General features: G+C 45.7%; 10 protein-coding genes across 27 annotated transcripts; 4 read left to right on the plus strand and 6 right to left on the minus strand.

The window, feature by feature from the left end:
• The first annotated feature begins 309 nt into the window (after positions 1-309).
• On the plus strand, positions 310-4,859 carry LOC100280251 (sucrose transporter 2). Of its 7 annotated transcripts, none has more exons than XM_008645298.4 (14): positions 310-970; positions 1,322-1,387; positions 1,465-1,563; positions 1,647-1,711; positions 1,804-1,888; positions 2,007-2,040; positions 2,125-2,224; positions 2,867-2,942; positions 3,044-3,394; positions 3,496-3,639; positions 3,733-3,966; positions 4,051-4,114; positions 4,194-4,237; positions 4,347-4,859. In XM_008645298.4, the coding sequence occupies exons 1-14, from the start codon at positions 725-727 to the stop codon at positions 4,659-4,661; spliced, it is 1,923 nt and encodes a 640-aa protein (XP_008643520.1). In that variant the 5' UTR covers positions 310-724; the 3' UTR covers positions 4,662-4,859. The 7 variants fall into 7 exon arrangements, with proteins under 7 accessions (XP_008643520.1, XP_008643523.1, XP_008643521.1 ...); XM_008645301.4 differs by having other exon boundaries at positions 1,672-1,711; positions 4,347-4,853; NM_001153179.1 differs by having other exon boundaries at positions 433-970; positions 4,325-4,788.
• Positions 4,613-8,315, minus strand: LOC103627907 (pentatricopeptide repeat-containing protein At5g38730). 5 transcript variants are annotated; one of them, XR_002262589.3, is made up of 4 exons: positions 6,941-8,270; positions 5,615-6,761; positions 5,138-5,216; positions 4,613-5,013 (listed from the first exon to the last, which is right to left on the minus strand). XR_002262589.3 is itself a non-coding variant. In XM_020538751.3 (2 exons), the coding sequence occupies exons 1-2, from the start codon at positions 8,190-8,192 to the stop codon at positions 6,268-6,270; spliced, it is 1,746 nt and encodes a 581-aa protein (XP_020394340.1). In that variant the 5' UTR covers positions 8,193-8,315; the 3' UTR covers positions 4,663-6,267. The 5 variants fall into 5 exon arrangements, 1 of the variants encoding a protein (XP_020394340.1); XR_002262588.3 differs by having other exon boundaries at positions 5,603-6,761; XR_002262587.3 differs by having other exon boundaries at positions 4,613-5,216.
• A 6,582-nt stretch (positions 8,316-14,897) lies between these two features.
• On the plus strand, positions 14,898-16,585 carry LOC100193035 (uncharacterized). The gene is made up of 2 exons (NM_001352557.1): positions 14,898-15,567; positions 15,727-16,585. Exons 1-2 carry the CDS (start codon positions 14,984-14,986, stop codon positions 16,421-16,423), a joined length of 1,281 nt encoding a protein of 426 aa, NP_001339486.1. The 5' UTR covers positions 14,898-14,983; the 3' UTR covers positions 16,424-16,585.
• Positions 16,586-19,278: 2,693 nt separating this feature from the next.
• On the minus strand, positions 19,279-20,322 carry LOC100278144 (uncharacterized). Its single transcript, NM_001151517.1, has one exon. The coding sequence runs from the start codon at positions 20,277-20,279 to the stop codon at positions 19,656-19,658; it is 624 nt and encodes a 207-aa protein (NP_001144989.1). The 5' UTR covers positions 20,280-20,322; the 3' UTR covers positions 19,279-19,655.
• A 356-nt stretch (positions 20,323-20,678) lies between these two features.
• LOC103627909 (glutathione S-transferase T3-like) lies at positions 20,679-25,603 on the plus strand. The gene is made up of 3 exons (XM_023300215.2): positions 20,679-21,108; positions 22,356-23,842; positions 23,924-25,603. Exons 2-3 carry the CDS (start codon positions 23,225-23,227, stop codon positions 24,545-24,547), a joined length of 1,242 nt encoding a protein of 413 aa, XP_023155983.1. The 5' UTR covers positions 20,679-21,108; positions 22,356-23,224; the 3' UTR covers positions 24,548-25,603.
• Positions 24,691-28,342, minus strand: LOC103627908 (protein ALP1-like). Its single transcript, XM_008648222.4, has 4 exons — positions 28,073-28,342; positions 27,508-27,642; positions 26,012-26,142; positions 24,691-25,937 (listed from the first exon to the last, which is right to left on the minus strand). The coding sequence occupies exon 4, from the start codon at positions 25,928-25,930 to the stop codon at positions 24,905-24,907; it is 1,026 nt and encodes a 341-aa protein (XP_008646444.1). The 5' UTR covers positions 25,931-25,937; positions 26,012-26,142; positions 27,508-27,642; positions 28,073-28,342; the 3' UTR covers positions 24,691-24,904.
• A 1,554-nt stretch (positions 28,343-29,896) lies between these two features.
• On the minus strand, positions 29,897-32,890 carry LOC100272286 (uncharacterized). 6 transcript variants are annotated; one of them, XM_035967772.1, is made up of 11 exons: positions 32,631-32,890; positions 32,427-32,543; positions 32,242-32,339; positions 31,817-31,858; positions 31,634-31,711; positions 31,483-31,561; positions 31,302-31,397; positions 31,144-31,220; positions 30,843-30,914; positions 30,675-30,761; positions 29,919-30,187 (listed from the first exon to the last, which is right to left on the minus strand). In XM_035967772.1, the coding sequence occupies exons 1-10, from the start codon at positions 32,715-32,717 to the stop codon at positions 30,686-30,688; spliced, it is 822 nt and encodes a 273-aa protein (XP_035823665.1). In that variant the 5' UTR covers positions 32,718-32,890; the 3' UTR covers positions 29,919-30,187; positions 30,675-30,685. The 6 variants fall into 6 exon arrangements, with proteins under 6 accessions (XP_008681337.1, XP_035823665.1, XP_020408725.1 ...); XM_020553136.3 differs by lacking the exon at positions 29,919-30,187 and having other exon boundaries at positions 30,320-30,761; positions 31,634-31,768; NM_001352558.1 differs by lacking the exon at positions 29,919-30,187 and having other exon boundaries at positions 30,524-30,761; positions 32,631-32,828.
• Positions 32,891-33,604: 714 nt separating this feature from the next.
• Positions 33,605-39,286, plus strand: LOC103627911 (uncharacterized). 2 transcript variants are annotated; one of them, XM_035959345.1, is made up of 4 exons: positions 33,608-34,029; positions 34,139-36,983; positions 37,099-37,538; positions 37,616-39,286. In XM_035959345.1, the coding sequence occupies exons 2-4, from the start codon at positions 35,565-35,567 to the stop codon at positions 39,060-39,062; spliced, it is 3,306 nt and encodes a 1,101-aa protein (XP_035815238.1). In that variant the 5' UTR covers positions 33,608-34,029; positions 34,139-35,564; the 3' UTR covers positions 39,063-39,286. The 2 variants fall into 2 exon arrangements, with proteins under 2 accessions (XP_008646447.1, XP_035815238.1); XM_008648225.4 differs by having other exon boundaries at positions 33,605-36,983.
• Positions 39,287-57,378: 18,092 nt separating this feature from the next.
• LOC100278371 (RING/U-box superfamily protein) lies at positions 57,379-61,808 on the minus strand. 2 transcript variants are annotated; one of them, NM_001151669.2, is made up of 12 exons: positions 61,368-61,798; positions 60,462-60,578; positions 60,166-60,355; positions 59,781-59,926; positions 59,531-59,702; positions 59,222-59,283; positions 58,857-58,938; positions 58,395-58,452; positions 58,173-58,303; positions 57,998-58,090; positions 57,833-57,903; positions 57,379-57,748 (listed from the first exon to the last, which is right to left on the minus strand). In NM_001151669.2, exons 1-12 carry the CDS (start codon positions 61,628-61,630, stop codon positions 57,640-57,642), a joined length of 1,494 nt encoding a protein of 497 aa, NP_001145141.1. In that variant the 5' UTR covers positions 61,631-61,798; the 3' UTR covers positions 57,379-57,639. The 2 variants fall into 2 exon arrangements, with proteins under 2 accessions (NP_001145141.1, XP_008643407.1); XM_008645185.4 differs by having other exon boundaries at positions 57,392-57,748; positions 58,022-58,090; positions 61,368-61,808.
• Positions 61,809-62,971: 1,163 nt separating this feature from the next.
• Positions 62,972-64,515, minus strand: LOC100277111 (Pentatricopeptide repeat-containing protein mitochondrial). Its single transcript, NM_001150771.2, has one exon. It carries the CDS (start codon positions 64,455-64,457, stop codon positions 63,198-63,200), a length of 1,260 nt encoding a protein of 419 aa, NP_001144243.1. The 5' UTR covers positions 64,458-64,515; the 3' UTR covers positions 62,972-63,197.
• Between the last annotated feature and the right edge of the window lie 2,062 nt (positions 64,516-66,577).

Genomic DNA, 66,577 nt, shown 5'->3' on the forward strand with positions numbered 1-66,577 from the left:
AACTTATAGGATCTCTCCTCCCCGACGGGGTCCCTCCCGGGAGCGAGATCCAGACGTCACCGGCGATCTTCTGCCGCCCCTGCGCACGCGCGGACCGTCCGGTCCTAGGGCGCGGACCGTCCGGTCTTCAGGCAGGAAAACCAAGCCTCGCACCAGGCCGCGGACCGTCCAACTCCTAGCTATGGACCATCCGCCTCTGCGCAGAGAGCAACGCCGCTGGTTCATGTTGAGTGATTGACGCCTTAAAAAGATGTCAACAAGAATATACCGGCATCGGAGGGTAGACCGGGGACTGACGATGGAAGGCGTGCCGGGGACTGACATGGGATGCGAGAGGAAACGGTTGAATGGGTCGGGTTGCAAATGCAGTCCTAGAGTAGTCAAACAGGACGGACGCACAGGCGTCGGCGCGGCGCGGCGCGTGAGCTCTTTTGCTTGCCGCGGCTGCTCGCCACGCCACGCTTCAGAAGATCACACGGTGACGGCGGGCGGACGCGCTCCCCCAATTTCCCTCCCATTTTCTACTCCCTCCCCTTTCCTTCCTTCACCGGCATCGGCATAGGCGTCTCTCCCTGATCTACCTGGAGTCTCTCTCCTCGTACTCCAGCGCCGCCTGCCCCTCCGACCACCGCTGCGGCAGCGCACCGACTTCCCGCCTGAACCCCAGATCTCACCCGCGCCATACACGCCGCCAGCCCCAGCCCAGATCTACGGCGCGCCCGCCATGGACGCCGGCGCCGGGGCCACGGCCATCCGAGTGCCCTACCGCCACCTCCGCGACGCCGAGATGGAGCTCGTCAGCCTCAACGGCGGCGCTCCCGGAGGGGACACGGGCCCGCCCCCGCCACCGCCCAAGGACCAGCCGCGGAGCCGCGCCGACAGGACCAAGCTCGTGCTCGCCTGCATGGTCGCCGCGGGCGTCCAGTTCGGATGGGCGCTGCAGCTCTCCCTCCTTACGCCATACATCCAGGTACTATTGGTTACCGACCGCCCCTCAGTTTTTTTTCCAGATTCAGGTATACTAACGACGCCTAGATTGAACTGTCAAGACAGAGGGAAGATTCACTATCTGGCTAGGAACTTGGCTAACACCACACAAATTACGGCCAGGCTAGCAGACACAGCAGCCGGTTTCGTATGGATACCACAATACTATGCTAAATTGAACTGTCAATGTCGCATATAAATGCTGGGATGATGATTAAAATGTACTGTAACAACCACCTGGGTCGACCTGTATCTATGATTTTTTTAATATCATGCCCCCACATCTCATTTCTGCCATGTATTCACATGTTGCTCATTTCTCAATTTTGTGCAGACCCTAGGAATAGACCATGCCATGGCATCATTTATTTGGCTGTGTGGGCCTATAACTGGTTTTGTGGTAAGTCACCCCCTCCTTTTTTTTCTTCCTTGGGTCATAGTCAGGATTAGAGCTATGCTGATGTGCTGCCTTCCCAGGTTCAACCTTGTGTTGGTGTTTGGAGTGATAAGTGCCGTTCAAAGTATGGGAGGAGAAGACCATTTATTTTGGCTGGATGCATAATGATATGTGCTGCTGTGAGTTAGATGAAGTTTCATATGCCATTGTATTTCCTGTTCTCTGCAATTCGCATGTTCTAATAGATGGACTCCATACGTAGGTAACTCTAATCGGGTTTTCTGCAGACCTCGGTTACATCTTAGGGGACACCACTGAGCACTGCAGGTAATTATCATAATGCTTTCTCGCTTGCTTTTTTTATTTCCATCAAGCTTGTTTTCACTGAAATGCTGTGTTTTTTCTTTTAAAAAATTCAGAACATATAAAGGTTCAAGGTTTCGAGCTGCTATTGTTTTCATTCTAGGATTCTGGATGTTGGACCTGGCAAACAATACAGTGCAAGTAAGCATGCGATCTGCCATGCCTGCACCATGTCTTTACCAACTTTGGTGCTGAAATTTTATTGTAAGAGTATTTTTATGGATGTTCTCCTAACATTGTTCCTTCATGTTATGTTTAGGGTCCTGCGCGTGCTCTTCTAGCTGATCTTTCAGGTGGTTACTATCTTAAGTTTAGAAAGTTTACTAATGCTGTATTCATCAAGTGTTAGTTATTCAATGATCCTTTCTATTATGCAGGTCCTGATCAGTGCAATTCTGCAAATGCAATATTCTGCTCATGGATGGCTGTTGGGAATATTCTTGGTTTTTCAGCTGGAGCGAGTGGGGAATGGCACAAGTATGCCTTATTATTTGCTCTCTTTTGTGCTTGGCATAAACATGACTACGGTTCAGCAGTTGACGTTCACTTTAAGATAGTCATTATACATTTGATTTAACTTGTGCTAGTTAATGTAAATGGTACCCTTTGCAGTTAGCAAACCACAAGATATGTGCCGATTGGCATCCAAAAGTAATAGGCTCAAATTTGGAGAGATTTGGATTTTTGCCATTACAAAGGATGGGCTTCGCACAATTGCCACCAAGCCCACATTTCATAGACTGAGATGAACCCACAATTCATAGACTAAGTGGCAATTATAATCAAAGAGACAATCTTTGTAATGGCAAAATCCAAATTTCTCCTCAAATTTGTGTGACATTTTGATTCTTCTGTTTATTCTGTAAAAAGTCTAAAAGTAGTAGAGGAAACTAGCAATCCTGTAAATTTGCCTTACCTTTTCATGATGAAGAATCCTTGCATAGTCAGATAAGATTATAAAGAAAAACAATGATGCCATCTTTTGAGTTTTGACAATCGGTCCTCTTATTAAGTGCTTCTTGGTCTACTAAGTTCAGATATTTTCTCCAAAATTCTTCCTAGTCAACAAGATCTACTTCTTTTATGAGAATTGAGCTTGCCTGCTTTTTGTTTGTGCAGGTGGTTTCCATTTCTAACGACAAGAGCATGCTGTGAAGCTTGCGGTAATTTGAAAGCAGCTTTCTTAGTTGCAGTTGTAAGTTTTAGAAATACTGTAATTGCCTAAGGATCTTCCTTAGGCGTTCTATGGTCCTTTTTAGGGCTGTATGCCAAAGCTTAGCAAGCTGAATTTTGCAGGTATTTCTTTTGTTATGTATGTCTGTTACCCTGTACTTCGCTGAAGAGAGCCCACTAGATCCAAAAGATACACAAGGACTATCAGATTCTGCTCCTCTGCTGAACGGTTCTAGAGATGCTGCCCATGCATCAAATGAACCAAATAATGAAAGATTTCCTAATGGCCATGTGGGTTTAAACAATGTGTCGGCTAACAACAACACTGAGGAATTTACAAATGTGAATTCCAACACAGAGAAAGGAGGAGTCTTCAATGATGGGCCAGGAGCAGTTTTGGTTAACATTTTGACCAGAATGAGGCATCTACCTCCTGGGATGCATTCAGTGCTTCTAGTTATGGCCCTAACATGGGTACGCTACCAGATTACATATATACATGCCTACCGACTCCTTGCTGATGGTTTGTTTTATTCGAGGTTGATGATTTACCCTTGTTTTATTTTGCCTTGCAGTTGTCATGGTTTCCCTTTTTCCTTTTTGACACTGACTGGATGGGACGCGAAGTTTACCATGGGGATCCAAATGGAGATTTGAGTGAGAGGAAAGCTTATGACAATGGTGTCCGAGAAGGTGCATTTGGTTTGCTATTGAATTCAGTAAGAACTCACGATCAATATGTATTGGTAGTGTTTTTTAGTGTATGTGTATCATCACAACATAAGTCTATAACTGTGATTTCATTCTTGTAGGTTGTCCTTGGCGTTGGTTCATTCCTTGTTGATCCACTATGCCGGATGATTGGTGCAAGATTAGTTTGGGCCATTAGCAACTTCACGGTGTTTATTTGCATGATGGCTACAACGATATTAAGTTGGATCTCTTCTGATCTGTACTCAAGCAAACTTCATCACATCATCGGGGCAAATAAAACAGTCAAGATCACGGCATTGGTTGTTTTCTCTCTTCTCGGATTGCCACTCTCCGTAAGTATGAAAACCAGAGTCAGCACATGTTCTTAATGGCTTAAATTGGAAGCTGCCTTATGCTTTTGCTGTCAAGCATTGCAGATCACTTACAGCGTTCCGTTTTCTGTGACTGCTGAGCTGACTGCCGGTACAGGAGGTGGACAAGGTTCGTGTTGCGCATATACTGTATTAATTAGCAGCCTTGCGAACCACAGTGACTGGTACTGTTTATGCTCCATCTCCAGGTTTGGCCACAGGAGTCCTAAATCTTGCTATCGTGGTTCCCCAGGTTAGGCAGCTGCTACTAGTACCGTTTTGTTTTGAACGGGCTGTGGAAGATATCCATAGACTAATGCTGCCATATGAAAATTTACAGATAGTAGTGTCGCTTGGAGCAGGTCCATGGGACGCTCTGTATGGAGGAGGGAATACCCCGGCGTTCGTCTTGGCTTCGGTCTTCTCCCTGGCAGCAGGTGTGCTCGCAGTTCTCAAGCTGCCAAAGCTGTCCAACTCGTACCAATCTGCCGGGTTCCATGGATTTGGCTGATGCTCATGCCCAAAACACCCCCGTCTGCCATGTAAAACATCACACCAACACTTGGCCCCATTTTGCCATTCGTTTACAGAGAAATGATTCTTTTTTCCTCGTACAACTACAGAATAATGACAGTGAAAGTAGGAGTTTAGGTGAGAGAGAGAGAGAGGCTAGGTAGGTTGATGTGAAGGTGTAAAAGCTGTATCCTCCTTTTTTTGTTTTTGTTTTTGTTTTTGACAGTGTATGTAAGAGCTGTCCACAAGAAAATTTACAAGTGGTGTAACCTGCCCTCGTTTGTACATTGTACTACTACTACATGACAATCATATGTCCTTTGTCTTTATCCAAGGTTGAAGACGTAAACTGAGGCCATCTATTTATCTTGGGCCATGATATATTTTTGCACAAACACGGAGCCATTTCATTAGACGGATGTGTTTTAATAGCTCAATATCACCTTCTGTATATGACCACCAGCAGCAGCTGCCTTTCTTGGATTTGCTTCATGAGCTCCAGGTTGCCGACGCTATCTATCACCGAGAATGGCAGGCGTTCCACAGCATTAGGAAACAGCAGGCCGCCATTTGGATTTCGACAGGAATGAAAACAAGCAAGAAACGGACATCCAGCCGACAAATAGTGAGCGAGGCGTACTTGGCCCATCCGGGGTATGTGCAGCGGATGAGGAGGAGGTTGCAGCGGCAAGGGAGGGTTTTGAACTCAATATTTGCTCCTGTCGATCAAGCGCACCAGGAAGCCAAACAAACAGAAAACTAAGGTTAATAAATGTTGTTAGCCAGGCATCAAATTTGTAACACATGATGCTGTAGAAATATCAGAGAACAGAAAAGGTCCACAATCAGAACAAATAATGAACAACACCTACTACCTACTTCTTACAGAACTGAATATTGCAAAAAAAAAAAGTTTGAATGTTTGATTTGTGTCTCATCAACAAGCTGATTGTGATTGAGTGGCTTTTGAATTTGGAAAGTGAATTCTTAGCTTTACATCCATGCATGTGAGTCTGTGACTGAAATACTAATGATCATAATCGAAGCATAATCAATAGGTGTAAGGTAACTCAAGAGGGAAAACCCTATGGGCTCCAGCCATTACCCAAAGTTGTACCTCCTCAAGCAGCAAGCAATACACCTGCCATTTCTGGGGCAGCACCATCAAAAACATGGAGATTCCGATGCTTCCAGAGTCCAGGGCTCCAGGCTCAGAAAATTGAGGTATTTCTGCACTGGTCCGTTAGCTGGCCCGTAATCAAAGGATCTATCTTCAACAGAAGGTGACAGACCTCGAAGGCCAAATCCCCGCAGGAGATTGAACCCAAAATGTCTCACAAACGCACAATTAGTGAGCTGATGATCACTTGTCCCATCGACCTGATCACAGTGAGGACAGCACACTGGATGCGGCAAACTTTGTAGAGCAAGCTAGTACATATCCAGCACCGTTTATGTACCACCAACCAAAGAAGCAAATGGCATTTGCCTGGCACCCATGGCTTCCATATTCGCTCCCATCGCTGAAATTGAACTGAGCCTTGAAAGAAGTTTTCATAAGCTGATTTGGCCGAGTACTGTCTCGAAGCTGAAAGCCGCCAGCAATGAGTATCTTCACCTGGCTGCAGTACAGTCCCAGATAACATATCCCAAATATCAAGGTATTCAGTGAAAACACAAACAGAGGTTGCATCCTGAATGTCCTGAATCCAATTGTATTCAAGTATCAAGTGTAGCCCCTAGATAGTCTGGCCTTGAAACAGGAGCATATCACCCAGTCTCAACTGTAAGCTTTGTTGATTCCAGCCTTGCTTCGTGCATCAGTTTGTACACGCTCTTCTTGATTAGGCCTCTCTCAATAGCACGAACCCACAGCATATTGAGGGTTTCCTTCTCATCAGCATAAGAAGTACACAGGCAGTTGTAAATCTGGGGTGTTATGTACAATTGGTTCTTTGTCATACCATCCAAGGTATTCAAAGCGGCAGTTGGGTTTCCTTTTGTCAGGTATGTGTATGCGAGTGTGGCATATACAAGACTGTCACCGACTAAGCCTTTGCTTTGCATCTGGTCAAATACTCTTTGTGCCTGATCAACCAGCCCTTTTCTGCAAAGCCTTCGAATCAGAGATCTATATACCGCTTTATCTGGTGGAAGGCCTCTTTTCATAAGTTCATCAGGGATGGCTAGCACTGCATCTGCATTGTTCTTCTTGCAGAAACCGTCGACAAGCCATGAAAATACGCTATAATTGGGTGAAAAACCTGCGTACAACAAAAGCATCCACATGATCAGAAGAAGATACAGTTATGATATATTGCAAGATAATTGCCTATGCTAGAAACATAATGATCTTAGTGCCATTTAAACTGCCAAATGAAGACCTTACAGTTAGCTAGCGCTAGTAACTGGAACTATAAGGTATAGGATGCATTCAAGTCACCTGCATCGACCATCTGAAAGAAGGCTTCCTTGGCTCCATCAAGCTCCCTGGCCTTGCAGAATCCATGGATGAGAGCCTTGTAAGTGAAGTGATTGAGCTGCAGCCCAGACTCCATCATCTTTTTCTTGACCTTGCATGCTGAGGTCATGTCGCCTCTCTTGCAGTAGGCGTTGATGAGCGTGTTGCAGGTCACATGATCAGCCTGCACCTTCCTCCCGTCCATCTCATGAAGCAACCGATGGACTTCCTTCATGTTGCCATCCTCACAGAGCTTCCTGAGAATGGCATTGTAAGTGGCGACCCCTGGGAGCATCCCTGCGGCCTCCATTCTCCCTCGGAGCTTGACAGCTTCCTCAACATTGCCCGCGCGGCAGTACCCATCAATCAGTGTGGTGTAGGTGACATTGTCTGGTGTCGCCTGTGCCGCAACCATTTCCGTGAAGAGCTGAGCCGCCTCCTTCACCCTGCCTTCCTTGCACAGGCCATGGATGGAGGAGTTCCATGTGACAGTGTCCGGCCGTATCCCCTCCTTGTCCATGCGGTCCCGCGCACACATGGCCTCGTACCCCATCCCCTTCCGGCAGTAGAGGGCGATGACGGTGTTATAGGAGAATCGGTCCAAGGTCACGCCGGCCGCGTCCATCCTGGTGACGATCGCCTCGGCTTGCGCGGCGTCCCCGGCCTTGAGGCACACGTGCAGCATGGCGTTGTAGACGTGCGTGGTGGCGGCGAGCCCCGCCCTGGCCATTTCGTCGAACACCCTGCGCGCGGTGGCCGTCATCCGGGCCCTGGCGAGCGCTGTGAGGAGCGCGGTGCAGGCGTGGGCGTCGGGGGCGAGGCCGCGCGCGCGCATGTGGTCGAACACCCGTACGGCGTCGTGGGGGCGCGCTGACTGGGCGAGGACGAGGACGAGCCAGCTGGGGACGTGGGGGCCGGCGAGGAGGGAGGGGAGGAGGAGCGGGGAGGAGAGCGGGTGGCGAAGGGAGAGGTCCCGGAGGAGGGCCCGCGCGGCGGTGTGGTGGCGCGGGTGCGGCGCCAGGAGGCGGAGGACGGCGAGCGAGGCGTCCAGCGGGTGCGGCGGAGGCAGCGCGCGGAAGAAGGCGAGCGCAGCGGAGGGGAGCGGGGAGAGGCGGTGGAGGACGGCGGTGAGAAGGGATGGCGAGGCGGCGAGGAGGGAGAGGTGGGGGCGGAAGGTGGATTTGACGACGGCTGCGCAGAGCTCTCGGGAGAGGTCGGCAAGGGATGGCGCCATGGTGGGATGTGCTTCGCACTCACCCCAGCTATCGATCCGCCGCCATACTTACATGTGCCTGCCAACACATTCATCAGTATGATAATTGGATTTTTGTTACTCACAATATTATCTTCTTATTATAATTACTATTGTGTTTATGAATTATGAGTTCAGCTGGATCTATAAAATGTGAGTCTGATAATAATTTTACAGCTGAACTATAAAATGTGAGTCTGATAATAATTTTACAAACCTGTTTCTTGTTGATGGCAAATATTAGAATCCATCAATACACACACAAAAGAACTGAGCCATTACCTGCAGCTGCCAGCACTTGCCATCTCCGCATGCTGCTAACCTCGGGACTGTCGATTGGCAGCCCTAGCTGGACATGGATTGCTTGCCTACCAAACCAACAAATAGAAACATGAACCAACAGTACTTGCATGCAGATCGCTTTCAGCACTTCTCCCTTCGCACAAGTCTACAGCTACAGGAAGACCTTTCGTACACAAAATGGCAGCTAATATAAGGACAATAACTCCTGCACTGGCTACAAAATAAAATATACAAAACTCCACCAACATGTTTGTTTTGTAGCTATTTGCTATTGAGAACATATCCGATACACATGAAAACTTTGCGCACATGGTGTACATATTGAATCATCACTATCCATCTCGAATCTAACGTTTCTTGTTGATCACTGTAATTTACAAATAACACCTTCCACCACTACAGCCCACCACGTTAATACAATACTTCTTATATCAGGCTTCTCCACCCACCTGTTTGTTCCCAGGCCTTCTTCTCACTGCACCGGCATCGTCTGCCTTAGAATTGAAGCACCCCATCACCTGCAGCAAGTTTGCAGATTTTTCTTCTTCTGATTGCTCCGCTGAAAACTGAACCAATTAATAGGAACAGAAGGTTATTCAGTCTGCCTCCAGGCCACATAGACACTTCCTTCTGCAATCAGATGTATGACATGTTTCTCCAAAACAAAGTTAAGAAAAAATGACTGAAAATTTTTGTCCTGAAAATGCCTCGTTAGTCAATCATCCTAAGACACCAGAATTTCTTATTCCAACTTTCAACACCCAAGGCATCATCGCCTTTCAGATTCAAATTTAAACTGAGTTGGGAGAGGGTGTGTAGTCCAACGGTTACTAGCACCTCACATTATGTGGTTGACTCCATGTGGCAACAAATATTACTGAATTTTACGCTGTCCTGGTTTGATTCACTCCTCGTTCGTATGTCGTTATTAGAGGGATAGGTTGATCCATTTTCGTTTTTTTTTTCACAAACAATAAACTAATAATATGACAGTTCTCAATTCTTAAATAACAAATACAAGTTCGCTAGTTCACCATTTCATACACATGCAAATAATAAAACATACAGAATAATTTTCTGTATGCAACTGTAATTTTGCTCAATACCTTATTTACTATCACAAATATTTTAATCCTTTTTATACCACTTGGATATACCCTTCCATGCCATCGCCAATGGTATAGAAGGGATTAAAAATTATATGTCCTAATCCCTTTTATACCACAGACGATGGCCTGGCCTGAAAGGTAAGAAATTGCGTCCGAGTGGTATAGAAAATATTAGGACATTTGCAATGACAAATAAAATGTTGGATAAAAAAATTACTGCTTAGCTCCTCAAGGCCCTTCGGTGGCCTAAGACTAGCTCCAACAAGGAGCTCTAAAGGGTCATGTACCCTAAATTTAGACGACGAGGACGTCCTCTACTCCCTCCAACAACGTCCTCTAAACGGTCCTCTAAATTTAGAGAACGTTGTTGGATCCTCTATATGTAGAGTTTCTCTAAACGGTTCTCTATCTATTTGAATACTTTAAACAACCGGTTTAATAAAACTAAAATATGTACAATACATTTGAGAGTATGACAAATACGTATGTACAAAAATTAAAAAATTAAAAATATCTTTAATATAGATATTTACATATAGAGTACGTGATTTAGAGGACGTTGTTGGAGAGAAAGTATATATAGGAGATGGAATCTTTTAGAGAAGACTGTAAAGAACGGATATAGAGGATGTATATAGAGGACGTTGCTGGAGACAGTCTAAAGGTCCTAAAGTTCTCAACCTCTTACACTGAGGATGGTCGGGATCTATGCACACTGGGGCGAGGGTCCCCCAAGAGAGTTGAGGTGGCTAAGTCTAATCTTGTCTCATGATAGAAGGATGTCACATGCCTATAGAGGATAGTACATCTAAAAGCTTCATATGTGATTTTGGTAATTGAGACAACTAGGTATACTAACTTGTTTTTTTGAGTGTTATGAATAAGATAGGTAGAAGTTCACAAAGATTAGCAAGTGCTCCACAAGGATGCATATTGATAAAAGTTAGGTAAACAAAGTATCTGGCATTATTGGATCTAAAGAGGTTATTTATGTTGTAGAAGCGGAAACTTGAAGAAAAATATAGGAAAATAAGGTGTCTGGCATTGTTAGATTTGGATTAAGACTCGTGAGAAGTCATAAAAGCAAGATGCAAGGCAAAGGTATAGGCAAGAGCATTTTGTTTTATGGATCAAGACACAATTGAGCGTGTGATCGGATTATGTGCTTCAAGTCGGTTGCTTATGTGCCATTAGGTGAGAAGAAAACTCATGCATGTGCATTAGGATCTAATGGAGTTAAGAGAAACCACCTTAGATATCACTAACTTAAGCTAACTTGTGATTCATAGAGTTTAAAATAAGTTGGAGTTAGCACATGTGAGAAAATTTGAGACAAATAGAGGGCGTCGAACCCTAACTGCTCAAGGGCGTTGGACTGATACAATGACAATATGATGCCTAATTGTAGAGTCACCCTGGTGTAGGATTCGATGGTGGGGGTTGGACCAATTTGACAAGCTGAGTTGCTCTCTAGTCACTCTCTCAGTAGCGTGGGGCCCATTATCTTTGGTCCGACGGTTGAAAAAATGCAGTGTCACACATAATGGGCACACTGTTCATAAGGGGGTCCCACCGTCAGGTGACCAATGTAACCGAGAATAGGAGCATCAGACCATGGATTTTGGTGCGACGATGATCATCGGTACTAATCCGATAAGAGTTATTTGCTCTCGAGAAATTTTATGCGCAAGTCGTCCAACTTAAAGGTTTTGGAGCATTATCGTCATACTCAAGGTCCTTAGACTGTATGAGCAAATAGTTGTTGAACAATAACAATGAAAGGGAAATGGTCTTTACCATTTTCTCTAAATGATTTTTGTGCTTGATGACCATCACAACCTTATGGATTAACTAGTTTGCCTAGCCGATTGATTCACACGTGCATAAGTCTATTCATCTCAATTCTAAGTCGACTATCCAGAATAACATAGATTATTCCGGACATGATAGCTTTTTGGAGAAATCACCAGTGCGTAGACTGTCCGGGCACTTCCGACAGATTGTCCATGACACCTCGTTTCACATCGCACTGGAACTATGTTGAAATCCATAATTCTACTACGAACTATCCGAAGGAGAGAAGAGCACCGTCCGACACCAAGCTCGGATTGTCCGTCCCTCAGGCGCGAACCGTCCGCCCATCGAAAACCAGAAAAACCCGAAGGTGCCGGGTTTGGTAAAATTCATTTTTAGCGTCCTCGCAGATCGTCCGAGATGCACGGACGGACCGTCCACAACTGCTTTATCTGACATCTGACGACACATTTAATGCACTTATAGCTATGATTTTAGCCATTGATGTGTAGGGGCGGCCCGTCTAGGCCAGGAGCGCGGACCGTCTACGATGATAGAATCTGTACAACAGCTAGAAAGTGGTTGGTTGCTATAAATACAACCCCAACCACCTCCATTCATGACACCCAAGTATTCCAACTCTCACATTCATTGCAAAGAGCTAGAGTTCACTTCAAAGCCTCACACAAGCATCAAAGATCCTCTAAGTGCAACAATAGTGATTGTGTTCATTATTGATTAAGTGCCTCGTGAGAGATTCTGGAGAGTGTGAGCTAGTGTTTCATTTACTGCTCTTTGTCACTTGGTTTCTTGATCGTGCTTTCTTCATCTCCTTCTAGACTCTCAAGTGACTTGTAAAGCTAGCAAGAGACACCTAATTGTGTGGTGATCCTTGTGGGGTCTAAGTGACCCTTGAGATTAAGAAGAAGCACTTAACCAGTCTAAGTGACCGTTTGAGAGAGGGAAGAGGGTGAAAGAGACCCGACCTATGTGGCCTCCTCAATGGGGAGTAGGTTCTTTGGAACTAAACCTCGGCAAACAAATTGCCTGTGTCTTTGTGTTAATCTTGTATTGCGATTTGACTCTTCCTCTTCCCTCTCTCTAAGTTCTCTTGCTTGCAATTGTTTTGAGTTAGCTTCCAAAGTTATCTGCATTGATTGAGCAACTCGTGGCAAGAATAACTATCTTCTGCACTCTGATTTCATTACTACTCATTCTAATGCTAACTTCGGGTGAAGTATGTGTTCGAATTTTATAATTTAGAGGTTTCATCTATTCACCCCCTTTAGGCGACTTTCAATTGGTATCGGAGTCCGACACTTCATTAGATTCTAACAACTCGAAGTGATATCGGGTGAACACGCCAAGAAAGATGCGCCCACCGGGGAAAAACCCAAGTCTTCGTGAAATAAGCATGAAGTCAAGACTTCATCAAAGGAGGCCAAGATATCTGGCGATAAACACAAGGAGCACAAGGAGGACAAGAAAGAATCCGCCGGCTCCATCAATAGCACAACAAGAAGGGCGACAAGAAGAAAAAAAAGATGAAGAAGGTGGTCTACTACGAGACCGACTCATCCGTGCCCTCAACCTCCAACGCCGAGTCAACATCTTCAAAGCGTCAAGAACACAAGAAGTATAGTGAGATTCCTCTTCGTTATCCTCGCATTCCTAAATGTGTTCCTTTACTTTCTGTTCCCTAGACAAATCACCATATTTTGATGGTGAAGAGTATTATATGTGGACCTTGGTCGCTGATGCCCTTGGGCAAGGCTGGGAACACCATGACACGTGAGCAAAAGGTTCGCTATTGCTCCTAGTTATAGGTGTATATTTGGGTCGGGCCTGATGGGCTGGCCCGAAGCACGAAAAAAGCACAACCCAGGCATGACACGATCTGAAATATTTTAGGGCCGGACCGACACAGTCCTATATATCGGGTCAGGTATGGGCCGAGGTCGTGGCCCAAGGGTGGGCACGAGCATGACCCGTTTAAGGTAGGCACGAAATGGCGCATATAGAGGCACGAAAAGGCCTATATATTCATTAAACCAAATTTCAATCCACACTTTCAAGTACTTGATAAAGAACACAAAGCTAGAAATGATGTTAGTTAGATGTTTTTTGCAACTTTGAATTAGAGTATGTGATGTAATTTTACTTTTATTATGAACATTAGACAATGAACTCAACTTACGAACTCTGTATTGAGCTGGTTATGCTCTTTTTCGTTCTAACAAATAGACTTTTTTAACGAGTTAGTCATTGTATAGATCTAGTAACTTAAATATTAAGTTTTCTTTTGGTCAAATTTAATTGTCTTATCTTTTATTTTTTATTAAATTTGATTTGAATTTTGGGCTCCGATGTGAATTTCGGGCCAGGAATTGATTTTTGGGCCAACAAATGATTTTCGGGGTAGAATTTGAATTTCAAGCTTTTTATAATTTTAGGTCGCCCGAAATGAGTCCGACACGTTAAAGTAATTACATGTCAGGCCGTGAGGCAAGGGCTAGACCTGTGGGCTAGCCCGGTATGGCCCGAAATAAATACGGGCCAGACCGGCCTGAAATTCAAATGGGTCAAACTTTTTCAGGCTTGGCCCGAGCCTAATCGTGCGGTTCGAATGTACACCTATACTTCTAGTCAATGGCTACTCCATCGGTAAAAACCCCATTATGACATGAGCACGACAAATTTGATGTCCATATATATTCGGTTCAGGTATAGAAGTGCTCTATATAGAATACCAAAATACTATACTGGATAAAAGCATAATTTGTTACTCGAACATATTTATTATTGATGATATTTGGTTTGTACTGTTGTGATTTAAATGAACATATCTACTAAGATGTTGGTACCCATGCGAGTGGCGGCTATGGGATAATTTTACACCTATTATGTTGGGTAGCGGGTATGTTTAGTTGTGTGTGTGTGTTTTTTTTTTCTCTAGTTAGCAAGGGTATAGACTTATGTACCCAATATGTGTTTTACCCGCTGCCATCACTAATTTTGATTATAAGGAACTAGATTGAGAGCTCTATCTCTGGTTCTGTTTATTGGCGAGATATATCATATCCACTGGTATGATTGTGTAATTAAGCAATTTCCACTTTTAATTGTGTCTTCAAATAATGTAAGCGGAGGTATTTATATTGAGACACAAAATAAGATGTTATTTAAAAAATAATGAATTCATGGAATTGTAGTATAGCAGAAGGGCCAATTTCCTGTATTTTATTGAAAAATATACTCGTTCCTTGTGTGCCATTGATCCCATATATCATATACATAAAAATTGTACTTATATGCTACGTGGCATACAAAAATGAGTATAAAATCTAATAGCATACCAGAAATTTTTACTAGCAGAGTAGTTGGGGGATGAAATGGAAATCGGATCGAACCGCAACCACAGCCAATAAAAAAAACGGAGTAGCTACTAGAATGAATGAACGGTAACCGTCGATTTGTTGAGGTCCCCTCCTCCTGTAGGTGTCCAACTTGACTACAGCCACCTCTCGGCTCCATTCTGCCCCTCCTCCTTCTCAGTCGGCAGCCACCATGCCACCGCACGCAACCAAGGATCCCGTCGCCGCGCCTGCAGCAGCCACGGCGGCGGCGCTGTCGCGGGCCCTGGCGGCGGCGCGCCCTTTCCTGCGCGGGGAGGAGGCGGAGGTGGACCCGGCGCTGCCTGGCCTCGCCGCCGTGCTGCGCGGCGCGGGCGCCGGCGAGTGCTGGCACAAGCACGGCACGTTCCTGGCGCACCTGCTGGACGTGCACCGGATCCTCCGCCTGTGGGGCGCGCCCGACGCCGTGGCGCGCTGCGGCCTCTACCACTCCGCCTACTCCAACTCCTACGTCAACCTGGCCATCTTCCAGCCTGACACCGGGCGCGCCCACGTCGCTGCCGTGGTCGGCGGACCCGCGGAGCGCCTTGTCCACCTCTTCTGCGTCGTCCCCAGGCAGCAGCTCGTCCACGACGACCTGCTCTTCCACTACTCCGACCAGGACCTCGCCGACGACCTAGCCAGCTCCGAGGAGTCGGTCCGGGACGCCCGGCGCGGCGTGTTCGACGACGCCCAGCCGTGGCGGCGCAAGATCCAGCGCCTCCTCCCGGCGGACGGCATCACGGTCAAGCACATCAGGTAGGTACTTAACATACTACCGTGGGCAAGCATTCATTCCATTGGGGTTGGGTTGGGTTGGGGATTGCATCCCCCTTCCCACACCTACCTACTCTAGCTAGTGTAGTGTCTGCAACATCTATCTCTCCAGTCTCAACTAGCTAGTGAGCTGCACTGCAGGACAGGGGAGGATGTGTCACTGTCCAGGCGCATCGCAGCGACGTTCCTCCTGATGACCATAGCCGACTTCAGCGACCAGCTGTTCGACTGGCAGGACCGCCTCTTCGACAACAGCAACGGCCGCCTCGAGTTCAGCGGCAACACCTGGACCTCCCTCTGGCCCGGCACCGGCAAGCCTGGCCTCTGGGTCACCTCTAGCTCCCGCATGGCCGCGCTCTACACCCTCATCGTCCGCGAGGAGGAGATACACATCACGCAGCGAGCGCGAGATACACATGGCCGGGACGAGGACATGGACCTGGTGATCCCCCCGGTGTTCAACGGCTGCACCCGATTGCTCAACGCCGAGGACCAGAAGGTGGCACGAGACCTCTACTGGGAGGCGGTATGCGGCGAGGAGGCGTCGGACTGGCTCAAGGTGGAGCAGCTCCTCCAGCAGAGCATTGCCAAGAACCCGTTTGTGGGGGAACCACACCTGGTGCTTGCCCAGGTGTACCTTAACATGGAGAGGTACGGCGAGGCGCAGATGCAGGCAGAGGAAGGTCTGAGGCTGTTGCTGGAGTGGGGCAGCAGCTGGGACAAGAGGATGCCATGGGAGGGCTGGGTGTCCTGGGGCAGGGCGATGCTGACCAAGGCCACCGACAAGGATTGGCCGCATACCTCATTCGGGATCCTCAGCCTTGGGCTTGTCAAATGATACATATATTCTCACCGTATGCATATGTATGTATTTGTACGAAATAATAAACCCAAGGCCAGGGGGTCAAGCCAAACAATAATTTGATGTACTTGGAATTCAGATGTGTTATCAAACACAACTTGTCTGCCAGTCCTCTTCAGTCATAGTTAAGTTCATCTGACATTTAATTTGGGTTGTTCATATGTTTGGATATGTTCTGTGCGATCTTTACAGCGTGTTGGAGCTTATAGATGACAATCTAGATTAAGTCATGAAGACTTAAAGTTTTGGAATCCAACATCGATCTCAAACAGACTAAAAGGAGCAAAACAATTAAGAAGGCTAATTATGCAGGTTTGAGTGTTAAAAATATGTTGTATACACCTTCTACTTTGTATATGGCACGTTGGTTTTGCTCTCTAACCATGTTTGTAGAGAAAGTGTCATTTGGAGCACTGTTTCAGGTGAAACATAAGAGCTGGAGAAAATTTGAAAAGAGGTATATTTCCTACACTTAGTCAATTGGATTAAGTGCTAACTATGTTTGTCTAAGTTGTAGGGAAGCTACTAAGAAAAGCCAAAAAGGAGTTGGAGAAGTTTGGCTCTTTTGAGCCAAACTTTGACTGGTCTAGAAAGCACTGAACAGTCCGCTGCTATCACCAAACAGTCCGGTGAAGCGCCTGACCGCCCTATGCTGTGTACGACCGAGTGCATCGGTCTCGGAATTTTTTATAAAAATTCCCGAACTGTATGGAGCATTCACCGGACAGTCTGATGTGTTTTCTCCGACGGCTACCTCTCTTCGGCTGCGGCGTCCAACGTCCAACGGTCAAATTGAACTATCAGAAAGTCCGGTGCCACCCCCTGAAAGGAAAGGTGTCAATCAAGGATTCAACGATCATTGCTATAGTAGAGCACTGGACGGTACGTTGTCCGCACAAACAGTACAATTTTCTCAGCAGTTTCTAAATGGAAGGTGCAATGGCTAGGGCTCTTTTGAGGTTATAAAAGGATCCCCTAGGCGCCCATAATCAGTGTACCAAGGCTCCCAAGTGCACCAATACTTTGCAAACCATTCTCATCTCACTCTCTGGTGTATTTCTCTCTAGTTTGTGTGTTGGCGCTGTTATAAGCCAAGAGAGAGTAGAGATGTCCTGTTGCAAGTATGAGTGGGCAAGATCTTGAGCAAGCGAAGGTGTTACTGTTCGGGAGTATCGTCGAAAAGATTGTAAACAACTGCGACATCATTGTAACCAACCCCGACATAGTGGAAGGCTTTGTCTGTCGCATTGATAGATCTGAGCAAACGGAGGACAAAGTAAGATACTCCAAGGCAAGGTGTGGCAAAGTCCAACGTGGATTAGGCAAACATTTCAGGCTCGGTCGAACCACATGATAAATTCCTGTGCCTTTGTGCTCTGCTATGTGTTGTGTTTTGTCTCTTTGTCTTTATTACTTTTGTATTTGCACTTCAATACTTATCTGTGGTATAAGCTATCTTTGAAGTGCAGGATATTTTGAGACATGAACTTCATTTCCGCTGCAACCTACTCGACGTGATATTCTTTCCGCCACAATCAGACTTCGAGTAGAGTATGATTTCCAGTTTTTAAGAGATAGTTTTTATTCGCCTATTCACCGCCTCTAGGCGACATCCAGATAATGTTCCCAGACAAAGGGAACTTTCAGGTTCACTCAAAGCCATAACTATTACTTGGGTGCCAATAGTCCCCTTCTCAGGTGTAGCATATATGTCGTACTACAAGGTCTCTTCATGAGTTTACTAGAGATCACCTAAATCTCATAGATTGCGACGTTAGATAGTCGAGCACATATAAGTGTTTTCTTTCAAGAATGTTCTACAAGACATCTTTGCTAATAAAATCCAAAATAACACATTAAGGCTCAAAGCCAACCTACCTTATAGCATTTGAAAGTATTATATCTTTAATTAGAGAGGGTCAAAAGTTACTCTCCTTAGTTCACCAATGACTTGTTCTTCTCAGGACCTAATTCATGAGACTTTCGATCACATAGACTGGGTTTCCACCATGGCAACTTATACGGGTCTCATACTCATCTCTCTCGATGCAATTTTTATCACATTACATGGATCTGCCAGATTTTTATCTTGTGAAATATAATTCACACTTATAACTCTAGAGTTTCTCAACTTTCTGACTTGAATCATCTTTTAACATGTCTTGATGACTTCTCATTATCCTTAGAACTTGTCACTTTACCAATCACAGTCTGATTGTCACAGTTCATAAAAATAGCCTGTATTGGTTTCTCAACCACTGACAAGTCCATCAAGAGTTCATGCAACCATTTTGCCTCAGTGGTTGCTGTGTCAAGTGCAGCAAGTTTGGCTTCCATGATTGACCTTGTCAAGATGGTCTGCTTGCATGACCTTCAGGATACGACGCTTCTACCAATAATAAAGACATAACCACGGGTGGTATAAAGCTCATCTACATCATATATACAGTTCGAATGACTATATCCTTCAAGTACTGTATGCTGACCAGGAGTGAATTTCGTAGCTCATTGTATGCTGCGCATAACCTGCTCAAGAGCATGACAAATCAGTCTCGAGATTTGATTTGAACCTATTCAATTTGCTCACACCAAACAAGATACATGTGGTCAAGAAACATGAAACCAACAGTTGACTAGACAGAACATTGCAAGCTCATTTTTCCAAGACAGGACAACATGTTATTATATGCCACTAGTCTGAACTGGGTCAGAAAGACGAAGCAGAAGTTTGCAGCTGACAAGCAGGAAGTGCAACCTGGACTGGTATGTACGTCTAGACAGCAACAGAGGAACAGAATCAGCGCACGAATGGCGACCATGTCCCAATTCCATTTCGCAACCATTATGTCCATTAATTGATCAACAAGCACATCAGCAAACAATCCGGACACATACCATGGACTGAACTGAGCTGCTAGTAGCACTGAAGGAGCTGGCTGACTAATAAACACTTGTGGGTAGTTGAGAGCACTAATCCAATGCTCAAAAAGAAAGAAAAAAAATCATATAGATAGATAGGACGGGAGGGAGAGCTGATGCAGCTCCTCCTTGCTTGATTGCTCACTGGGATGGAGTGGAAGGCCACCCAATTCGGGTGGCCAACACTGATCTGAACTGAACCCCAAAAAAAGAAATGGAGAGTTGGGTGAGAGTGACACTGTCTATCCCGGATTGAGCCACACACAGAGAGACTGGGAATTGACGACCCTTAGCGGGCGGTCTCCTCCTCGGCCCGTCCGGCGGCCGCTGTGGGAGCAGGCCCGCCGGAGAAGGAGGCCAGCAGGTTGAGGTTGCCCTGCGCGACGGGGAGGTAGTTGCCGACCCTGGCGGCGGACGCCTCCCCGGCCATGCCCGGCGCTGCTGCTGCAGCCGCGGCGACCATCATCTCCGGCGCGGCCGCGAAGCTCCAGAGCTGTCCGAAGTCGGCCCGCGCCGGCAGCGCCCAGAACCCCTGGGCCGGGGCGGCGTGCGGGTGGACGCCGGCTGTGGAGGACGAGGAGGAGCGGAGCGATGACGGGGACGAGGTGGAGAAGGAGGCCGGCGTGGTGCCGGTGCCGGTGGCGGCGATGATGGAGGGCTCGGCCTGCCTGAGCAGCCACTCGATGGTCTGTCCGTCGGACTTGTGCCCGAGCTCCCTCGTGAGCTGGAACACGCGAGCGGCGCAGATGATGGGCATGCGGATGCGCCGGCCTCGCCCGTCCACCTTGCTGTGCCGGTCCTTGGAGGGCGCCTTGCGGACGGCCAGCGGGTTGCCGTTGCCGTTGCCGTTGGAGGCCGCCACGAGCTGCTTGTCCGCGGGCGTGGAGGCGCTGCCGTCTGGCCTCGTCGTCATCAGGGTGGTGGAGCAGAACAGAGCAGAGAGGAATGGAGGCGGTGGAGGGGCCAATGATTGAGGGCCAGCCAAGCCGTCCGGTGGGTGGCTGGGTCTGGGTGGGTGGGTGGGTGGGGGAGCGGGAGCGGTGGGGACCACGACACCCCTCCCTCGCTCACATCTTGGACCTCGATGACAGATGGGCCCCGGAGGATGGTATGCCCCTCGATGTCAGTGAAATGGATTGCATGTGTCTGCGGTAGCATGTCTGAAGGTAATAGAGGCGAGGGGCCCTCGTCCTCTCTGGCCTCTGTCCCTGCTCCCTGCAAGAGTGAAGTGAGACTGACTGCAACGCTCCCCCCTTCGTACCCCCTCCCCTATCACTGTGCACGCTGTAGGGGTACTGTTCACCCCTTACCTCCGCAGCGGTCGCCGCTATCCGCCTCCCCTCGCCGCCGCCCTCTTCTCTCTCACGCCAGATGCAGGGCGTCACTGTGCACTCCCCCTCCACTTCTTCGCGCGGAAGAATCCGCCCGCGGCACGGACCGGAAGCTTCGCGGTCGTCTTCTCTCCTGTTCCAGGCGACTGCGTTTCGGCGATTCGGGACGAGGCGACGGCGATTCGGGCGCGCTAGCGTGCCGGTCCGCGTCGGAGCTGTGGACGACGAAGCCGAGGTGGTCAGCAAGGTGCTCCGTTCAAGACCGAAGACGAAGAGGGCGCAAATCCGGCTCCCTCCAGGTTCGTCGCCACCGCTTGGTTGCTTTCCCCGTCCGACCATCGACTCCATCATCGGATCCCCAATCCAGCAGTTCGAATCGTCTTATTACCGCCCAAATCTTCGGATCTTGAGGTACGCCCTTCGACCCGTAATGATTATGTTACTCTTCCGCACATCTTTGAACATCTTTTTACTACGGCAATCCAGTTATCCTTTGAACCGTAAGATATTTCATCCGCAAACAACCGATGAATCCCCAGTTCACTAATTTCCGCGGATCTGGTCTGCCTATTAGGGTTTCACAATTGTAAGGTACTCACCCGGTTAATGTATTTCAAACTTGGTCCAACTAATTTTGGTTGTGCTTACAATTCGGGCGACAGGTTTTTCACCTGCCATAAATTTGTAATCCCTAAACTACGAAGTTGCTTGCATACTGCCTTCAACTCTAGTCGTCTCCAATTAATTTAGGATGACCACTGTCCACAACAACAGGTCATTTTATAAAATGTAGTAGAGTGATAATAGTTGGGTGCCCAACAATGTGTTAATTCAACCAACTCAGTGTAATGTTCATTGTTTATTATGCGTTCTAAAACTCTCATTGACATAATCAGAGGGGGCATTACTTCTGAACTTAGTATGCCTCAAGTTCATTCATAGTGTTAGGTCTATGGGAACCCTAATTGTGTTGCTGTACTACCCCCCAATTTGTTTGTCACCCTTGTATACGAGTGGACGATACTAAACAATTGTCCACCTTCATATAGTAGGTTTCTATATTCATACAACAACTTCTTTATTTGTGTTGTAGTATTGTGTATAACCCTCAATTATTTCAGAATATCTTCCCATTAACATTAAGTTTTCTTTTGCAAGATATGGTATGAGCAGACAGTTATTTATTATGTTCATTATGTTTGTGGTTGCATGGAGTACATACCTTGTTTTTTGTATCCTACAATGTTTTGTTCAACCCTCGCATTAAAGCATTGTTTGTTTCTTACATGGAGTGCATTGTTTGTTATTTATGTCCTTAACTGTTTTATACAAGACTGACATCAAACATCTGTTAGTGCTGGACAATGAGTGCATTGCTTCTATTTCTAGTCCATGACCACATGAAACAACAATATATCCAACTAGTCAAATTTTTGCTATTTCTAATTCCCATATGTTGGCCTTACCTGTCATAACAATTCCAGTCTTATACTAATATAATTATGTTATGTTCCATGCATGAATATGACTAGTACAATTGAAATCTTTACTTGTTGCATGCAACATCATTGATAAATATGTTGGCCTGTTATGAATTCGTTCCGCCTGTTTGGTTCATAAGGAAATCGTAGTGTTTGTTCATTTATTATTCTTTGCAGCACAGTTACGAATGGCATCCTCGAAAGAAGACACCATGAAGTCTTTGGTTAAAGTACTTGTCGACTGTGCCGAGGATGCCACAAAATCCCTTCGTGGATTAGTAGATCATGCATTAGACCACATGCATGACGAAGAGATATTAGCTAGAACCCTCTTTGCCATGAAAGAAAAACTTGATTTGCTTCACCAAGATGCCTTAGAGGCAAAAGTCCAAGCTTTTCCTGAAATTGCTAAGTACGAGGGGGATGACATAAGTGTTCAACCGACATCTCCTTCGACCCCTCCTACAGTTACTGAACCATCTGTCGACGAAGAGGAGTTCTACTGCCCGGATGTGAGTGACGAGTGGTACTTCAGCGACTTAGATAGGTCAACTCGTAATAGCTATTGGAATATTTATTAGTTGCCTGTACTCCAGCTGTACAAGCAGGATTTGCTTTTGAACATCCCACTACTCGGGTTGTCGTAGTTGTCATGTTGTCGAACTAGTCGTGTCATGTATGTCTAATTCTCCATGCTACCTCGTCAGCTTAAGTTAGTATGATGTCCAGAACGTTGTCGTCTGCGAACTGTGATGACTCTTAAATGTTCTGATGCTAGTCCTTAATAAGTTGATGAAATTATGGTTCTATTATTTCAGTGTCTTTATATGGTTTGTCTTAAGTTTAACGTACCTCGATTTGTCGATTGGCTTCAATGTGTTTCATAAGACTAAATGTGTGCCATCTCCACATATCCTAGCATGGACCCTGCCAGCAATGCGACATCGTCGCAGGCGATGTCGAATCCCTCAAATGCCCAGCAATTTCCACCACCACCACCCTTATGGCCAACAGGCTACATGCAGTAGAATCCAGTCGATTGCAACATGATGGGAAACATTAATTTTCCTAGTCCTGGTCAAGGTCCAACTACAATGTGGGCTCCAATTCAGGCAGGGAACACTAGTTCCCAATCAACCATGATCCCTGCTTCCCAATCTGCACTATATTGGAATCACTACATGAATTTTGTGAGGAACCGTCTTGGGTCGGTGGGAATGAGTCCATACACAGATTCATATCCACCTTCACTATCAAGTACACCGTTGCAGGGTTCGAATACTATACCACAAATGCCTGTAAACTTGGAGTCAGATGTTGAACACAGTGTTCAGGACATCAATAGTCCTGAGAAAAATGCACCTCCAGTTCAAAAACAAAAGAAATCTAAGGAACAAAACTTTACAGCCCCAGAAGACAGACTCCTTTGTACTACTTGGTTGCAAATAAGTAGTGACCCCATTGTGAATACTGGGCAAAGGAGGGAGGGTCTCTGGGCCAGAATTGAAAAAAGGTACAATGAACAAAGGGGGGAATTTCCTTGTCGACTAAACAGAGCACTCAGCAGCCGATGGGACAAGATAAGGGCTGATGTCAGTAAATTCTCTGGATACTACGCGAGAGTTCTACGAGAGAAACAAAGTGGTCTAAGTGATGACGATAAGGTACGACTAATGAAACGATGATTATATGAACTACATATGTCTCTGCTGCAACTAATTGTACAATGAATTCGAACTTTGCAGACATCGAAGGCAGCCACATTGTTCGCTCATGAGGAGGGCAAACCATTTCATTATATGCACTGCTGGCATCAACTGAAGGGGGAACCCAAATGGGAGAGCATATGTCAAGGACACTCTTTTAGAGGATTACATGCAAGATCAATACCTTCGTCGGGGTGTCCATCAGTGGAAACACCGGAGACTGACAGTGGATCCGCTGGACTCTCAGGAAAAAGGCCCCGTGGCCGTGATTACAGTAAAGCTGAGAGAAAGAAAGCAGGTTCATCTTCGTCCCCGGAGTACTTAAGCCGATTACAAGAAATTACTGAGAAACAAATACAGAGGTCCATAGAAAAGGGGGAAAAAAAAGAAAAGACCAGTGAAGAAGATAGGGAGATACAAAAGAAGAGATTGGACTTGGAAGCCCAAAAGTTAAGCATAAGACAAAGGGAACTCAAACTAGAAGAACTCAAATCGGCAGAACAACGTTTGCAGATGCTGTTGTCGACAAACGAAGAAGATGTAGATCCTGAAGTTTGGGTTGTCATGAAGGAACAGAAAAAAAATTGCAGCAGTTCATATTTACTTTTGAGCAATGATGAAAGGTTGTGTACGCTGTGCGCCTGTGCTATTCAGACTTGTTGAAACAATTTTAGGTTACTTCGTTTACGAATTTGTAATATGCGGAACCGTATTTGTTTGGTCGAACCACTGTATCTTAAGTTGTTTGGTGTTGTATTAGACAATAATGAGCTTGGATGTCATAAATGTTTGAACAAGATTATTGACAATCGAATGGTATGTTATAAATTGTTCAAGAAAACATGATTTCTTATGTTCCGTTGTGTGTGGTACAATAAAACTTAGTATGTGAACTAAAATGTACTAGGTTGTTTGGCAAATTTGCGAAACGTAGCTTATTTATTCGAATACAAACTTAGACGAAAACACATAACAAGTAGTGATAGTAAGTACGAACTCAGCTGCTACGACACTCTAGTATTACATACTTCCACGGCGACTCCATAAGTGCTCGACAAGATCATTTTGAAGGGAGCACGATCTATCTTGGCGACGTAGATCGAAGTGGTTAATAACCCATTCGGCACGGCCTTCCGCTATTATTTGAGATGAATCAATCCTTGAAGAGTTGTCTCCGAAATCAATGTTTGCAGCAAATGGGCCTTCGTCTTCAACGATCATGTTATGCATGATGATGCAAGCCGTCATTATCTCTGTCAAACGATTACGATCCCAACCATAAGCTGGTCCACGGAGCACCGCCCACCGGGCTTGAAGTACTCCAAATGCACGCTCAATATCCTTTCGGCAACTTTCCTGCATCTGAGTGAAGTAGACTTTCTTTTCCTCGTATGGGTGTCGGATTGCTTTCACAAAAGTAGGCCAGTTTGGGTAAATACCATCAGCGAGGTAATAACCGAAGTTGTACGCATTACCATTAACTGTGTAATTGACAGGGGGCATTCGACCAGTAGTGATTGGGTCAAAGACGGGGGAACGGTGGAGCACGTTCACGTCATTGTTTGTCCCAGGCATGCCAAAAAATGCATGCCAAATCCATAGATCATACGTTGCAACAGCTTCAAGTATCATGGATGCCCTACCATTTCGACCACAAAATTGACCTCGCCATGCCGTTGGACAGTTCCTCCACTCCCAGTGCATGCAATCGATGGATCCCAACATGCCAGGAAAACCCCGCGACTCACTATTATGCATGATGCGATTAATGTCATCTTGAGTTGGAGTGCGTAAATACCAAGCACTAAAACAATCAATGATTGCGCGACAAAAATGATGAAGGCATTCCCTAGCCGTTGATTCCCCAATTTGAATATACTCGTCTACCGCATCTGAAGGTAAGCCATAAGCAAGTATCCGCATGGCTGCACAAACTTTTTGTAATGGTCCTAGTCCGGGCATACCAGTTGCGTCAACTCTTTGTGTAAAGTAAATATCGTGTTGTTGAAGACCTTGCAGAATGCGGAGAAACAAAGGCCTACTCATGCGGAACCTATATAAATGGTATTGCATAATTGTCAAAACTAGAACAAATGATAACATAAGACTAATGTATGAAGTGCGCACCTTCTACGAAACACATGCGGTGGATACACTGGGTTAGCGGCGAAGTAGTGATGTTGGATGAGGTTTTCTCCAGCGAAATGATCTCTGTGAATGACACGGCGGGGTAGACCGGACCGTCGGCGGTGAAGGTGCTGCGCCGCAATGTTTAGGGTTAGTAGGTTGACAAGCAAAAGAGTTTCATCCTCACTATCACTCGAATCACTCGAAGCAAACTCATCTTCCGTATGGCTAGGAGACATAACGAACTTTCGATAACTTGATTCACTGAGTACTATGGGTGAAGAATATGGTAGAGGTTCATTGAATATATATAGGGGAGAGGAAAGGTTGGGGGGGTGGGAAGATGGCTTCCGTTCAAAGCCATCCGTGGCTTCGTATGAAAGGCAATGGTGTCTTGCATCGTAAGATAGTCGTGGCTTGCAGCGTACGACTGAAAGGTTTGTCTTCGAAAGTAAGTGTGGTTCAGAGAAGTTCGTGCACAAATGAATGGAACAATTCGGAATACCGCTAAGGTTCATTTATTGTACCTCTCTATTTTGTAAGATGGATTACAATTAATTATTGTAATATTTTATTATGTACTAAGTTTGTCTTAATTAAGAGTAATAATTTAAAAAAATTTGTTAACCTAGTTTCATGTAGTAATGATAACGTGTTGAAAAAAGAAATAAATATGAAAAAACAAGTTGGTTATGTTAGTTGTAGGGAAATGTATATTTAATGAGTAGAGGGATATGTAGGGGAATATTTAGGGGGAACGGTTGCGGAACGAGTAAATTTAGGGGAGGGAATCTTGCTGACGTGGCTGCATAGTAAGATTTAGGGGGAAAAATATAGGGGGAACGGCTGCGGATAGTCTGATCCCGTGACCACAAGCCCCCAGCCTTATTTTGTGCTACACCAATTGCCTCGTTTAATAAAAAGTTTTAAGTGAGAATCTTTAAAATTCACAGAAAAAACAGTGTAACTTATTTGATTTTAATTAATCTTTAAGATTATTATTATTTTTGGATACTTTAAACTTCATGTTTCTGATTCATTTAGGAGTACGTAATTCTTTAAGCCTCATCATTTCAATCCCCTAGCCGCACCTTTCAAAGGAGGATGCAAACATAAGGGCATTGCTGGGGTATGCCCTTTCAAATCTAAATCTCTGCACAATTTATATGTGTAGGTTGATTGGCACACTAATATGCCTTTTTTTGAAATGTTCATATTTGTAACACCGCAAAATCTTAAATTTGGGTTTAGGGGGGGGGGGGTTAAAAAGAATCAAATTATAGTGTCTTCTCTTAAAACAAATAAGTATTAATGCACTTCTAATATGGCTACACATTAATCGATGAATAAAATAAGATTTGGATGGTATGCTGGAGTTACTCTTTGTGCATTTAAACTACAAGTTCAAATTCCAACTCAGTTTGGAAAATGATTTGAGATTTGAAATTGAGAATTTAAAATATAAAAGAAATTTAAAAAAGAAGAAGGTAGCTTACCGAATGGGCTTGGGCGCGGCACTTGTCTTCTCTTCTCTCTCTGTGGCTATGCGTTGGTGACGTTGCGGGATGTTTCCAGGCAGATTGCCCTGCCCCTAATTTGTCAATGACTTGATTCCCATCATCTCGGCCGACCTGCAACAGCTATTAGTTAGGCTAACAACAAGGATAATACCACTACAACAAATAATACTGACAAAACTAATGGGACCAAAATTTCTGAAACATGGTAGCGGTAGCGGGAGAAATAGAAACTATATAATTTACAAAACCAGAACGAACTGTATCTGTATATCTATCTAGAAATTAGGAAGGCACCAAGTTTATTCAAGTTTCTACAGGTAAGAACTAATGGAGTAGCAGTTACATTAGCATATGATGCAAGCACAATGACTTGGTAAATAAATAAACTAACCAAACAAAAATCGAAACACAAGCCCGTCGGCCTAGTAGAGGAGTATCTAAAGCATGGCACTGGTACTATACTGAAGGACTACTCCAGTTTATAACGAAGAAATGTGTGGATGAGAGATGGTGGACGGAAGCAACAAATCAGGACAAGGACCCTAGGTGCTCCGGGCTGGATCCTGCTCCTGATGCTGTGGGGAGGCGGACCCTCCGAGCTTGCGATGGATGAAGGCCTTGGCACGCTGGGGCTCGATGTTGGCGTAGGAGAGCCTGGCGGCGGCGATGATGAGGGCGGCGCCGGTAGTGGCGCGCTGCGAACAGGTCGCCGTGTACTCGAGCCGAACCATGATGCCCTGCGGCGAGCAGGCGGGTGCTCTGCCTTCCGTAATTGGGCTCGGTGAGGCCCAAAATCTGTTGGGAAACATATAAACGATTGGTGTATATATGCTTGCTGAGATTATTCCCTCACACTGCAACGACACGATCGGGTGCTCATCGTACGTACGTAGGAGTAAACTATGTGCATGTTTTTCGATGCTAAATATTACACGGAAAAAACATAAGTAAAGGCTAGTTTGAGAACCACAATTTTCCAAAGAATTTTTATTTTCCCATAAAAAAATGAACTAATTTTCCTTAGGAAATTTGGGTTCCTAAACTAGCCCTAAATATCATTAAGTGACCTGCTATAGTGTATTGGACGCATGATTTTAGGTAGTAGTTACTAAGCACTAGTTGATGATAAACTTTTAAAAGAGGGCGATAAGGCACTGGTTGATGCTCAACTTTTTACAAAGAGAGAGGTCAAAAGGGGCGCGGAGAATGTCTTTCTTATCCCCATGATGAGCATAACAACAACAACATGTAGCCACAAAGACAGTGAATGGATGTGATGTGTGGGGTGTATACTGGATAAAATATATATTGATGAGTGAAAGATAAAGTGAGCGGCTACTAGTGTATATATGTGATTTATAGAGATTCAGGCCACAAAACGCAATAGTATATGCCATCTTTATGTATGACAGATCGATGAATGCAAAGATGAAAACATTACATTCTCAAATATCGATTGAGCCATATGAGTGACTAGATCTCTTTTTTCTGCCGAGAGTTCCAGCCTAAGTGGCCTTCGCCTTCGTCTTCCTAGATGCTTACTTCTAGTGGTTTGTGCTTTGGTCTCCAAGCAAAATATGGGTTCCTTCTTCGGAAAGGCGGTTCTTTATACGTTGTTCTATCTCTCCCCTTTTATAGCTCAATAGAGGGCACGTTACATGCCTGCTGAATAGTGGGTCCTGTCCAACAGAGGTTCAACTAATCCTAACCACACTGTTGAGACTGTCTTATTGCAGTGGCAAATATGTCCTGACATAGAGGCAGATATTGTAGTTCACGCTATTATGTATGACATACCTAGTAATTTGTGTAGATGTTTGTACTTTATAATGCTTGTGAGTGCACTGGCACGTTTAGGTGTGGCTACACGAACGGTAGCATGTACTGCATAGTGTCCACATGTACACATGTTGTTGTTTTTCGATAATGATGCACTTCCATTAATAGAACATCGTCCATCGCATTTAATGCGGTAGAACAAAACCTTATCTAGATCACCTTGTGATGGTCGTCATGAGTAGGGACACTCATGGAACTGGAGCCATACCACCTACGTCTCTCGTGATCCCAGGAGAATCTCTACTAAGGGTTGTCTTGCCCTTGGTGCATTTTAAACTGACTGATGGAGCAAGAAGCATTGCATTGTTGTGTCATTTCGTCTCCCTCTCATTCGCTCACCACACCACCAACTCTGCCTACACTCATTTTCTTTCCTTTCCCTTCCATGCATGATGATGGTTTATTAGGCAGCAAGTGCGGCAGATTTTTGGGTTCAGTTACAGTCAGTGTCTGGATGAATTGGCATGCGAGAGGAGACGAAGAATACACAAAATGAAGGGTCGGACCAGGCAGCAGAATGTGGGAATGAAGGGAAAGAAAGGGAGGAGTGGTAGCTTCTGCCATTTCACTGCTGCACGCTATCTATCTTTATGGGCCAACAAGCTACAGTCCAACAACGACGAGGAGCAGTGCATAGCACCTCCTACTCCTCCTATCTTCTTTGAAAAAAATACAAGTAGATTTATGTTGTTTCAAACCTAGATATAGTATTTGTTTTCTAGATCAAAAAGTTTGATGCTTTTGGTTCACGTTAATACACCTCCCTCTCTCAGGGTCCTTGTAAATTTGACATCTCGGTCCTGCCATTGCGATCAGCCTACAGCCACATTGACATTATATCAGTCTCTCTCTTCTAGATCTAATCACTTTATACTCTCTATTTTAAATGGATAAATGTACACGCTTTTATTAAATTTAAAACTATGAAATACATCATGACTGCATAAACTAATGGGAAATAATGGAACAGTCTTCATTTCCTTATAATTTAATTTCTTTTGCATCAAAAGAAACGACAGTGAAATATCTTTCTGCTTTTGCATCTGAATTATTGGGCCCCAGATTGCAATTGGACCAGCTACCCGAATCAGCTATCAGCCAATCTACAAATGTCTGTCTGCCTCTACATCTTCCTTTTGTTGGCTCAGTCATTAAGTTGACACAAGAGATACAAATCAACTAGTTGATACAAGATATAAATGTTTCCATAAACCAACCATGCATTTCATGACACAACATGACATTTCCAGACTTTGGTTTAGTACAAGTGATACTTAGTCCTCTGCCATTTCCAGCAGGCTGACCTTCAAATCGGTTAAGTTGCCTTGTAGTGGAATTCATCAATTGTTGAGTAAAGACGCCCCGAGTCCATATTGTAATCAATAGCATCCCTGCATACAAAAGGAGCCACTGAGAACTCTTTTTTTTTTTTTTGCTGTGTGTGCTAGTCAAAGTGAAGTGAGGAGCTATACGTGATCTGCTTCTTCGGCAAAAGTTTGAACCGCTTGAGTACTTCATCAACGTGCACCCCATGCTCACTCTCGCTGTCAACAATAGAATGGCAAACCAAGATGAGAGAACTTGCTAACCAGGGCATCACAGCAAATGCAACTTTTTATTTGTTAACTGAAAAAGGGTAGGTAAATGTGGCATCATATTTGAATAAGAAAAAAAGTGATGGTTATGTTTAGCTTAAACTTTATTCAGGAAACACTTTTATTGGAAAGGCTGGTCAAAACATAATAAGTTGCAGGTTGTGAATATGTAACTTACAGGTTCGCTGGTTCATTAAAAAAATTCAGGACCTGCGTGTGCAGATCAGTATCGGATGACCCGCTGGTCACCGGTGCCTATAAGAATTAGCAAGACATGGTGATATGTGAAAAGGTTTTGATTAAATAAACAATACAACAGCTGCGACTATAGCTTACGGGACTGGATTTCAAAGATGTCGGTGTGCTTGATTCACTGAATCCATTTGAGAATGACACTCCCATAGAAGAATTGATTCGTGCAGGACTGCCAGCCTATGAGATAAACCAGAAAGAAGCCTTGTAAAACAAAGATAGAATGGTCGTATTTCAATGACCTTAGTACAGAAAAGGGTGTCACCTTTAATTCAGTGTTCTCTATATGCATCCGAACACACTGAATGAAATGCAGCGTAACCTCATTGAAATCGGTTATAGGCCTGAAAGAAAATCAATATATTATTTGTATTGCAAGAATCGTTCAGCTTAAACAAAAGTTACTGCTAGGGTACCTGATTGAGAAAGCAGTAGCACGCTTCCTCTCTTGCAGTCCCTTGAGGCTTCCAATGACCGCAATGTACATACCATTCCTTGATAACCAATGTACATCCGCACAAAAGCATGGTGACTTTCCTACAGAAAAGGTACTACTGGAATGCTTTAGGGACAATGTATACATTATAGTTTATACTTACTGAATAGCAGCAGTTTCAAAAGAATCTGAAGCATCATTCACCCTGTGAAACACAAGAAACATAAATAACATAACTGTGTGCAAGGGAACCTATTACTTATCACAGACAACCAACATGATATGCCATAGATAACTTGGTTGAATGTAGGATTATGACTATATTTTGTTATGTATAAAACAAGACAAAGATCTCCTTATCAGTATATTCCTGGCAAGCCAGCCATTTCTTTTTAAAAAGGGAAAAAAGAACTTCACTGAAGCGCACCATGAGTACATTTGGGGAGAACTGAAAAGAACTTCACAGGCACCAGTGTGGTTTTCTGGTTATAACCCGATGTGGATGTCACGCTTTGATGTTTAGAGTAAATAAACGGTGATAGGATTGACTATGAGAGAACCAAACAAGCATTGTTGCAGTAGGCTCACCATCTGATGAAATCGAGGCGGCCGGTGCCATCGTCGAGCGTGAAGGTCACATCGGTCGTCCGCTCCACCTTGGCATTGACCATCCCCACAAGTCGAATCTGAAAAGGGAACCGCGGCAGATGAATTAACGCCGAGAACATCTGCATATCAACGGACCAAAGGACGAACAAGAGGATTATCGGTACGTTAGCCATCTCGACGCCATTGACGATGAACGGAGCGCCCTTCTCGCCCGTGCCAGACTGCTGCGCGTCGACGACCTGCTTCACGGTGAGCGGCATGGTGCTGGACGCGCCGCGCATCTGCAGATCCACCGAACACTCAGTCCGTGGGTAAGGGGGCCAACGGTTTGAGGTCGAAGAAAACAAAAGAAGGGAGTCTCAGAGGACCTTGGAAGGCGTGGTGGAGTCGGCGGCGGCATTCTGGGAGGAGGTGAACTGCGACGGCGAGAAGTCGGTTTGGCTCAACGGCATCATCTTCCCGGTCACCTGAGGAGGTGCGGCGAATAGGCTTGCGGGTGCGCAGATGGGAGGATCGATGCGATGCGATGCGAGGGGAGGGGAGCTCAAAGGAGCGGAGTCCTATAGGCGGAGCAACCTGGCGGGAGAACGGGCAAAAGCGCGGGAAATGAAACCCTGCTTCCCGCCAACGGAGCGTGAGTGACTGACTGACTGTGGGGTGGTTCAAACAATTTTTTAAATCTAAACAAATATATTTATCTACTATATTAAGTGGCCGTTTGGGAGGGCTCTTGGGCGGCTCTAGCTCCGGCTCCTTCCCAAATACGGCTGGGAGCCGGAGCCTAAAATTTTGGCTCCGCACGGCTCCACGTACGAGCGCAGTCAACAGCCATCTCTCCTGCGTCTGTCTCTAATCTCTATCACCATCGAATGTAGTGCATCAGTTGACTATTCTGTTCAGTTTCAGTTTAGTTGTTTTAATGGTGAATGCAGTTTAGTTGTTTTAATGGTGAATGCAGTGCATCAGTTTTGATCGTTCTGTTCAGTTTCAGTAGCAGCAAACAGTGTTCTATTTGGTTTTAGATTTTTTTAATGATGAATGATGAAAGTAGTGCATCAGTTAGCTAATGTTGTCCTTTTTTGTTTGATGAATGCATCAGCAGTTAGCATCAGTTTACAGCAGGAAGCAGCAGTTTTTGCCAAACGATTTATAAAAATCATAAGCTCCTACGGAAGAGCTGCTCTTTTGGAAGAGTCGGAGCCAGAGTCGTTTACAGAGGAGGTGAAGCCCTCCCAAACGAGGCCTAAAGCATCAGGTTTAGGTAATTATACGTCATTTTTTTTTCAAAATAGCCCTTCTGTTTGTTCTAAATCGACCCGCACTGCCCCGCTTACGTCCGCAGTCCAAGGCTCCAAGCATTCCACGTAAACCACCTGTGCGGCTGTGCCACGACGAACACCCAAACCCTAAACCCCTAGCCGCCAACGCCATGGGCTCGCCTTCAGTCCCAAATCCACCCGTCTGCTACGCCCTGTTGCGTGCACCATGGATCCCCGTTGCGGTGGCTAGCCGCCCCGCTCCTCCTCCTCGTCGTGGCCTCGTGTGCCTCCTCCTTGCCACGGCCTCCCCTGTCGCCCTCGTGTAACTAGACGCCCTTCTGCAAGCGCGATCGGACTTGCGTCCCACCCTCGTCGGAAGAGCTTCTTGGTGAAGCCGACGTCACTGCACATGGAGCAGACCGTGGTTGTGGCGACGGCGGTGTCGGCCATGATGGACAGATATGTGGCCCGGGGAAGCAAAAGACGCCGAGAGGGCGAGACAGGATTGGTGAGGTTGACTGAATCATGCATGAAACATAGAGAGACATGTAGAATTTGTGGATCAGTTCTTCCGTTTTTCTTGTGATAGGAATCACAAACTGTTCTCTATTTGCCAGGTGAGATATGAGCTTGAACAATTATTAGATGATAACGACGACATGGCTGATCTTTATTTGTCTAGAAAGTTGGCTGGGAACTGTTCTCTATTTGCCAGGTGAGAGATGTGCTTCCGTAATTATTAGATGATGACGACGACATGGCTGATCTTTATTTGTCTAGAAAGTTGGCTGGAGCATCTTCCCCTGTTAGTGGTTCCGGTGGACCAAATTGGTTCTCTGCATCCCAACTACTGGTTCAAAAATATCAAGACCAAATTGGTTCCCTGAATGTGCTTATTATGCTTTGCTTCTATCTATTTGAGTAGGATACTTCTGAATGTGCTGCTAAGCCTTTAAGAATGAAAGCTTCGATTTGATTTCATTATGCATTGTTGTCTACAGAGATACTTATTTTTGTTTAAGGGCACTTTCAACAGACTGAGCAAAATATTTTCTTAGCCCTTGTTATTTGACTGTCGAATATCCCTTTTACAGACTGGTGGTCAACATGTTGTTTGGGGCGTATGGTTGCTGGTGGTAAGTCACAGCACCACACGCATTGTACCATTGCTGCTTGCAATGGCTTTAATATTTTCTAGACAAATATTTAATCGTTTGCAAGACACCGTTTGGACAGCCAGAGCTTGATCACATTTTTCAATTCAACAAATTGTTAGTTTCTGTTTTGTGTTTCAAGAAATGGGGCTACTTGAGATTAAACATGGAGCCATATCGCATGATGTTACTCACGCCACCATTCTTCTGCCTTTATAGTTTTCTGCTCGTACCTTTCCTGTTGTTGTCATAATTTATTTGCTCTGTCCTTTTCCTATTACAATCCCAAAGTTTTTGTGTTCTCTTGTTATTTTAACATAGTTGACCAAACTTCAAAAGTTTAAACTGATGAGAAGACACTCTTTCGCTGATAAAACTTTAATACGTTTAGATCTAGTACTATTACAAACAAAAAAGACACATTTTTTGATTGGACAAAAAGACACATTTAAAAGAAAACCATCGTAAACAAAACCGAAAACAGACTATGTAAAAGAATCTCTCTTTTTTTTTAAAAGAGAGAGAGAGAGAGAGCCCGACACATGGCCTATATTGGTTATTGGAACAATTGGATCTATACCATTAAAAGATCCAAACTTTAGATATATACCATGGACCCCACATGTCATTGACTCAGCTGGACCCACATGTAAGTGAGATAGTAATGGTATGAATCCAAAGTGGTGATCTTTTAATGGTATGGATCCAAATTTCCCTTGGTTATTTGGGCATCTCCACCCTTTCCGGGCCTGATCTAGTACTAGTTCCGTAGAGGTTAGCCCATGAAAAAGAGAGGCCCAATTAACAACAACCCGGGCAACTCCTCCCGTCCGGCCATTCCATTCCCCATATTCCGCCGCATCACAATCTCACGTGTCCGTCGCCGGCGATGGACCGGCAGCCGCCCACCGCCTCGCTCTCGGCGCACGAGTGGGAGCAGCTCCTCGACGATTTCGCTTCCTCTTCGAACCCCTCTCGCCGCGACCGATGGCTCCACCTCCCGCTCCTGGACCTCGCCGTCTCCTCGCTGCTCCGCCGCGACCTCCCCTCCCATCTCAAGCCTCACCTCCTCTCCTTAGTAGACGACCACCTGCTCCCGCCCTCCTCGACCAGCCTCCCCGCCCTCCTTGCCTCCTTCCTCTCCTTCCCACCGGACCATCCGCTCCGCGACCACCTTCTCGTCACCGTCGTCTCCGCCTTCGCCTCCGCCCTCGCCGCGCCCGTCTCCAGGGACCACGAGGCCCCGCACCTCGCCGCCCTCGTTGACGCGCTCCTCGTCACCGCCAACCGCCCCAACCACGCGCCCGACCGCGCCGCGCGCGCGCTCGCCTGCGACGCCCTGCGCGCCATCGAAGCTGCGCTACCGGGTCTTCTTGCCGAGGTCCTCGGCCACCTCTACGCGCTCGCCGCCGCGGAGCGCTCGCCGGCCGCGCAGTCCTACCTCCTCCTGCTCGCCTCCGCCGCGCGCCACGCCGTGCGCCTCGGGAGGCTCGCCTCTAGCGCCTCCATCCTGTCGGTAGCAGGCCCGCCCACCCCCTTCGCTGTACCCGCTCACCTGCTCTTGCCTCCCGCCGCCCCTGGCGCGTCCATGGCGCCACCCTCGGAGGTGAACATCAGGGACATAAGGAAGGTGCTCGCTCTGCTTATGGACCGGCCGCAGGTGCTCACGCCCGCAGCGGCCATGGAGATGATGTCCATCCTTGCCGAGGTCGCGTCGGCTGTGCTCCAGTGGGCGCCGGCGATTGCAGCGCACATTAAAGTGCAGTTCGGGGGGATGGTGCATTCGTCCAACGCCATGCTGCTACACTCGCTGCTCACGCTCTTCCTCCAGTTCCCGGATGCCTTTGGAGCTGAGGACGAGCGCACAATGGCGCACCGCCTGGCTTTGGCTGCCTGTGAGGTGCACCGTCCACTCGCAGTGCGATTGCTGGCTTTGCATTGGCTACTCGGCTCTGGCAGGTTCAGAAATCTGGTGCCTGGTCTCGCCCGATGGTTTTACCCTGCCTTGTTCGATCCCCTTGCGCTCAAGGCCAAGAAGCTGGATTGTCTAGCTTATGTTGCTGCTGGTGTTGATGGGGAGAAGGTTGCAGCAGCAGGCAGAGCGAGCAAGCGATTGACTGGGCTACTTGACGATGGTTTGGTTTCCGTCTCCGCCTTCAGGTGGCTCCCAGCATGGAGTACTGAGACAGGTGTGGCGTTCCGAGCGTTGCACAGTGTCTTGGTTGGTGCTTCTCCTCACAGAACTGACGGCACACGTTGCTCCGGGGCTGGTGAGCTCCTGAATTCTACTATGTTCCACCATTTACAGGTAGAAATTTATTGAGATAGTTAACAATAGACACGCCCATCTGACATGCAAGACAACCAGTTCAATTATGTTTTCAAACAAATTTAGCAAGTCTTTCTGTTCACTATGTATGCAGGCTATCTTGGTTGATATGGCATCAGAGCATCAGGGTTTAGTCCCAGTGATTGCTGATTTCACGAACCGTCTACTAGCATGCAACTCACATCGGTGGGCTGGGGAGCGATTGCTCCGGACACTTGATGAGAGTCTGCTTCCAAGGCTTCAGCCAGGCTATCAGCTTGCTTCATATTACCCTATTTTCGTGAAGATTGCACAGAATGAGACGGTACCTCAGCTCCGCCTAATAGAATTGCTCACCGAGCAGATGGTTTCTCTCACCAAGAAGCATGGACCGGACACAGAGCTGAAGTCATGGTCTCAGGGAAGCAAAGTTGTGGGCATTTGTCGTGTCATGTTGAAGCATCATCACAGCTCTCATATCTTTCTTCCCCTTTCACACCTTCTTGTGCTCACTATCGAGTCCTTCCCCGATCTGGAGGTTCGGGACCATGCCAGGTAGAGGTCAAGTTATCACCTGATTTGTGTTATCTATTATTCGATTTTCTTCTCATCACTTTAAATGATTCATCCAGGATTTGCTTGCGGATGTTATCTTGTGTTCCTGGGAAGAAACTGAGGCATATCATGGGAGTTGGAGAACAACCGTCAGGTGTCACACCTTCTCATCCTGATTCTTTGTTTGACATCCCATCACCGTGTCCTGCTCTAGATCTTAAGAGCATGCCTGATCTGGCGTCTTACATTCATCTTGAAAGGGTTGGGCCTTTAGTTGTGAAGCAATCATGGGCCCTCACATTGCCTAATTTCAGTGTCCAGAGCAGACCATCTGGTTCCATTCTAAGTATACAGGACGTCAGCTCTGTTCCCTCAGAGCAAGAAAATCCAACTGGACCTACAATTGAGAGAATTGGTTATAGACAAGAAACCCTACGTGTGATGGATGCTAAAGGCGCTGAAACATTGCAAATTCTCAGAAGGTATTTCGCGTGCATTCCAGACTATCTACACTCATCTGGTTTCAAGATACAGATACAGTGCACTTTTAGATTCGACACAGAGCCATTTAACAATGCGTGGGGGTTAGATTTGCCAGTTTCAGATTCTGATGGGGCTGATGAGTTGCCTGCCCTTTATGCAGTGACAATTACATTTTCATCAAGTGCACAGTTTGGGAAAATTCCATCATGTCATATTCCTTTCATTCTAGGGGAACCTCCAGGTTCTGGTATGGACATCGTTCCCGTAGATAATCAGAACAGGGAAGAATCCGGTTACTGTGCTTCAGTGATGATAGAACTGGAACCTCGAGAGCCTTCACCTGGTCTTATTGATGTTTCAGTTGAAGCAAACACAGAGAACTGCCATGTATTATCAGGGCCGCTTAAACCCATTACAGTTGGCTTTGAGGACATGTTTTTAAAGGCCAGCGTACCACCTGATACTCCAAGAGAGGGTGTGGCTATGTACTACCAGGATCTGTTTCAAGCTTTGTGGCAGGCCTGTGATAGCTCTACTAACACTGGTCGAGAAACTTTCCCTTTGAGTGGAGGGAAAGGGTCAGCTGCCATTAACGGAACTCGGTCTGTTAAACTTTTGGAGGTAACTCCAAAGGTTTTGATTGGATCTGTTGAAAGATATCTGGCTTCCTTTGTTGTCAGTGTTTCTGGAGTTTCACTTGTAACCATCCTGAGAGGAAACGGAATCATTAAGAACGTCATGTGGGAAGAAAATGTTGCAGATGCCAGTGTAGGTGCTGACGCACTTGTTCCGTACTCACCGGACAGAAATCTCCAGCTTCAGATCATAGAAGACGATGAGATTGGGGGTGGTGCTGAGAGGTATGGCCATGGAAGCAAGAGAGAGATGGGTATCATGCGTGTTATGATATTCCTACCACCCAGGTATCACCTCCTGTTTCTGATGGAGGTAGGCAGTGCCTCAACATTGGTCAGGATAAGGACCGATCATTGGCCATGCCTTGCATATGTCGACGAATACTTGGAAGCATTGATTTCTTAGAGACTTTCTGTGGTCAATGGTGTGCAGTTTTTGTACCAATGCTGTTCAGTTTTGTACCTTATGTAACACTAGAGAGTGAACATTGGGGGTTTACGCTTTTTGAGGCCTCTTTTCTCTCTACCATTCAGAGTTGGGAGCCTGTAACTTCCGGTAGAGAGCAGTTTTGTTCACTGGTATTATCAAAAATACACAATTATATATGCAGAAACTAAATCCCCATCGCATGTGTTTGGCTGCAATTTCGTTCCTTTATTATTTTTCTAGCTGTAACTGCTGAGGTGATGTGAAGTAGGGGTTTTCAGTTGTGCAGCCTGCACCTGTATTATAGTAGTTTCTGAAAGTCGCCTAGAGGGGGTGAATAGGACGAAACTGAAATTTACAAAGTTAATCACAACTACAAGCCGGGTTAGCGTTAGAAATATGATCGAGTCCGCGAGAGAGGGTGGAAAACAAATCGCAAGCAAATAAGAAGTGTGACACGCGGATTTGTTTTACCGAGGTTCGGTTCTCGCAAACCTACTCCCCGTTGAGGAGGCCACAAAGGCCGGGTCTCTTTCAACCCTTTCCCTCTCTCAAACGGTCCCTCGGACCGAGTGAGCTTTCTCTTCTCAATCACTTGGAACACAAAGTTCCCACAAGGACCACCACAAGATTGGTGTCTCTTGCCTCAATTACAAGTGAGTTTGATCGCAATGAAAGATTGAAAGAAAGCACGATTGAAAAGGCCAAGCGACAAGAGCGACAATTAACACACGGATCACTTTCTCTCTCAAGTCACTAATCACTAATGATCTCTTTTCTCAATTGTGAAACTTGGAGAGATGGAGGCTTTAAATGTGTCTTGGAATGAATTGCTAGCTCTTGTATTGAATGTTGAAGGTTGGAATGCTTGGGGGTGGTGAATGTAGGTGGTTGGGGTTGTATTTATAGCCACCAACCACTTCCTAGCCGTTGCTCCATTCTGCTGAGCGCGGACGGTCCGCCCGCCTGGCCCGGACGGTCCGCGCCTGTAGATCAACGGCTGAAAACGCAACGGTCAGCAGTAACGGCTATATCAACGGCTATATTGCATTTAATGCGACGTCAGATGTCAGACAGACCCAGTCGCGGACGGTCCGCCCGCCTGGCCCGGACGGTCCGCGAGGCCGCTATAATTCATTTCTCCGAACCCGTCACCTTCGTGTTTTTCGGTTTCTCACCTACCGGACGGTCCGCGCCTGATGCCGGACGGTCCGCGCGAGGGCTCGGACGGTCCTTGCTTTTCCTCCGGACGGTCCGTAGTGGACACTTGTATTTTTGCATTGGTTCTGTCCGAAGGGTATCCTGGTGTCGCGGACGGTCCGCCGTAGAGGACCGGACGGTCCGCGCTTGGCCTGTTTTTCCAAAAAGCTTCTCCTGTCCGGAATAATCTACGGTATTCCGGACAGTCGATTTAGTATAGTTATAGATGAACCTTGGGCACCTGTAGAAAATATAATCTAGAGCAAACTAGTTAGTCCAATTGTTTGTGTTGGGCGATTCAACCACCAAAATTAATTAGGGACAATGTGTAAGCCTAATTCCCTTTCAATCTCCCCCTTTTTGGTGATTGATGCCAACACAAACCAAAGCAAATATAGAAGTGCATAATTGAACTAGTTTGCATAATGTAAGTGCAAAGGTTGCTTGGAATTGAGCTGTTTCTTCTCTTGTTAACATTTTGGACCTTACTTACACCACATGTTTTGTTTTTGCAAACTATTTTGTAAATTCTTTTCAAAGTTCTTTTGCAAATAGTCAAAGGTAATTGAATAAGATTTTGCAAAGTATTTTCAAGATTTAAAATTTTCTCCCCCTGTTTCAAATGCTTTTCCTTTGACTAAACAAAACTCCCCCTAAATGAGATCCTCCTCTTAGTGTTCAAGAGGGTTTTGATAAATTATTTTTGAAATACTACTTTCTCCCCCTTTTGAACACAATAGGATACCAATTGATAATATTCTTGGAAATACGAAGTTTTTGAAATTGGTGGTGGTGCGGTCCTTTTGCTTTGGGCTCATACTTTCTCCCCCTTTGGCATGAATCGCCAAAAACGGAATCATTAGAGCCCTCGAAGTGCTTTCTTCCCCTTTAGTCATAAATAAATGAGTTAAGATTATACCAAAGATGGAGTCCTTTTGCTTGAAGTGACGGCGAAGAATGAGTTACGTAGTGGAAGCCTTTGTCTTCGCCGAAGACTCCAAATTCCCTTTCAATACACCTATGACTTGGTTTGAAATAGACTTGAAAACACATTAGTCATAGCATATGAAAGAGACATGATCAAAGGTATATAAATGAGCTATATGTGCAAGTCAACAAAAGAAATTCCTAGAATCAAGAATGTTTAGCTCATGCCTAAGTTTATTAAAAGTTTGTTCATCAAGAGGCTTGGTAAAGATATCGGCTAATTGATCTTTAGTATTAATGTAAGAAATCTCGATATCTCCCTTTTGTTGGTGATCCCTAAGAAAATGATACCGAATGGCTATGTGTTTAGTGCGGCTATGCTCGATGGGATTATCCGCCATCTTAATTGCACTCTCATTATCACATAGCAAAGGGACTTTGGTTAATTTGTAACTGTAGTCCTGCAGGGTTTGCCTCATCCAAAGCAATTGCGCGCAACAATGACCTGCGGCAATGTACTCGGCTTCGACGGTGGAAAGAGCGACCGAATTTTGCTTCTTTGAAGCCCAAGACACCAAGGATCTTCCCAAGAACTGGCAAGTCCCCGATGTGCTCTTCCTATTGATTTTGCACCCCGCCCAATCGGCATCCGAATAACCAATCAAATCAAATGTGGATCCCCTAGGATACCAAAGCCCAAACTTAGGAGTATAAGCCAAATATCTCAAGATTCGTTTTACGGCCGTAAGGTGAGCTTCCTTAGGGTCAGCTTGGAATCTTGCACACATGCATACGGAAAGCATAATATCCGGTCGAGATGCACATAAATAGAGTAAGGAACCTATCATCGACCGGTATATCTTTTGATCTACGGACTTACCTCATGTGTCGAGGTCGAGATGCCCATTAGTTCCCATGGGTGTCTTGATGGGCTTGGCATCCTTCATCCCAAACTTGTTTAGAATGTCTTGAGTATACTTCGTTTGGCTAATGAAGGTGCCCTCTTGGAGTTGCTTCACTTGAAATCCCAAGAAGTACTTCAACTCCCCCATCATAGACATCTCGAACTTCTGTGTCATGATCCTACTAAACTCTTCACATGTAGATTCGTTAGTAGACCCAAATATAATATCATCAACATAGATTTGGCATACAAACAAATCATTTTCAAGTGTTTTAGTAAAGAGTGTAGGATCGACCTTTCCGACTTTGAAGCCATTAGCAATAAGGAAATCTCTAAGGCATTCATACCATGCTCTTGGGGCTTGCTTGAGCCCATAAAGCACCTTAGAGAGCTTATAGACATGGTTAGGATACTCACTGTCTTCAAAGCCGGGAGGTTGCTCAACATAGACCTCTTCCTTGATTGGTCCATTAAGGAAGGCACTTTTCACGTCCATTTGATAAAGCTTAAAGCCATGGTAAGTAGCATAGGCCAATAATATACGAATGGACTCAAGCCTAGCTACGGGTGCATAGGTTTCACCAAAATCCAAACCTTCAACTTGTGAATACCCCTTGGCCACGAGTCGAGCTTTGTTCCTTGTCACCACACCATGCTCATCTTGCTTGTTGCGGAAGACCCATTTGGTTCCTACAACATTTTGATTAGGACGTGGAACTAAATGCCATACCTCATTCCTAGTGAAGTTGTTGAGCTCCTCTTGCATCGCCACCACCCAATCCGAATCTTGAAGTGCTTCCTCTACCTTGTGTGGCTCAATAGAGAAAACAAACGAGTAATGCTCACAAAATTGTGCAACACGAGATCTAGTAGTTACCCCCTTATGAATGTCGCCGAGGATGGTGTCGACGGGGTGATCTCGTTGGATTGCTTGGTGGACTCTTGGGTGTGGCGGCCTTTGTTCTTCATCCTCCTTGTCTTGATCATTTGCATCTTCCCCTTGATCTATGCCGTCATCTTGAGGTGGCTCATTTGATTGATCTTCTACTTCATCAATTTGAGCTTCATCCTCATTTTGAGTCGGTGGAGATGCTTGCATGGAGGAGGATGGTTGATCTTGTGCATTTGGAGGCTCTTTGGATTCCTTAGGACACACATCCCCAATGGACATGTTCCTTAGCGCGACGCATGGGGCCTCTTCAATACCTATCTCATCAAGATCAACTTGCTCTACTTGAGAGCCGTTAGTCTCATCAAACACAACGTCACAAGAAACTTCAACTTGTCCGGATGACTTGTTAAAGACTCTATATGCCCTTGTGTTGAGTCATATCCTAGTAAAAAGCCTTCTACAGTCTTAGGAGAAAATTTAGATTTTCTACCTCTTTTAACAAGAATAAAGCATTTGCTACCAAAGACTCTAAAATATGAAATGTTGGGCTTTTTACCGGTTAGGAGTTCATACGATGTCTTCTTGAGGATTCGGTGAAGATATAACCGGTTGATGGCGTAGCAGGCGGTGTTGACCGCCTCGGCCCAAAACCGATCCGAAGTCTTGTACTCATCAAGCATGGTCCTTGCCATGTCCAATAGAGTTCGATTCTTCCTCTCCACTACACCATTTTGTTGTGGCGTGTAGGGAGAAGAGAATTCATGCTTGATACCCTCCTCCTCAAGAAAGCCTTCGATTTGAGAGTTCTTGAACTCCGTCCCGTTGTCGCTTCTAATTTTCTTGATCCTTAAGCCGAACTCGTTTTGAGCCCGTCTCAAGAATCCTTTTAAGGTTTCTTGGGTTTGAGATTTTTCCTGTAAAAAGAATACCCAAGTGAAACGAGAAAAATCATCCACTATTACAAGACAATACTTACTCCCGCCGATGCTTATGTAAGCAATCGGGCCGAATAGATCCATGTGGAGTAGCTCAAGCGGCCTGTCGGTCGTCATGATGTTCTTGTGTGGATGATGAGCACCAACTTGCTTTCCTGCTTGGCATGCGCTACAAACCCTGTCTTTCTCAAAATGAACATTTGTTAGTCCTAAAATGTGTTCTCCCTTTAGAAGCTTGTGAAGATTCTTCATCCCAACATGTGCTAGTCGGCGATGCCAGAGCCAGCCCATGTTAGTCTTAGCAATTAAGCATGTGTCGAGTTCAGCTCTATCAAAATCTACTAAGTATAGCTGACCCTCTAACACACCCTTAAATGCTATTGAATCATCACTTCTTCTAAAGACAGTGACACCTACATCAGTAAAGAGACAGTTGTAGCCCATTTTGCATAATTGAGATACAGAAAGCAAATTGTAATCTAAAGAATCTATAAGAAAAACATTGGAAATAGAATGGTCAGGAGAAATAGCTATTTTACCAAGACCTTTGGGGATCTTGGTTTTTCTCGTAGGAGGAGAACATCTTCTTCTCCCCTGTCATGTGGTTTGTGCACCCGCTGTCGAGTATCCAACTTGAGCCCCCGGATGCATAAACCTACAAAACAAGTTTAGTTCTTGACTTTAGGTACCCAAATGGTTTTGGGTCCTTTGGCATTAGACACAAGAACTTTGGGTACCCAAACACAAGTCTTTGACCCCTTGTGCTTGCCCCCAACATATTTGGCAACTACTTTGCCGGATTTGTTAGTTAAAACATATGATGCATCAAAAGTTTTGAATGAAATGTCATGATCATTTGATGCATTAGGAATTCTCTTCTTAGGCAACTTAGCACGGGTTGGTTGCCTAGAACTAGGTGTCTCACCCTTATACATAAATGCATGGTTAGGGCCAGAGTGAGACTTCCTAGAATGAATTCTCCTAATTTTGTCCTCGGGATAACCGGCAGGGTACAAAATGTAACCCTCGTTATCCTGAGGCATGGGAGCCTTGCCCTTTACAAAATTAGACAATCTTTTAGGAGGGGCACTAAGTTTGACATTGTCTCCCCTTTGGAAGCCAATGCCGTCCTTGATGCCAGGGCGTCTCCCATTATAGAGCATACTACGAGCAAATTTAAATTTTTCATTCTCTAAGTTATGCTCGGCAATTTTAGCATCTAATTTTGCTATATGATCATTTTGTTGTTTAATTAAAGCCATGTGATCATGAATAGCATCAATGTTAACATCTCTACATCTAGTACAAATAGAAACATGCTCAACATTATATGTAGAGTATTTGCATGAATTAAGTTCAACGATCTTAGCACGCAATATATCATTATTATCTCTAAGATCGGAAATTGTAACATTGCAAACATCTAGTTCTTTAGCCTTAGCAATTAAATTTTCATTTTCTACTCTAAGGCTAGCGAGAGAAATGTTTAATTCTTCAATCCTAGCAAGCAAATCATCATTATTATCTCTAGGATTGGAAACATTACAAACATGTGAATCAACCTTAGCATTTAAACTAGCATTTTCATGTCTAAGGTTGTCAATCATCTCTTGGCAAGTGCTTAGCTCACTAGATAGTTTTTGACATTTTTCTACTTCTAGAGCGTAAGCATTTTTAACCTTAACATGCTTTTTGTTTTCCTTGATTAGGAAGTCCTCTTGGGAGTCCAAGAGGTCATCCTTTTCATGGATGACACTAAAAAAAACTCGGCCGGGGAGGGAAAGACCGCCCTCCCGGTATTATATTAAGAAGAGACCGAAACAATGGTCCCGGCCGAGAAAATCCCCGAACCCTGGCCCCCCATCACTAACGGGCCGACGTCAACTGTCCACTCTGCAACGGCCCAACCGGAGGGTGGCGCACAGGACATCGTAACCCGAGAGCGGATGGGGCACAGCGAGGGGATTTTTTTAACCAAGCCTGAAAATTCGCTCCCGAGGGGAATCGAACCCAGGACTTGGAGGTGCTACTTGGAAGTCCTTAACCACTAGGCTAGAGGCCCTTTCGCTTCATGGATGACACTAATTAGCTCATTTAGTTTTTCCTTTTGTTCCATGTTAAGGTTGGCAAAAAGAACGCGCAAGTTATCCTCCTCATTGCTAGCATCATCCTCATCACTAGAGGTTTCATATTTAGTGGAGGATCTTGATTTTACCTTCTTCCTCTTGCCGTCCTTTGCCATGAGGCACTTGTGGCCGACGTTGGGGAAGAGGAGTCCTTTGGTGACGGCGATGTTGGCGGCGTCCTCGTCGTCGGAGGAGTCGGTGGAGCTCTCATCGGAGTCCCATTCGCGGCACACGTGGGCATCGCCGCCCTTCTTCTTGTGGTACCTCTTCTTTTCTCTCCTCTTGCCCTTCTTGTCGTTATCCCTGTCACTGTCACTTGATAATGGACATTTAGCAATAAAGTGACCGGGCTTACCACATTTGTAGCAAACCTTCTTGGAACGGGATTTGTAATCCTTCCCCTTCCGTTGCTTGAGGATTTGGCGAAAGCTTTTGATGATTAAAGCCATCTCCTCATTGTCGAGCTTGGAGGCGTCAATTGGTTGTCTACTTGGTGTAGATGAAAGGGAAATGTGCCTTTGGGCCATTTCTAAGTATTTTGGTGATTAAGTACCAACACAAGTGCTTAAATGTGAATCTATGCCCATGGATGAACAAGTTGCAAATCACAAGTAAAGGTATGTTTCTAAGCCTTAGTACATTGGTTTTGTGTACTAATATATTTGTCTAAGTGTTAGAAACAGAGAGAAGAAGAAAAGGAGAAGTTGGCCGTGTACAACCAACAGACTGTTTTGGTCTGGGGCACCGGACTGTCCGGTGGTGCACCGGACAGTGTCCGGTGCGCCAGGCTGCCTCGACCCGAAGACGCCGCTCTCGGGAATTTTGCCGACGGCGTACGGCTAAAATTCACCGGACTGTCCGGTGTGCACCGGACTGTCCGGTGAGCCAACGGTCGGCCGAGCCAACGGTCGGCCGCGGAATCTGCGCGCGACACGTGGTCTGGCCAACGGTCGGAAGGAGGCACCGGACTGTCCGGTGTGCACCGGACTGTCCGGTGCGCCAGATCTGCAACGGTTGGCAACGGTCTGCTGCGACTGTTAAGGAAAGAAATCGGGCACCGGACAGTGTCCGGTGTGCACCGGACTGTCCGGTGCGCCCGACGACAGAAGGCAAGAATGGCCTTCCAGATTTGTTCTCAACGGCTCCTAGCTGCCTTGGGGCTATAAAAGGGACCCCTAGGCGCATGGAGGAGAATACCAAGCATTCCTTGAGCACTCTTGATCACTCACACATCAATCTTGCGCACTTGTTCGACATTTTAGTGATTTGAGCTCCGTTCTAGTGTGCTAGTCTCTTGAGCTCAAGTCTGGGTCTTGTGTGTGCGTATTTGCTGTGATCTTTGTGTTGTGTGTGAGTTGCTAATCCCTCCCTTGCTCCGTGATTCTCTGTGAACATCTTTTGTAAGGGCGAGAGGCTCCAAGTTGTGGAGATTCCTCGCAAACGGGATTGAGAAAAGAAAAGCAAGAACACCGTGGTATTCAAGTTGATCATTGGATCACTTGAGAGGAGTTGAGTGCAACTCTCGTCCGTTGGGACGCCACAACGTGGAGTAGGCAAGTTTTGTACTTGGCCGAACCACGGGATAACCACCGTGTCATCTCTGTGATTGATTTCTTGTGGTTATTGTGTTTTGACTCCTCTCTAGCCACTTGGCCATAATTGTGCTAACACTTAACGAGTTTTTGTGGCTTAAGTTTTGAAGTTTTACAGGATCACCTATTCACCCCCCCCCCCCTCTAGGTGCTCTCAATTGGTATCAGAGCCGTTCTCTTCAAGAAAGGGACTAATCGCCCGAAGAGATGGATCCTAAGGGAAAGGGGATGGTGGTCGACAACAACGAGAAGGAGTCTATCTTCAACGAGCCGAAGAATGACAAGTCTACCGACTTGGGTTCAAGCCACAAGCGCAAAGAAGAAAAGAAAAGAAGTGGAGAGTGGCTGTGTACAGCCAAGCAAGACCAAGACAAAGGGGAAGCGCTCATGCTTCAAGTGCGGTAAGATTGGTCATTTTATCGCTAACTGCCCCGATAATGATAGTGACCAGGAACAGGGAAATAAGAGGGAAAAGAAGAAGAATTACAAGAAGGCAAAGGGCGAGGCGCATCTAGGCAAGGAGTGGGACTCGGATTGCTCCTCTTCCGACTCCGACAATGAAGGACTCGCCGCCACCGCCTTCAACAAATCAACCCTCTTCCCAAACGAGCGTCACACATGCCTTATGGCAAGGGAGAAGAAGGTATGTACTCGCAACTCTACCTATGCTTCTTCAAGTGAGGACGAATCTAGTGATGAGGATGAAGTAGATTATTCATGTTTGTTCAAGGGCTTAGATAGATCTAAGATAGACAAATTTAATGAATTAATTGATGCCTTGAATGAAAAGAATATACTTTTAGAAAAGCAAGAGGATTTGTTGTATGAAGAACATGATAAGTTTGTAGAGGCTAAAAAATCCCTTGCATTAGAAATTAAGAGGAATGAAATGCTTGCTTGTGAAGTGTCAACATGCCATGATTCTATTTCTAAATTAAAGAGCATTAATGATGACTTAAATGCTAAACTAGTAGAAGCACATAAATCCAACTCTTGTGTTGAACATGTTGAAATTTGCACTAGGTGCAAGGATGTTGATATTAATGCCTGTAGTGAACACTTAGTTTCCATTTCAAAATTGAATGATGAATTAGCTAGTCTTAATGTCCAACTTAAGACTAGCAAGAGTGAATTTGAAAAACTAAAATTTGCAAGGGATGCCTACACTATTGGTAGACACCCCTCAATTAAGGATGGGCTTGGCTTCAAGAGGGAAGCCAAGAACTTAACAAGCCATAAGACTCCTATCTCCACCAAGGAGAAAGGGAAGGCTCCTATGGCTAATAGTGTTAAGAAGAATCATGCTTTCATGTACTATGATAGGAGATACTCAAGAAATGCTTTTAGAGGTAATGATGTTTTTGATTCACATGCTTATAACTCTTATGCCATGACTGCTTCTAGTTCTCATGTTATGCATGATAGAAATGTTAGTAGGAGAAATGTTGTTCACAATATGCCTAGGAGAAATGTTGTTAATGTTCCTAGGAGAGTTAATGAACCTTCTACAATTTATTGTGCTTTAAATGTTTCCTTTGCTATTTGTAGAAAGGATAAGAAAATTGTTGCTAGGAAGTTAGGGGCAAAATGCAAGGGTGACAAAACTTGCATTTGGGTCCCTAAGGATATTTGCACTAACCTTGTAGGACCCAACATGAGTTGGGTACCTAAAACCCAAGCCTAAAATTGCCTTGCAGGTTTATGCATCCGGGGGTTCAAGCTGGATTATCGACAGCGGATGCACAAACCATATGACGGGAGAGAAGAAGATGTTCACCTCCTACGTCAAAAATAAGGATTCCCAAGATTCAATTGTATTCGGTGATGGGAATCAAGGCAAGGTAAAAGGGTTAGGTAAAATTGCAATTTCAAATGAGCACTCAATTTCTAATGTGTTTTTAGTTGAGTCTCTGGGTTATAACTTACTATCTGTTAGTCAATTATGCAACATGGGGTATAACTGTCTATTTACAAATGTAGATGTGTCTGTCTTTAGAAGAAGTGATGGTTCACTAGCTTTTAAGGGTGTATTAGACGGCAAACTTTACTTAGTTGATTTTGCAAAAGAAGAGGCTGGTCTAGATGCATGCTTAATAGCTAAGACTAGCATGGGCTGGCTATGGCATCGCCGCTTAGCACATGTGGGGATGAAGAACCTCCACAAGCTTCTAAAGGGAGAACACGTGATAGGTTTGACTAACGTTCAATTCGAAAAAGATAGACCTTGTGCAGCTTGTCAGGCAGGTAAACAGGTGGGAGGAGCGCATCACAGCAAGAATGTGATGACCACATCAAGGCCTCTGGAGCTGCTACATATGGACCTCTTCGGACCCGTCGCCTATCTGAGCATAGGAGGGAGTAAGTATGGTCTAGTTATTGTAGATGATTTTTCCCGCTTCACTTGGGTGTTCTTTTTGCAGGAAAAATCTGAAACCCAAGGGACCCTCAAGCGCTTCCTCAGGAGAGCTCAAAATGAGTTTGAGCTCAAGGTGAAGAAGATAAGGAGCGACAACGGGTCCGAGTTCAAGAACCTTCAAGTGGAGGAGTTCCTTGAAGAGGAAGGGATCAAGCACGAGTTCTCCGCTCCCTACACACCACAGCAAAATGGTGTGGTAGAGAGGAAGAACAGGACGCTCATCGACATGGCAAGGACGATGCTAGGAGAGTTCAAGACCCCCGAGTGCTTTTGGACGGAAGCCGTGAACACGGCTTGCCACGCCATCAACAGGGTCTACCTTCATCGCCTCCTCAAGAAGACGTCGTATGAGCTACTAACCGGTAACAAACCCAATGTATCTTATTTTCGTGTGTTTGGGAGCAAGTGCTACATTCTAGTGAAGAAGGGTAGAAATTCTAAATTTGCTCCCAAAGCTGTAGAAGGGTTTTTGTTAGGTTATGACTCAAATACAAAGGCGTATAGAGTCTTCAACAAATCATCGGGTTTGGTTGAAGTCTCTAGCGACGTTGTATTTGATGAGACTAATGGCTCTCCAAGAGAGCAAGTTGTTGATCTTGATGATGTAGATGAAGAAGATGTTCCAACGGCCGCTATACGCACCATGGCGATTGGTGATGTGCGACCACAGGAACACTTGGAGCGAGATCAACCTTCTTCCTCAACTATGGTGCATCCCCCAACTCAAGACGATGAACAGGTTCATCAACAGGAGGCGTGTGATCAAGGGGGAGCACAAGTTGATCATGTGATGGAGGAAGAAGCGCAACCGGCACCTCCAACCCAAGTTCGAGCGATGATTCAAAGGGATCATCCCGTCGACCAAATACTGGGTGACATTAGCAAGGGAGTAACTACTCGATCTCGATTAGTTAATTTTTGTGAGCATTACTCCTTTGTCTCTTCTATTGAGCCTTTCAGGGTAGAGGAGGCCTTGCTAGATCCGGACTGGGTGTTGGCCATGCAGGAGGAGCTCAACAACTTCACGAGGAATGAAGTTTGGACACTGGTGCCTCGTCCGAAGCAAAATGTTGTGGGAACCAAGTGGGTGTTCCGCAACAAACAGGACGAGCACGGGGTGGTGACGAGGAACAAGGCTCGACCTGTGGCAAAAGGTTATGCCCAAGTCGCAGGTTTGGATTTCGAGGAGACTTTTGCTCCTGTGGCTAGGCTAGAATCAATTCGTATCTTGCTAGCATATGCCGCTCATCACTCTTTCAGGTTGTACCAAATGGATGTGAAGAGCGCTTTCCTCAACGGGCCAATCAAGGAGGAGGTGTACGTGGAGCAACCCCCTGGCTTCGAGGATGAACGGTACCCCGACCATGTGTGTAAGCTCTCTAAGGCGCTCTATGGACTTAAGCAAGCCCCAAGAGCGTGGTATGAATGCCTTAGAGACTTTCTAATTGTTAATACTTTCAAGGTTGGGAAAGCCGATCCAACTCTTTTTACAAAGACATGTGATGGTGATTTGTTTGTGTGCCAAATTTATGTCGATGACATAATATTTGGTTCTACTAATCAAAAGTCTTGTGAAGAGTTTAGCAGGGTGATGACGCAGAAATTCGAGATGTCGATGATGGGCGAGTTGAACTACTTCCTTGGGTTCCAAGTGAAGCAACTCAAGGAAGGCACCTTCATCTCCCAAACGAAGTACACGCAAGATCTGCTGAAGCGGTTTGGGATGAAGGACGCCAAGCCCGCAAAGACTCCGATGGGAACCGACGGACACACCGACCTCAACAAAGGAGGTAAGTCCGTTGATCAAAAAGCATACCGGTCAATGATAGGATCATTACTTTACTTATGTGCTAGTAGACCGGATATTATGCTTAGCGTATGCATGTGTGCTAGATTTCAATCTGATCCTAAGGAGTGTCACTTAGTGGCGGTGAAGCGAATCCTTAGATATTTAGTTGCTACGCCTTGCTTCGGGCTCTGGTATCCAAAGGGGTCTACCTTTGACTTGGTTGGATACTCAGATTCCGACTATGCTGGATGCAAGGTCGATAGGAAGAGTACATCGGGGACGTGCCAATTCTTAGGAAGGTCCCTGGTGTCGTGGAACTCTAAGAAACAAACTTCTGTTGCCCTATCCACCGCTGAGGCCGAGTACGTTGCCGCAGGACAGTGTTGCGGGCAACTACTTTGGATGAGGCAAACCCTCAGGGACTTTGGCTACAATCTGAGCAAAGTCCCACTCCTATGTGACAATGAGAGTGCTATCCGCATGGCGGAAAATCCTGTTGAACACAGCCGCACAAAGCACATAGACATCCGGCATCACTTTTTGAGAGACCACCAGCAAAAGGGGGATATCGAAGTGTTTCATGTTAGCACCGAGAACCAGCTAGCCGATATCTTCACCAAGCCTCTAGATGAGAAGACCTTTTGCAGGCTGCGTAGTGAGCTAAATGTCTTAGATTCGTGGAACTTGGATTGAATTGTAGCATACATGTGTTTATGCCTTTGATCATGTTCATTCTGTATTTTGTTGCTTATTATGGTGCTCAAGTTGTACAAACACTCCCTGGACCTCACAAGTCCGTTGCAAAGTGATGCACATGCTTAGGGGGAGATGTGTTACAACTTGACCCTTTGAGACTAACCATATGCTTGAGTTATGCTTGATTTAGTCTCGAAGGAGAATTGAAAGGGAAAAGGTGGATTTGGACCATGAAAGACTTCCACTGCACTCCGATGAGAGGGTAACTTATTCCAAGTCCATCTCGTGAACCTTATTGTCATTTGCTCTTATTGAAGATTTTGGTGAGGCAATGGGGTTAAAGGGCCAAGATTGATCCCGTTTTGGTGCTTGATGCCAAAGGGGGAGAAAATAAAGGCCAAAGCAATAAATGGATCAGCTACCACTTGAGAGATTTTGAAAATAGTAGAATAGAGCTTTTGATTTCAAAACTCTTATTGCCTCTTTTGTGAGAAGTTGGCTTCTTGTGGGGAGAAGTAGTAATTATGGGAAAAAGGGGGAGTTTTTGAAATCTTCGATCAATCTCTTTTGGAATGACTCTCTTTGTGCTTCAACATGTGTGTTTGACTTAGAGATAGAGATTTGAGTTTGATTTGCAAAAACAAACCAAGTGGTGGCAAAGGATGATCCATATATGCCAAAATTGAATAGAACTCAAATCTATTCTATTTGAAGTAATTTTGCACTTGTTCTAGTTGCTTTATGTTGTGTTGGCATAAATCACCAAAAAGGGGGAGATTGAAAGGGAAATGTGCCTTTGGGCCATTTCTAAGTATTTTGGTGATTAAGTACCAACACAAGTGCTTAAATGTGAATCTATGCCCATGGATGAACAAGTTGCAAATCACAAGTAAAGGTATGTTTCTAAGCCTTAGTACATTGGTTTTGTGTACTAATATATTTGTCTAAGTGTTAGAAACAGAGAGAAGAAGAAAAGGAGAAGTTGGCTGTGTACAACCAACAGACTGTTTTGGTCTGGGGCACCGGACTGTCCGGTGGTGCACCGGACAGTGTCCGGTGCGCCAGGCTGCCTCGACCCGAAGACGCCGCTCTCGGGAATTTTGCCGACGGCGTACGGCTAAAATTCACCGGACTGTCCGGTGTGCACCGGACTGTCCGGTGAGCCAACGGTCGGCCGCGGAATCTGCGCGCGACACGTGGTCTGGCCAACGGTCGGAAGGAGGCACCGGACTGTCCGGTGTGCACCGGACTGTCCGGTGCGCCAGATCTGCAACGGTTGGCAACGGTCGGCTGCGACTGTTAAGGAAAGAAATCGGGCACCGGACAGTGTCCGGTGTGCACCGGACTGTCCGGTGCGCCCGACGACAGAAGGCAAGAATGGCCTTCCAGATTTGTTCTCAACGGCTCCTAGCTGCCTTGGGGCTATAAAAGGGACCCCTAGGCGCATGGAGGAGAATACCAAGCATTCCTTGAGCACTCTTGATCACTCACACATCAATCTTGCGCACTTGTTCGACATTTTAGTGATTTGAGCTCCGTTCTAGTGTGCTAGTCTCTTGAGCTCAAGTCTGGGTCTTGTGTGTGCGTATTTGCTGTGATCTTTGTGTTGTGTGTGAGTTGCTAATCCCTCCCTTGCTCCGTGATTCTCTGTGAACATCTTTTGTAAGGGCGAGAGGCTCCAAGTTGTGGAGATTCCTCGCAAACGGGATTGAGAAAAGAAAAGCAAGAACACCGTGGTATTCAAGTTGATCATTGGATCACTTGAGAGGAGTTGAGTGCAACTCTCGTCCGTTGGGACGCCACAACGTGGAGTAGGCAAGTTTTGTACTTGGCCGAACCACGGGATAACCACCGTGTCATCTCTGTGATTGATTTCTTGTGGTTATTGTGTTTTGACTCCTCTCTAGCCACTTGGCCATAATTGTGCTAACACTTAACGAGTTTTTGTGGCTTAAGTTTTGAAGTTTTACAGGATCACCTATTCACCCCCCCTCTAGGTGCTCTCAGTAGACTCCTCCTTTTTCTCCTCCGTCGCCTTGAATGCCACCGGTTGTGCTTCGGACGTGGAGGGTTCATCAAGCTCGTTGATCTTCTTGGAGCCTTTGATCATGCATTCAAAGCTCACAAAATTCCCGATAACTTCCTCGGGGGTCATTTGAGTATATATAGGATTACCACGAATTAATTGAACTTGAGTAGGGTTAAGAAAAATGAGTGATCTAAGAATAACCTTAACCACCTCGTGGTCATCCCACTTCTTGCTCCCGAGGTTGCGCACTTGGTTCACCAAAGTCTTGAGCCGGTTGTACATGTCTTGTGGCTCCTCCCCTTGGCGAAGACGGAAGCGACCGAGCTCCCCCTCGATCGTTTCCCGCTTGGTAATCTTGGTGAGTTCATCACCTTCATGCGCGGTCTTGAGTAGGTCCCACATTTCCTTTGCATTCTTCAACCCTTGCACCTTGTTGTATTCCTCCTTGCTTAGAGAGGAGAGGAGTATGGTTGTAGCTTGAGAGTTGAAGTGCTCGATTTGGGCCACTTCGTCCTCATCATAATCCTCATCCCCTACGGATGGTACCTGTGCTCCAAACTCAACAACATTCCATATACTTTTGTGGAGTGAGGTTAGATGAAATTTCATTAAATCACTCCACCTAGCATAATCTTCACCGTCAAAGGTTGGCGGTTTGCCTAATGGAACGGAAAGTAATGGAGTATGTCTAGATGTACGGGGATAGTGTAAGGGGATCTTACTAAACTTCTTACGCTCTTGGCGTTTAGAAGTTACGGAGGGCGCATCGGAGCCGGAGGTCGATGTTGATGAAGTGTCGGTCTCGTAGTAGACCACTTTCCTCATCCTCTTGTGCTTGTCCCCACTCCGATGCGCTTGTGGGAGGAAGATTTCTCCTTCTTCTCTTTGTGATGAGAAGAAGGTTTCTTCTCCTTCCCTTTGTTGGAGGAGCTCTTCTTCTTCTCCTTCCTCTTGGTGCGGGACTCTTCCGATGAAGTGCTCCCTTGGCTTGTAGTGGGCTTGTCGCCGGTCTCCATCTCCTTCTTGGCGTGATCTCTCGATATCACTTCGAGCGGTTAGGCTCTAATGAAGCACCGGGCTCTGATACCAATTGAAAGTCGCCTAGAGGGGGGGTGAATAGGGCGAAACTGAAATTTACAAAGTTAATCACAACTACAAGCCGGGTTAGCGTTAGAAATATGATCGAGTCCGCGAGAGAGGGTGGAAAACAAATCGCAAGCAAATAAGAAGTGTGACACGTGGATTTGTTTTACCGAGGTTCGGTTCTCGCAAACCTACTCCCCGTTGAGGAGGCCACAAAGGCCGGGTCTCTTTCAACCCTTTCCCTCTCTCAAACGGTCCCTCGGACCGAGTGAGCTTTCTCTTCTCAATCACTTGGAACACAAAGTTCCCACAAGGACCACCACAAGATTGGTGTCTCTTGCCTCAATTACAAGTGAGTTTGATCGCAATGAAAGATTGAAAGAAAGCACGATTGAAAAGGCCAAGCGACAAGAGCGACAATTAACACACGGATCACTTTCTCTCTCAAGTCACTAATCACTAATGATCTCTTTTCTCAATTGTGAAACTTGGAGAGATGGAGGCTTTAAATGTGTCTTGGAATGAATTGCTAGCTCTTGTATTGAATGTTGAAGGTTGGAATGCTTGGGGGTGGTGAATGGAGGTGGTTGGGGTTGTATTTATAGCCACCAACCACTTCCTAGCCGTTGCTCCATTCTGCTGAGCGCGGACGGTCCGCCCGCCTGGCCCGGACGGTCCGCGCCTGTAGATCAACGGCTGAAAACGCAACGGTCAGCAGTAACGGCTATATCAACGGCTATATTGCATTTAATGCGACGTCAGATGTCAGACAGACCCAGTCGCGGACGGTCCGCCCGCCTGGCCCGGACGGTCCGTGAGGCCGCTATAATTCATTTCTCCGAACCCGTCACCTTCGGGTTTTTCGGTTTCTCACCTACCGGACGGTCCGCGCCTGATGCCGGACGGTCCGCGCGAGGGCTCGGACGGTCCTTGCTTTTCCTCCGGACGGTCCGTAGTGGACACTTGTATTTTTGCATTGGTTCTGTCCGAAGGGTATCCTGGTGTCGCGGACGGTCCGCCGTAGAGGACCGGACGGTCCGCGCTTGGCCTGTTTTTCCAAAAAGCTTCTCCTGTCCGGAATAATCTACGGTATTCCGGACAGTCGATTTAGTATAGTTATAGATGAACCTTGGGCACCTGTAGAACATATAATCTAGAGCAAACTAGTTAGTCCAATTGTTTGTGTTGGGCGATTCAACCACTAAAATTAATTAGGGACAATGTGTAAGCCTAATTCCCTTTCAGTTTCTAAGCATACGAAAGCATTGCATTCTCGAATTGTATCATCATGCACACAATATTCTCTGGAAACACAGGATCAACTTTCAGCCTCAGGAATCCTTATTTTTCAGCATATTGGTTATTCTTGGAGAAATAAACATTAGAAACTTTAACCAAACATATATAAGATACTGTCAATGTTTATAGAACATTGCGTTAGCTTCTTTTTAGAGAAAATCATACAAGCATGTTTCTTCCAAAGGCGAGAGTTATTAAGTTGGTCAAACATCATATGGATAGTCTTATATATATTTTTATATTAGATGTTGCTTTTGTTTCAATTGTTATAGACTAATTCTTCTTCAATGAAGAAGTATAGAGCCGGAACAATATTTTTCATTATCCAATGAAAAAACATAATAAATATATTTTTTATATCAACTTTATTTAAAGATATAAATGTTGTAAATATTTTATACTAATTTAATCAAAATATTTAGAAAAAAAATCTTGTACTTAAGACTCCTTTTTTTTTACGAAGGGAGCATGTATGACAATTAACAAGACTTAGTGCACAAGCACAAAGGCCACAGAACACCACACAACATCTGTCATTTTACAGCTACGTGACTTGGCTGGCAAAACTGAATGGAAATTTGTACAAAAGGACGCTGCATCCTTTCCTTTTCCTTTTCATCGCATAGGACAGAAACAAAACACGAGACAAGCAACACTAGTGCAAAAAATCATCGTCTACTCTGCAGGAGTGCTTGCACTTGTAGCTCCCCTGCTTTCCTCAGCGACCTGTACTGCAGCCGTATGCTTTCTCCGCTATCAACTGCCTTCACAAGGTACCTGCAGCCCCCGGACGGCTTCTGCCACTAAGCCAAACTTCTAACCCAAGGGGGAAAAATAATAATAATAATCCCAACAGCTTACCAGCCATTCAGGCACTGTGATGTCACCACTGCCTCCTTCCCAACGAATTTATCAGGCGTCCTTTTGTTTCCCTGCACGCGCAGAAAAGAGAGTCCACCTCTCAGAAAATTGTTCTCCATTACCCCCCCTCCCCTTCTTGATAGTGACTGTGCATTTTCCATGTACCATGATCAGGACTCTCTCACCCACCACAAACGGGTACTGCACCCCCTTGAACGCTCTAGGGCTTTCAGCTTCTAGCCCCAGCTCAATACTGTCCTGTTACATGCTCAAAGGAAAAAAATATATCTCAAAACAATATTACTTGCACGACAGGAGGCATGCTACAAGAATTGTGTACCTTGCTACTTCCATTTCGCCTTTGGGCATCCATATGCTCAGTCACTTCTTTCCTGCGCTTTCGAAGGGCCGCATTGTGAAAGAGCCTCCTATCGTCTTCCATCTTCACCACGGTAGCTACCGCTCTTAGAGCTGTGTAACATTCGATACTGACAAATGTAAGTGAGCAAACGGAATATGTCTGATACCACATTCATGTTACAAAATAAGCATCGATACATACCGAGGTTAGGAAATAAGGAGGCCTCATCAACATCTCCGTTGCAAATGCTGCACCTTGCCTGAGAAGATTTTTTTAAAAAAAAAATGGTATGCTGTCTCCGTTGCATGTTAGGTCCTAACAAAAATACTTTGTGGATTACTAAATCATTATCAGTTTCTTATGACATGTGGCTTCTGATCGGTAATTACTTTCTCAGAGTTGTACTGTATTCTGGTTCCAGAACAGAGAAATTTTGCATATAAGGGATTGACCTACTAACAACTAAGTTGCAGAAACAGCGGACTGGGCTATACACAACCATAACCAGATAAATCAAAGATTCAGGATATTGATCATATCTAAAAGAACAATATAGTATCTAAAGTAAAGCATATAGCTTTATTCTTGATGTCACTGATTTACAAACAAACCAATTTTTTTGAGAAATGTTAAAAAAACTGAATACAAAGTCTCTGAATATACCAATTCAAGAACTTTCTTCAGCATGAGGCCACCAAACGAGTGCCCACATGGGAGAACCATAGCATCTTCAAGAAAAGCCCCACTGAAAATAAATAAATAAAATCACTCCATCACTATATGTCTATATTCATCGTTTTGTAAGCTAAGTGAAAAAATTATGTGTCATGATCTGGATTTTGCAGCTGTATGCTTTCAGCAAGTTTCTTCTGATCCAGCATGTCTAAAACTGTCTCTCTTCTTTACTTGTCATGTTAAGATAAGAAACATAGAACAACATACATAGAAGGATCCATGTACACAGACACTATATACACGCCATTGATATTGAGATGATGAAGTGTTGCATTCAACAAGGAAGAGCTTACGACAAAGGGTCTGACAGTACACTTCTGAGCGATGGTTCATTAACAAAGTTTCCCTGTGATTCCTGCATCCCAAGTTGGCAAGATATAAGCAACTTCAGAGTTTTAAGGCTTCTGATGAAACAAGCTCTGAAATACACACAGCACCCATCTAGTTTTCAATAAAGCACTTTACTACTCTTATTAATTAAAGAGGGTCAAGAGGTGTACTGGCTCTCATCGTCTCATACTCTCATGCGTCAGTGAAACTGAATGTACAATAAGATCGCATGCATGTGATGAAATTTATGCAACTTTAGAATGTATACTCACAGGCGGTGCTTCTAAGTGATGGTAAACATTCTCTTCAGCACGCAAATCATCCATAAACTGACTTGCAGATATGGGCCGGTGGATCTGTGGTGTGCAATGCCCAGCAGCTGAAATTGGAGAGCAGTCCAATATTGCATTGGCACGAGGCATGAGCCTAAACATGAGTGATGCCCTGGAAGATAACGGAGAAAGAAAATAAATGATATGCCAGAAGAAACCTTTGATCCTTCTAGCTGCCCATAACTCTCACCTGTTTTCATTATTAATGATCCTGTACTGAGAATTTAGACGTAGGCCAGCAGTAACATGACTCAAGGCTCTTCCAGTCAAAAGCAACAGGACATCAGGGCTTGAGCCCACATCCGCTGGGTACCAATGACCATTTGGGTTGCAAACCTGCAAAAGAAGATAAACAGTCAGGAATCGAAATATGAAAAAGCACTAGTGACAAGGCAATGTAAAGAAGTCAGTCAAATGCAAACCTGGAAAGAAAACACTAACTGACTAAACAGGAGGAGGATACAAGACAGCAGTGCGTTTCACCATAAGTAATACTAGAACCAGGCACAAACTTTGTTATTTGTGCCATTCTGAACAAAGATTACAAAAGAGTTACAGGATGAGCAACTTCACACCTCAATTCCTGGATGGTCAGAAGCAACCAGTGTAACAAAACCTCTATCAACTTCAGCCATTGATGGCCTGAGGCCCACCATAGGTGCCTGGCTGCTTTGGGGGTGCCCATGAGAAAATGACACCATCAATTCTGAAGCTGAAACCTCATCAAGAGGCAATGGGTTGTCATCAAGCAAATGGCTGAAAGCACTGGAAATCAAAGAAGAACAATTAGCTGGTAGAAAAAGAAATGGGAACAAGAAGCCATTAACACAGAAAGAGAAAATAAATTAACAAGAAAGAGCAATTGCATTACTCTGAACGTAAGCGAAGGTTCCGTGCTATTGCACAGAGAGCAGCACGGGCTGTCTTACCCAAACATCTGAAAGCATCAGACATGCAAGCAGGTGACAACTCTCCATCATCCAGAGCCCTGTCATAGAGTAGATTAAAGCAAAGGTATTGCAGAAAGAGGAAAACTGTTGGAAATGGCGTTGATACGGGTATACAGTGAGTCAATAAATGAACATATTTTGTATGGGGAGAAAAATTATACTATGTTGCGCATATAAGAGTATATGAAAGATGGCGAAGGCTACGGTAAAACTGAGGTTTTGTCGAGAGATAGTAACTAGTGCACAGAAGGTACCATGCAGTAAGCAACAGGTGGGTACAACTGGGGTACCTTGCATAATTATGTATGAGAAAGCTAGTCGGATATGAAGCACACAACAACAACTTGTGAACACATTTCAGATTAGCGACATTGCCGAAATGCTTTACGGATGATTCACACGCTTGATGCTTCTAGTAGTAATATATAGGGTAGAGCAGGGCTTTCGATTTTCTGCCACTTTTACGAATGACACCTTAACCTGTGTCACTGACATTGCATTTTATTTGCCACTCACCCTCAAATAATGGCAAAAGGTCAATTTTTTCGGGTAGAACAGACATCTCAGATCTCAGAGTGCTACCAGCATACTAACTACATTCAAGTAAAAAGGTACCGGAGCATTCTCACTGTGCGGTGTGGTAATTACTTATGCCAGCATCTAGAAATCCTGCCTGCAGTGACCAAGGTGTGCTGCTGCTGCTAGAATTTTTGTAGTAAAATCGCAAATAGGCGCAACGGGAAAGCAGCTGCTGCTGCTGCCCTCCATCCAGTTAAGTGGGAAAGGTGACAGAATGAGCAGAATTGTGTTGAAATTGGATGCGGTACCTCCCGGCGCGGTAGACGTAGAGGCCGGAGCGGTCGCAGAAGAAGGCGCGCGCGGACTCGAGGGCGCACCGGACGACAGCGGCGTCCGCTGCAGGGAGGTCGACGGCGGCGGCGCCGTGGCGCGTGAGGGAAGCAGCGACGGCTTCGACTGCGCGCGCGTAGGCCGGGGTGAAGGCGCCGTCGAACGGGACCAGGTGGTCGAGGCGCACCCTGGCGACGGGGCTCCTAGCGGCGCTGGGGGGTGGAGGAGGGAAAGTCGACATGGATCATGGTGAGGCGCCAGTGAGGGTGGGAGGGAGTGAAGCAGGGCAGGCAGCGCTAGCTAGGATGAGTAGGATTCGGAGGGCTCGCCGGAACGGCGCCACCGACGCCGACGCCGTGGAGCAGCAGGAGGAGGAGCAGCAGGAGGCCAACACAAACTAACATCACTGTCGCTGGACTGGGCTGAGCTGTGATGCTGATAAGGCCCAACCACCATTTTTGCAAAAATGGGCCGTGCTATGAATGTTTTTTTTTTTGGCGAATTGTTGTTTTCAAGTGGTAGAGGATAATATGCTAGCCAACGAGTACGAACGTATGGAATTTCTCTGCTTTCTGCCTTTCCAGTGAAAATGAACTGATCGAATACAAATTAGATAGTCTATTTCACATCAATATTCATATTTTGTAGTGAATACACATATGGATTCGAACATTCTCCAATATATGAATATGAATAGCCGGTGATCAAAATCAATACACATAGATAATGACCACTCGTGTAACATAAATATACTTCACTAGTCGTATTATAATAAATAAATAAATAAAGATTTCCAATACAATCAATCAGCACCAGATAACAACCAACTTAGCTTTAAATTTACTACAGAAATTGTTTGCCAGATAACGGCCAAATGCTAGCAAAGGCTTCGACACTTCTCCGAGTTGGGAAAGGCAAAGCTCTGCTGATCCTTTAGCACAGCTTCATCAGCATCAAAAACAAAAGTAAGAAACATAAGAAGATAAAGCTTCACGAAGCAAAGTTCAAAAATAAACAGAACCAATATCCATTATCCAGCACAAGGGAAACAAGCGAATCAGGCACCCGGTGCAGAATAATTAGAATGTAGAAGCGAAATAAGCTCACCCCTTTATGTAATCAGGCACCCGGTGCATGATGATTGATTGATTCAGCAAAAGAAATTTACTGAATATATCACCAAAATAGTCCTCGAAACTATTATTTTGCTTGCAGCACAAATGTTTGACACAACCACTAACCAGTTAACTATCTCCATCAACTTATCCATCATATCTCCTATTTCAAACTCCACACTGAGGACAGCGTAACCTGCTGAAGCGGTGAAGCCACTCCATTCAGCTCATCAATCAAGGTAACATACATAATACAGCATCACAGCCAGGTGATGTGAAACGGGTTACAGCAAATTACATAATAGCACTTCAAAACACAAAATGCCAGCATACCCATGTTGTGAAATGTAACCACACAACAACATCCGGTCACACATACAAAAAGGAAATGTTAACCATAAGAATTAGCTTATTTTATCTTTGCAAAAAAAAAAAAAGTCGAGGAAATAGTTGCTCCTTGCCCTATCTTGGTAACATGAAGATCTGCAGTGTGCATTCCGAGTTCATGGAACTTAGAATATAAAAGGACCCGGATGAGAAGCATTTTGTGTCATAAGTAACTAAGCATACATGAGTGAATGGTAAACCATCAACAGTCACCCATTTCATAATTAACTTAAAAAAATGCAAAGCTCATCTAAAACAAACCATTTTGAGCAATAACAGATGTAGGCTGCAAAATGATCCTGGTGGTTAGGCTTTCTTGTCAGCAAGCAACATCGGGAACTGAGCCTCAACCTTGATCCACTCCTGCTTGGCGTCACCCTTGACAGCCTTTCTCATGGCCATGAAAACCTCCCTTGCGTGCTTGGCCTTCCTGCTCTTGAGCAAACCCTGAACCAAACCTTTAACAGCTTGGAATGGCGGCGCCCACTTGTTGCGCAGGCACTCCTTGCAGATCTCCAGCGCAGGATCAAACAAATTCTTCTTGACAAGAGCCTCGAGCAGCATAATGTAGGTCTCAAAGTTGGGGGAGACCCCTTTGCCGTGCTGCCTGGGCACCTCCGGCATCCTCTTGAAGAGAGCCATGGCAGCGCCCACCTCCCCCTCGTTGCAGAGCCCCTTGATGACCGTGTTGAAGCTCGTGCGGTTGGGCGGGACGCCGTTTGCCCCCATGACATCCAACAGTTCTTCAGCTTCAAAGCTCCTCATTTTGGAGCACAGCAGGGCCATCCGGAGGTTGTAGGTCCCGACATTAGGCTTCAGGCGCCTTTTCGGACCAGCGATCTCCTTGACTAGCCGATCAAAGGCGTCGGCGTCGCCGGCGTTGAGGTAGCCCTTGAGGATCTCGTTGCAGGAGACGATGTCCGGTTGGACGCCAGCGGTGTCAGGCATTTCGTCGAATAAGGTGTGGGCTGCGGCGACGTCCCCGCTGGCGACGAGGGCCTTGAGGAGGACGTTGTGGGAGACGAGTCCCGGCTTGATACCGAGCTCGGCGGGGAGGGTGTTGAAGGCCCGGACGGTGCGGTCGTAAAGGCGGTTGTCGTGGTAGGCGGATAGGAGCGCGGAGAGGGCGCGGTCGGAGGCGGGCTTGACGAGGCGGAAGACGGCGAGGGAGTGGTCGGGCATACCTGCGGCCGAGTAGAGGGAGATGAGGCGTAGGAGGAATCCCTCGGACGGGTGTGGGCTGGGGAGGGCGGTGAGGGAGGAGGAGAGGACGGAGGCGACGAGGTCGCGGCGGCCGGCGGAGGCGAGGCGGTGCACGGAGAGCGCGAAGAGCGGACGGTCGGCGAGGAAGGCCGGGTGCGGGAGGCCCGAGAGGAACAGGGTGGCAAGCGCGTCCGGGGTGGTGGCGGCGTCGCGGATGGAGGACTTGAGGCGGGACAGGTCGGCCGGGGTGGTGGGCGTCGGTGGGGTGACGAGCTGGGTCTGCGTGGAGAGGAGGCGGATGAGGAGGTGGCGGCGGCTCAGCAAGGAGGGGCTCCGGTAGAGGGCGGCGGCGGCGGAGGCCATGGTGGGAGAGGCGAGGCGGGGCGCGAGGTGGAAAGAAAGAAAAAAGGAAGAACGGGAGAGGAAGGGTTTAGGATGTCCGCAACGGTTCCTATGTATTGTTAAACAACTCTTTACTACCGAGTGTAGTTCAAAGACTTCTTTAACTCACAAAGACAGAAAACACAAAGATAGATATAAGAGGAACTGATATTCTCATTCATCTATTCTGTTTACTGGTTACAATAAATAATGATGTCCTCCTCTATATATAGTACAAAGTTGAGGTTTCGACTAGATGGGTCACATGGGCCTTTAGGGCCCAAACTGGTTTTTTAACACTCCCCCTTAGCCCTCTTGTCGTGAGATATACATGTTCCAAAACTCCACAAAAACCTATTGAGAAGATTTTTGAAAAAGAGTATATGGCTCACGGTTGCTGTGTTGCATGATTTGTCTCATTAAAACCTTACGTGAGAAACTTCTATTGAAAACTCACTTAAGGGGAAAAGAGTGCAAATCACCCTTTTCTTCATTTAATTTCAAGGTTAGGAAGAGGAGGTCTTTGGTGACGGCGATGTTGGCGGCGTCCTCGTCGGAGGAGCAGTCGGTGGAGCTCTTATCGGAGTCCCGTTCCCGACACACGTGGGCATCACCGCCCTTCTTCTTGTAGTACCTCTTCTTTTCCTTCTTCCTCCCCTTCTTGTCGTTGTCCCTGTCACTATCACTAGACATTGGACATTTAGCTATAAAATGACCGGGCTTACCACATTTATAGCATACCCTTTTGGAGCGGGGTTTGTAGTCCTTCCCCCTCCTTTGCTTGAGGATTTGGCGAAAGCTTTTGATGATAAGCGACATTTCCTCGTTGTCGAGCTTGGAGGCGTCAATGGGGAGCCTACTTGATGTAGACTCTTCTCTCTTCTCTTTTGTCGCTTTGAATGTGACGGGTTGCACCTCGGGTGTGGAGGTGCCGCCTTGCTCCAAGTCGACGATTTGTTTGGAGCCTTTGATCATTAGTTCAAAGCTCACAAACTTCCCTATCACTTCCTCTGGAGACATTAGCTTATATCTAGGATCACCACGTATTAATTGAACTTGAGTGGGATTACGAAATACGAGGGATCTAAGAATAACCTTGACCATCTCATGGTCATCCCATTTTGTGCTCCCGAGGTTGCGCACTTGATTCACCAAGGTCTTGAGCCGGTTGTACATTGCTTGTGGCTCCTCTCCTTGGTTGAGGACGAATCGACCGAACTCCCCTTCGATCGTCTCCCATTTGGTGATCTTGGTCACCTCATCTCCTTCATGTGTGGTCTTTAGGACGTCCCAAATCTCCTTGGCACTCTTTAGCCCTTGCACTTTATTATACTCCTCTCGAGATAGAGAGGCGAGGAGTATAGTAGTTGCTTGGGAGTTAAAGTGCCGGATTTGGGCGACCTCGTCCGAGTCGTAGCCCTCGTCTCCCACCGTGGGTACCTGCGCTCCAAACTCAACAATGTCCCATGTGCTTGTGTGGAGTGAGGTTAGGTGATGCCTTATTTTATCACTCCACATAAAATAATCCTCACCATCAAAATATGGTGGTTTCCCTAATGGAACGAAAAGTAGAGGAGCGCGTTTAGAAATGTGGGGATAACAAAGTGGCATCTTACTATACTTCTTGCGCTCATGGCGCTTAGAAGTGACGGACGCGACGTCGGAGCCGGATGTGGAGGGCGACGAAGAATTGGTCTCGTAGTAGACCACTTTCTTCATCTTATTCTTCTTGTCGCCACTCCGATGCGACTTGACGCGAGGATGTGATTCCTCCTTACCTTTGGCGCCAGACTCCCTTGATGGAGCCTTCCCGTGGCTTGTGGCCTTCTCGCCGGTTTCCATCTCCCTCTTGGTGTGATCTCCTAACATCACTTCGAGTTGTTAGACTCTAATGAAGTACCAAGCTTTGATACCAATTGAAAGTCGCCTAGAGGGGGGGTGAATAGGCGGAATCTGAAAATTATAACCTTAAGCACACACTACAAGCCGGGGTTAGCGTTAGAAATGAATTCGAGTCCGAGAGAGAGAGGAAAACAAATCAACCAAGAAATAAAGCAGATGAACATGGTGATTTGTTTTACCGAGGTTCGGTTCTAAAGAAC

The sequence above is a fragment of the Zea mays genome, chromosome 5, assembly GCF_902167145.1.
Source record: "Zea mays cultivar B73 chromosome 5, Zm-B73-REFERENCE-NAM-5.0, whole genome shotgun sequence".
NCBI classification, from domain to species: Eukaryota; Viridiplantae; Streptophyta; class Magnoliopsida; order Poales; family Poaceae; genus Zea; species Zea mays.

What these genes read in the sequence shown, in the direction of transcription:
- LOC103627909 (XM_023300215.2), top strand. Translation starts at nt 23,225, where the DNA reads ATGATGGGAAACATTAATTTTCCTAGTCCTGGTCAAGGTCCAACTACA. An exon ending in GTCTAAGTGATGACGATAAG is followed by an intron (nt 23,843 to 23,923) that starts GTACGACTAATG and finishes CGAACTTTGCAG; the next exon opens with ACATCGAAGGCAGCCACATT.
- LOC100280251 (XM_008645298.4), top strand. Translation starts at nt 725, where the DNA reads ATGGACGCCGGCGCCGGGGCCACGGCCATCCGAGTGCCCTACCGCCAC. An exon ending in TCCTTACGCCATACATCCAG is followed by an intron (nt 971 to 1,321) that starts GTACTATTGGTT and finishes AATTTTGTGCAG; the next exon opens with ACCCTAGGAATAGACCATGC. An exon ending in TGGCAAACAATACAGTGCAA is followed by an intron (nt 1,889 to 2,006) that starts GTAAGCATGCGA and finishes TGTTATGTTTAG; the next exon opens with GGTCCTGCGCGTGCTCTTCT.
- LOC103627911 (XM_008648225.4), top strand. Translation starts at nt 35,565, where the DNA reads ATGGACCGGCAGCCGCCCACCGCCTCGCTCTCGGCGCACGAGTGGGAG. An exon ending in CTATGTTCCACCATTTACAG is followed by an intron (nt 36,984 to 37,098) that starts GTAGAAATTTAT and finishes CTATGTATGCAG; the next exon opens with GCTATCTTGGTTGATATGGC. An exon ending in GAGGTTCGGGACCATGCCAG is followed by an intron (nt 37,539 to 37,615) that starts GTAGAGGTCAAG and finishes TGATTCATCCAG; the next exon opens with GATTTGCTTGCGGATGTTAT.
- LOC100278371 (NM_001151669.2), bottom strand. Translation starts at nt 61,630, where the DNA reads ATGTCGACTTTCCCTCCTCCACCCCCCAGCGCCGCTAGGAGCCCCGTC. An exon ending in CTCCTTATTTCCTAACCTCG is followed by an intron (nt 58,304 to 58,394) that starts GTATGTATCGAT and finishes AATGTTACACAG; the next exon opens with CTCTAAGAGCGGTAGCTACC. An exon ending in GGCGAAATGGAAGTAGCAAG is followed by an intron (nt 58,091 to 58,172) that starts GTACACAATTCT and finishes AGCATGTAACAG; the next exon opens with GACAGTATTGAGCTGGGGCT.
- LOC100193035 (NM_001352557.1), top strand. Translation starts at nt 14,984, where the DNA reads ATGCCACCGCACGCAACCAAGGATCCCGTCGCCGCGCCTGCAGCAGCC. An exon ending in ATCACGGTCAAGCACATCAG is followed by an intron (nt 15,568 to 15,726) that starts GTAGGTACTTAA and finishes GCTGCACTGCAG; the next exon opens with GACAGGGGAGGATGTGTCAC.
- LOC100277111 (NM_001150771.2), bottom strand. Translation starts at nt 64,457, where the DNA reads ATGGCCTCCGCCGCCGCCGCCCTCTACCGGAGCCCCTCCTTGCTGAGC.
- LOC100272286 (XM_008683115.4), bottom strand. Translation starts at nt 32,717, where the DNA reads ATGATGCCGTTGAGCCAAACCGACTTCTCGCCGTCGCAGTTCACCTCC. An exon ending in CGCCTCGATTTCATCAGATG is followed by an intron (nt 31,769 to 32,241) that starts GTGAGCCTACTG and finishes GCATTCCAGTAG; the next exon opens with TACCTTTTCTGTAGGAAAGT. An exon ending in CATCTTTGAAATCCAGTCCC is followed by an intron (nt 31,221 to 31,301) that starts GTAAGCTATAGT and finishes TAATTCTTATAG; the next exon opens with GCACCGGTGACCAGCGGGTC.
- LOC103627908 (XM_008648222.4), bottom strand. Translation starts at nt 25,930, where the DNA reads ATGAGTAGGCCTTTGTTTCTCCGCATTCTGCAAGGTCTTCAACAACAC.
- LOC103627907 (XM_020538751.3), bottom strand. Translation starts at nt 8,192, where the DNA reads ATGGCGCCATCCCTTGCCGACCTCTCCCGAGAGCTCTGCGCAGCCGTC. An exon ending in CTTTCAGATGGTCGATGCAG is followed by an intron (nt 6,762 to 6,940) that starts GTGACTTGAATG and finishes TGTTGTACGCAG; the next exon opens with GTTTTTCACCCAATTATAGC.
- LOC100278144 (NM_001151517.1), bottom strand. Translation starts at nt 20,279, where the DNA reads ATGACGACGAGGCCAGACGGCAGCGCCTCCACGCCCGCGGACAAGCAG.